The sequence below is a fragment of the Anabrus simplex genome, chromosome 1 (assembly GCF_040414725.1).
Source record: "Anabrus simplex isolate iqAnaSimp1 chromosome 1, ASM4041472v1, whole genome shotgun sequence".
NCBI classification, from domain to species: domain Eukaryota; kingdom Metazoa; phylum Arthropoda; class Insecta; order Orthoptera; family Tettigoniidae; genus Anabrus; species Anabrus simplex.
This window is the reverse complement of record NC_090265.1, coordinates 269,403,135-269,475,223: the sequence shown is the minus strand read 5'-3', so window position 1 is coordinate 269,475,223 and position 72,089 is coordinate 269,403,135.

Genomic DNA, 72,089 nt, shown 5'->3' with positions numbered 1-72,089 from the left:
ACTAGCTCAGAAGGAAAGAGAATAGGAGCTTTTGAAATGTGGTGTTACAAAAAAATGCTGTAGGTAGGATGGATAGATGAAATCACGAATGAAGAGATGCTGAATTGTATTGGCGAGACAAGAACGACTTGGCTCAAACTGACAAGAAGAGATAGGGCACACCCAGGACTTGTTCACTTGGTTTTTGAGGGAAGTGGAGGCGGTAAGAATGGTAGGGGTAGACCAAGGTATGAATTTGACCATCAGATTAGAGCAGATGTAGGATATAGCAGTTACGTATAAATGAAAATGTTAGCACAGGTTAGGGTGGCATGAAGGGCTGCATCAAATCAGTCTATGGGACTGTTGACTCAAACAACGACAACGATAACAACAACAAAAAATATTCCAGAAGTATGCTATTTGACTTAACAGTGTTGTTGTCGTACTTCTTCCAGTTGACAAAACGAGTGTTTCGATAGTGAATGATACATTCAACTCGTGCAAGTTGTGGAAGGTGAAATTATGCCCTCTGATGATATTGATAACACGTACTTTAAAAAAAAACAGAGAAGTAGTTCTCTCTACGGATATTTTACTAAATACTAGTTCTCCAGTTACAGAAATAAAGAAGCGGTGTTGTACTCCAATCAAGTAATGAGGATGAAATTCTTCAACAATCTTTACGAAGGGGGCTGGGGAGTGATGATAATATTTACGCGACATAATTTAGCCGTGGTTGATAACAAGCACATGCACAATAGATCTTCATAAAGCATTTATAAAGCTCCATCTTCTTTCCAAAATGATAAATGTGGCAAATTGTTCTATAATAAGGAATATCCATGTAAATTCCTAAAACACTTAAACACTCCATAATCTCAGAAGCCTGTTGTTGACCCACCTGTCAACCCACCTGTTGACCCAACTGAAGTCACCATCCTACCTTTATAATGCATTTAAACCTACGGAGTCGGCACATAATAATAGGTTTACAAAAACCACCCTTCAAATTCCCCTTCATCGTAGCACTAAATTTAACAAATACTTTGCTTCCACAGCATCACGTATCTTTAACGCCTTTAATCTTCACCGTTTCGCAAATAACACTAACTGTACCCAACTAAAGGAGTCCTTAACATCTATCTTTCTGGAGGAGTACGCAAGAGGCTGAGATCAGGCATTCTTATGTCTAACAATCAGAAATATGTATATTTCGAAGAAAATTGTTTCTCTGCTTTAGCTTTATATTATTTAGATCAATGTATTCTAAAATAACAAACGGGTTTAATGATTCACTTTCTTACTTATTATATAATGTATGTTTTAATCTTACTGGATTTGGTATCTATATTTTCATGTTTTTTAAAGTCTCATGTTTAGTTTAATACTTTAATTAATATTATAAAAGTGTAGGTAGTATGTTCATAAACCTGTATTATATTATAAGAAGACGCTACATAAAGGAGCTTTTCAGCCTCAGTGGCATGTAAATCATGATCAATAAATTCAATACAATTCAATTCAATTCAATTCGATTCGATTCAATTCCTTGGTGTATTTCTAGTACTGCCTGGCTATAACATACGATTTGCATTCAGCTAAATATTTCCGTTGTTTGTGTTGTGTGTGACACCGGACTGCTGAGTATTACGTTCTACGTGTTTTTTCTTTAAAAGTTGCTTTACATCGCACCGACACAGATAGGTCTTATGGTGACGATGGGACAGGAAAGGGCTGCGAGTGGGAAGGAAGTGGCCGTGGCGTTCTACCGCTTTGTTCGCACCATGGCGGGGTCACGGGTACGAACTGTGTAGCACATGTGTACTAAGCCCTGTTTTAAGTCCCGATGCTTTTCCTAACGTCAACCTTATGTGGAGAGATTTCTCACTATTGCTTGTTTCTGTGGTAGGTGGTAGTGTGGTGTGTTGTGTGAATACGAAGACAAACACAAATAGTCAGTCCCCGAGTATGAGCAATTAACCAGACCCGAATACAATCCCCGACCCGACAGGGAATCGAAGCCGCGACCCTCTGAATCGAAGGCTTCGACGCTGACGATTGAGCCAAGGAGCCATACCGAGTACAATAAATCACAGTATGATAATCACAATTGACTCCTTTCCCCCGCAGAAGCCATTTTTATTTGCAAAACTCTCCAACGTTCAGGCCATTCATTATCAAAATCTGCTTCCTTTCGACCCCTTGAACTTTCGGTCTTCGTCATTGCCTTTTCAGTGTTAGTTTTGTGTTTATCACAAGTAGCTTTGACAATCTCTACATCTTGAGCCTTCCTTATTTCACTCATTAACAATAGTTTACTGATTTTGAATAATGATTGCACTGATTTAGAGTAGAATCATTCAGAACTCACGTGAGTACCTGCATTTAACAGAGCGGGCATAAAACTGATTATCTGACACTGGAAACAATAGGGAGTGAACACAACTTCCCGATTCAGGCTGCTTTACCAACCTATGGTCCGGCTCCGTGGCTAAATAGTTAGCGTGCTGGCCTTTGGTCACAGGGGACCCGGCTTCGATTCCCGGCAGGGTCAGGAATTTTAACCATAATTCGTTAATTCCCCTGGCACAGGGGCTGGGTGTATGTGTCGTCTTCATCATCATTATTTCATCCTCATCACGACGCGCATGTCGTTTACGGTCGTCAAATCCAAAGACCTGCATCTGGTGAGTCGAACTTGTCCTCGGACACTGCCGGCACTAAATGCCATACGCCATTTCATTTACCAACCTATGAAGCCTATGAATCATTCAAGCATAGTATCAGCTTGAGAGAATCAAAACTGAAAATTCAGTTCGTCAACAGTACCATCTGCTAGAATAGCCTATTTATAATAAATTTCTCTATCGATGAATAACAGTTCTTTTTTTTATGAGAGAAAAGAAGGTGTCAGTAGAAAAAAAGCAGATGGGTGTAACACTTGTATGATGCACAGTACTGATGGATATAATAATAATAATAATAATAATAATAATAATAATAATAATAATAATAATAATAATAATAATAATAATAATAATAATAATAATAGTCTGAAAATTGGAAACCACGGAAAAATCTTCTTTAGCCCTGCTGACAGTGGAGTTCCAATCCATCATCTTTTGCAATACAGTCTAACAGCTACACGACCCAAACTGCACAGCCAACTCACTCGGTCTGAAATAATATTAAGTTATTGCGTCGTTACTACGTATGATACCACAGTCTTGCATTGAAAGGGAATACCTAATCAAATGTTTCACAAAGCCTGTCACTCTATTTACTTTTCAGTAGTTCATGCTCACATAGTTATCAGCGTGCATTCAGAAGATAGTGGGTTCAAAACCCGCGGTCAGCAGCCCTGAAGATGCTTTTCCGTGGTTTTCTACTTTCACAACAGGCCTTAATTAAGGCTACGGACTCTTCCTTCCCAGTTCTAGCCCTTTCCTACCCCATCATCGCCATAAGACTTGTCTGTGTCGGCGCGATGTAACACAAATTGCAAACGAGGAAGGTAGTATTCGCCAGTTATGTCGTATATTTGAAGAACTGAAGCATCATTTAAATAATAAAGATCCACCTTTGAATTAGTTTGGACATACAAGTGCGTAGAGAACATGCTGAAACTTCAGAACTCATAGTTCACGATGTGGATTCGAAAATGAATAAATAAATGATTGAATGAATACTACCTCATTTAATTATTTCACATTTTTAGTTAGGGAATCCATCTCACGACCTTATAAATGTAGCGAAGTCTCTCCAATTAGCCTTTGTTTAAAGAACTCTGACATTGCATCCTTCGTCTTATTTCATAAAATAATGATGTGGCGCGGAACTTGCACGAGTTACACAGACTTCTACTTCGTTTGAAAGAAGAGATTCGCTTTCTAGGGCACTCTGGCGTCAGTCAAGATGAAGGAGATGCCATTTACTCCCAACTATAATAGCATAAGGTAAATCGATACATAATAATTGATTTGGCAACGTACTTTTATCAATCTCACGCTCGGCCGGCTATAAATCCCCTTTTTATCTCTGTTCTCACTGCAGAGGAGAACACTCGCCGACATTCCAGGCTCTGCATCAGAAAATGAATAAAAGTGCAGACAAATAACAATAAGACACTAGAGATTTTTAAGGAAACAAAACGTGCTCCAGAGGCTTTGGTACCCGTTGTGAGACCGAAGATGCAAACTTCAAGCAACCAGATAGGTACTGTATTTCAAGAAAACGTGCTTTACCAGTTTATGCTAGAAGCTGCATATTTTGTTTCCACTACACACGTTTAAGATTTCATAAAGCGCAAGGAATGATCCATCAACAGCTAAAATTGCTACGCAATCAATTGTCGGTAAAATTGTAAGGTTGTAATTATAATGATAAGGCGGTCGTGCTGGTGGCGAGCCATAACAAAGAAACTCCGTGTAATTATTGAGTGATGCGCTATCGCTCTCTCAAGCATCGTTCTCACATTATAGGTGAGCCAGATAACGGGGGGAAACAATTTCAACAACCTATTATCCTCATATAAACATCAGGAATGCAATCTCCGCGCCGCACTGCGGTCTGCCGACGGGGAATATGGGGATGCCATGCTCGATATTCCTCCATGATATATTTTTCTCAATGTTCTCAAACCTCGATAAATAAATGTTTTAACTATATTAGTGCTCTCTGGTGGGTAAAGGGCTCAACTAGAGATTAAAGATCAAAGAGGTTGATGACCTTCAATTCACCCTTCGACTATCTCTCTCTCACGGCTCTTTCCTGACGAAAGATCGAGAAAGTCATTAAATAAACAAAAAAGATAATAATAATAATAATAATAATAATAATAATAATAATAATCTGCCCTATATACACACTACATATATATTAAAAGAGAAAGCCGAAATATGTAACACATTCTTGTAACGCTTTAAACCGGGAATTTTAAATCCTACAGGTATGCATTTGATCACTATTTTTTTTAAATAATGTATGCAAGTTTAATGTAATACTGCCCGAATTTTAAATTCCTATTGCAATTTAAAAATAAACTAAAAATATAATGAAAGTCGTAAATTGTAACTTTTTCCAGACCAGATACCGTGATGCGTGAATATAGCAGTTTATTGACAAAGCAGCGGTAGTAATAATGTTATCATTTTTATGTCCCACTAACTAGTTCGGGGAAGCCGACGTGCCGGAATTTTGTCCCACACGAGTTCTTTTACGTGCCAGTAAATCTACCGACACGCGGCTGACGAATTTGAACATCTTCAAATACCATCGGACCGAGCCAGGATCGAACCTGCCAACTTGGGCTCACAAAGCCGCCGCCTTAACCGTCTGAGCCACTCTTCCCGGGGAACCGGTAGTCAGTGGTTTGCCAAGAACCGTAAATGTAATCGGCCAGTGTAGAAGTTTTTTACATCAACAATATTCTTTAGTAAAGTATCTTTCCAAACCCTCAGATTTCTAACAGGTAACTGTTGAAGTTGAAGAAATTGAAGAAAGGAAGGAACAGAAGAAGATGGGATCTAAACACGCTGAAGGAAAAGAAAGTGAAGAATTCTCTCAAGCAACATGTCGCACAAGGACTAAATGAAAAGGCTGAAGGAAACACAATACATAAAGAGTAAACAGCCGTGAAGAATGAGATCAGCAGGTCAGCTGAAGAAATGTTAGGAATAAAGGCAAGATCAAGTAAGAATCAGTGGATAACTCAGGAGATACTGATTGATGAACGGCGAAAGTACAAGAATGTAGCAAGTGAGGAGGGCAGAAAAAAATACAGGCGATTAAAGAATGAAGTAAATAGAAAGTGCATGAAAGCTAAGGAAGAATGGCTGAAAGAGAAGTGCGAGGTTGTTGAAGGTTGTATATATGTATAGTTTCCTGCATTTAGGAAAATCAAGGAAATCTTTGGAGAAAAATCTAGGTGTGTGAATATTAATATCTCAGATGGATAACTACTTCTAGGGAAAGAAGACAAGGCAAAAATGGCAGAAATATATTCAACAATTGTATGAAGGGAAAGAATTAAATGGTAAGGCTCTGGAACAAGAAGAGGCTGTTGATTCTCATGAAATGGGAGATCCAATTTTGAGGTCAGAATTCGACAGAGATTTGAGAGACCTAAATAGGAACAAGGCACTTGGAATTGATTGTATACCCTCGGAATTACTGACTGCCTTAGTAGAAACCGGCATGGCGAGGTTATCATTTATCGTGTAAGATGTATGACGGAAGAGAAGCAACATCCAATTTTAGCCAGAATGTTTTTATACCTATTCCCAAGAAAGCAGGTGCTGACAAGTGTGAAAACCAATGCACAATTAGTTTAGTATCTCGTGCACGCAAAATTTTAACACACATTGTTTACAGAGGAATGGAAAGACAATTTTGGCTTCATAAGAAACTGAGGAACACGTAAAGTAATCCTGACTTTACGTCGAATCGTAGAGGATCAAATTAAGAAGGAGAAACCCATTTGTGGACATAGGAAAGGAGTTATATACTATTAAATTGGCCAAAATATTTGAGATTCTGAAGATGATCGGGATCAGATATCGAGAAAGAAGAATTCTCTACAATCTATACAAATATCAGTCTGCAGTGATAAGAATTGAGGGCTATTAACAAGAAGCAGCAACCCATAAATGAGTAAGGCAAGCTGTAGTTTACCGACTCTCCTTTTCAAAGTTGATATAGAGAACAGGCAGTAAAGGAAATCAAAAAGGATTTTGGAAAAAGGATCACGATCCAAGGAGAGGAAACCAACATTCTGAGATTTACCGATGATATTGTTGTTTTATCTGAGTCTGCAGAAGATCTGCATAATTTGTTGAATGATATGGACGCAGTCTTTGTGAAGGAGTACAAGATGAATAAATACATCCAAAACAAAAGTAATGGAGTGCAGTCGAACGAAGTCAGGTGATGCAGAAAATAATAGATTAGGAAATGGAGTTAGAAGAAGTAGATGAATAGTGTTCCTTTGATAATAGAATAACTAATGATGGCAAAAGTAAGGAGGACATAAAGTGCAGACTATCACAATCAAGGAAGGCCTTTCTAAAGAAAAAAAGATTTACTCGCTTCGAACATTGATATAGGAATTACAAAGATGATTTTAAAGAATTTCTTCTGGAGCGTGGCACTTGTACGGAAGTGAAACAAGGATAATAAACTACCTCAGAAAGAAAGAGAATAGATGCTTTTGAAATATCGTGTTACAGAATAATGCTGAAGGTGAGAGGGATAGATCGAATCACGAATAAAGAGTTACTTAATCGAATTGGTGAGAGGAGAGAACAAGCTGGCTAAATTTGACCAGAAGAAGATATAGAATTATAAGCATTTCATTTAGTTCCAGGGGCATAACGTTAGGGCCTGCAGGGCCTGCAATGCAGGCGGGCCCGGGCATTTAGAGGACCCCGCTGATACCTAACATAAAAATAAAAGTACAACATAATTCTGGCTTTGCTTTGCTTAGTCACGTAGGCGGGTGATGCAATATATTAATCTATGCATTTGCTAAGTAATGACATTTGAGTGCATGACTCATTCACACATACGGAGCGTGAGTTCATATTATTTTTGGAAGGCTTATCGGGGACCTATCATCCGATTATATAATTACATAGTTACATAATTAAATGTTGTGTGCAGTTTGTGGTTATAGTGTTTCGCAATTTGAGCATAACAAAGAACAATTTCATTCCCAACCCGGTAAGGAGTGCTATAAATGTTTGGCCTATTTTCTAACCGTTTCTCGTTCTGATTTACCTTATATTGGATGATGACATTGGTAATTAAATTAAAACTGGGTTGTCAACACCGGACGCATCCGGCACGATTACAGATTATGCGGTCGCTAGCGGCAAGGGTCGCATGCGGCACGACACCGCTCGTCCCGCACACACCTCCTGTCAGGGAAATGAGATTGGTAATTTTAATTTCTCTGTGACGTTGTTGATGAGTCCATGAAAACATTTGGATGTTCTGGCCATCTCAGCATCAACTCTAAGCATGCAATTATGAGCCTTATGGGGCTTATTTCATATACAGAATTATATTTAGATTCGAATATGCCCAGAGACATAACGAATATGATATGGGCCCACCTGTAAGATACAAAACTGGGCCCCCTCACAGAAATTGTATACAACCTACCAGTAACATATATAAATTTAAATACAGCAGATACTTTAATGCAATTAGGTTAGAACACATTTTGTGAATATTTACCTCATCTTCCGATGTTTCGTCGGCATCTTCGGGACCTTCTCCGTTTTCCACGAGACCTTCAAATAGCCGCGCCTGTACCGATTTCTTCTTCCCGTTCGTCGGGAGATTTCTCTTGGTAAGTTCGTCTTTGAGGTGTTTCGGCGACATATTCTCTAGTATTACTTGCATTTTGATCTACTACACTCGTATTCGCTCGTAAATTTTTACGTCCTGTCACGGTCGCCAGTTAACGTATCCACAAAGATGCACACGAAATGCTGTCAGTTGATACAGTTATTTATTCGCATCTATTTACAAATTAACACACACGTAACCTTAATCTCAGTATCACAAACAAAATACTTCACTCCAAGAACATCAACAAAGCCACCATTTTAATCAACAGCCGATCACTTCAACGTGGAGACTGCAACCACTGCATGTCACAACAACATGTCACAAGTATATTTTTGCTACACCATAACTGGCCAGGCTTCTAGAAAGATACATTACCAAAATAACTTCTCGTAAATTCTCGAGTGCCTAACAACATGATTATAATGTACAAACTATTCTACCATGACCTAGTGACATTCTGGAAGTTACAGCGCGTTTCAGAATAGCGTACTGGATTACAAATTATACATACAGGTAACCATAAATTATATAAAATCAATTTACAGGTATTTACATTAACTGAACTCATATACATATTTATGTACAGCACATGTTTCATGACATAACCTCACACACAATACGATCATTCGACTACGTAAATAATAATAATAATAATAATAATAATAATAATAATAATAATAATAATAATAATAATAATAATACCTACTAAATGGATGTACAGTACATCACAAATCATACATTACAAGTACCGTAATAATAACACTTCGAGCTCGATACTTGCATTATTTACGCATGGGTGAGTGCATATTGTTTTCAAGTTATATCCGTTTATCGCACTTGTCCGACTCGTTGGCTGAATGGTTAGCGTACTGCCCTTCGGTTTAAAGGGTCCAGGGTTTGATTCCCGGCCGGGTCGGGAATTGTAATCGATTCTGATTAATTCTGCTGGCTTGGGGACTGGGTGTTTGTATCCGTCCTAACACTCTCCTCTTCATATTCTCACAACACGCTACACTACCAACCAGCACAGAAACACGCTATAGTGATTACATCCCTCCATATAGGGTTGGCGTCAGGAAGGGCATCCAGCCGTAAAGCAGGGCCAAATCCATACGTACGACGCACTTCGTACCCGCGACCCCACAGGTGTGGGAAAAGCGGTAGAAACGAAGAAGAAGAAGAAGACTTTAATGCAATCGATATCCATTTAATATACACAAAACTAATTAATTTACTGTATTTTACTTTTTAAGTTGCATATTTTGTAGGGATTGAAATACAACGTGAATAAATGTACGTTTCTAACTTTTGTATTTACATATTTATTTATTTTTTATTATTTTTTTATTTTTTTGCTACTTGCTTTAAGTCGCACCGACACAGATAGGTCTTATGGCGACGATGGGACAGGAAAGGGCTAGGAATGGGAAGGAAGCGGCCGTGGCCTTAATTAAGGTACAGCCCCAGCATTTGCCTGGTGTGAAAATGGGAAACCACGGAAAACCATTTTCAGGGCTGCCGACAGTGGGGTTCGAACCTACTATCTCCCGAATACTGGATACTGGCCGCACTTAAGCGACTGCAGCTATCGAGCTCGGTTTTACATATTTAAAGCTTTACTGTAGTCACATTGGATTCTAAAGAAACTGGACCACCCGACGTACTTTCTGGAATGCAAAGGCAATGACGAATTCAATTATATCCATGGATGACTCATTCGATGCTGAGAAGACTGAGTCCACACTCTGTCTTGGGTCATAATACCGTATTTCGTTGACTGGTGTAAATATTTTAGTTTCGAAAACGATTATATTGCGGAAGAAACAATTAGAGGAATAATTAGGTCTATTGATATTGCGGTAGCAATTTTCACAGTTTCTTCAATAATGACTTGGCGCACATATTTGTTTGAACACGTGCCGCTCATGTTACGGGAGACACTCTTAGACTCAACACTATAGCAATAATTTTCAGGCAGATGCAACCAACCAACAATACTCTACATACGCACTGTAAAAACAAACTTTGTCTGCTCATTTTACAAACACATCACGATGTCACCTTTCCCGTGCCGAGTAACATTCGGGTCAAGCTATTTATTCATTTATTTACTTTTCTTGGGAGGTCTACAGGCCCTTTAAGCCCGGGGAACGTTAGGCCCGTGAATATGCCTATATCGTAAATTAACATGCCGTGTGAACACCTCCCAGTTAACTGCCCTACTTGCATACCGTTCTCCTTTCGTCTCATCATCAGTTAATCTGTTAAATCAAATCTCTCTTCTAAAGCAGTAAATTACAGTCAACGAGTCAAACTCAGTTTTGAACGAGCTGGGGCCTCATAGTTGAGGCAAGCAGTCAAGACCTATGGAATATATTTTTAAATCTTACAATAATGAATAACCCCTTTGTTTATATAAATTGACAATATACTGCTTTTCTTCTTCTTGCTGTGACTAAATTTATGTTAGTTATTCATAGATTTGCCTTCGGACTGAGCAGCGGTTGCTTGATAGGCCATGGCCCTTCGGGGTTGTTGCGCCGTGAGGTTTTGTTTGGTTTGGTTTTTTTAATAGGTTTTACATTTTATATAAGAGGGCCAGAAATTGAATTTTTGCAGTCGGACCAGCCGTATCACATTCGTTACGCACCTGTTTAGTTCATTTAGTTTTTGATAAAAGTGTAGGCGGTGAGAATGGTAAGGGAAGACCAAGGCATGAATATTAGATTAGAGTAGATGGGTGCGGCCAGTATCCAGTAATCGGGAGAGAGTGGGTTCGAGTCCCACTGTCGGCAGCCTTGAAGATGGTTTTCCGTGGTTTCCCATTTTCACACCAGGCAAATGCCGGGGCTGTACCATAATTAAGGCCACGGCCGCTTCCTTCCAACTCGTAGGCCTTTCCTATCCCATCGTCGCCATAAGACCTATCTGTGTCAGTGCTACGTAAAGCAAATAGCAAAAAAAAAAAAAGTAGATGTAGGTCGTAGTATTTACGCAGACATGAAAGGTACAGGACAGGAGTTTATTACAAGAAGCAACAAGCACGTATGGTGTCATGCAACCAACAAAATGGCGGCTGACACAATTACGTGTTAGAAAGCAGTGATAAACAAACGTCGATAATATAATAAGTATCTTCTTCCGCGATGGATAATATAAAAATACAAGATGCCATAAACTTACTTAAAAGAACAGATAGTTGCTCTTAATTAATTGTTATAGAGGATAGTGAAGAAAAGAGACACCAGCGGGAAGGCTGAAGAAGTCATCGGTGACCAACAAACAAATAGTAGCATATTCAAATAAATAACGGTGGATTTTAGAAATCATCCTCAAAAGGAAAAGGAAATTATTCAACAACCAGGGAGATAATTTAAGACACAGAAATACAAGAAGTGAGATCGGGGAAGTTCTATCATTCGTTGTCGTATAGAGTTGTTGTGAAATGACGTTTCAAAAAATTAGTGTTACTCAGGCCTGAGAAAAGATCTATAGTTAAGGACGATGATATTCCCTAAATTAATAATATATCTAGGTTTAGAAATACAATTTTATATTTTAATAATATTGATTTCTTTCAGGTGTGTAGATATTAGTGTCCAGGTCCAATTGTAATTTGCCAGGAATTATGGAAAAGTAGTAACATGTAGTTCAAGGCATTTGATCCACACACCATCAGTAACATGGAGGGAACTTTAATCTGTCACCTGAACAAATTGATGAGAATTCAACCAAATTTCCTTAGTCATAATTCTAGTAAAATTTCCATACATGGCATCCTCGTCGTTATTTTAGAGTCTTAAATTCATTCTTTATTTCACATTGATATTTCAACTTAAGGCATTCTGAGAAATGAATGAATCCTAGGAACAAACGTTCTTTCCAAGTAAACCTTAGTGACAATCTTACCTGAATTACATATGGATTTATACAAAGTCATGTTTAAATATCTTGAATAATTCCCATGTTCATACACGAGAATATTTATACAGCCCATCTGAATGAATGCTTGAATTTCTAGTGTGAATTTTAACATCTTTAATCTTAGCCCGCCTGGTGGCCACGATCGTTAAGGCGTTGAAGTCTAAACGGTCTGACACCGAATATAATAATTTCGTGTCGCTATTTCTAGCTGAATGCAGCCCTTGTAAGGCAGATTCTCCGATGAGGGTGGGCGGCATCTGCTATATATAGGTAACTGCGTGTTATTGTGGTGGAGGATAGTGTTATGAGTGGTGTGTGAGTTGCAGGGATGTTGGGGACAGCACAAACACCCAGCCCCCGGGCCACTGGAATTAACCTATGAAGGTTAAAATCGCCGACCCGGCCGGGAATCGAACCGGAACCCTCTGAACCGAAGGCCAGTACGCTGACATTCAGCCAACGAGTCGGACTCTGACACCGTGATTTGCCGGTTCGAGTCCCGTTGGTCGAAAAAAATGTTCATCATCAGATTGTTGGCCGGCATAGTAGGAGACGTGGTGTTATACAATTTCTAATCACTAGATTTCGTGCGAAAAGCCTGGATTAAATTCCGAACCACTCCGTCGTGTTCATATGGAGTGAGGGCATATCAAGCTGTTGGTGGTGATTCGTCCATCAGCTGGGGACTTTAAGCCTTGAGCAGACCCCTTGGTGCTATTCGACAGGAGTAGGCTATGTGCCGGCACTGGGTTTCGCCCTTTCCCTTCCTACTATCATACATGACTCCATTAATGTCATCTCATTAACTCCTCTGATGAGGTTGACGTCAGGAAGAGCATCCGATCATAAAAACCCGCCACGACAAATTCATCTCACCTCATACCCGGCCTCGTAGAGAAACGGGGCAAGGATTGACCAAACAAACAATTATTTAATGTTATGATACGGCGGTATGCCATGTTTAGGTATTTATCGAGTAGTATGAACGAACATTAAAACTTGTCTGGGGTCGTTCTTACGTAAGAAGTAAATTACTGCGTATGTTTGTCTTAATCTGTGTGTAACATCCAAAAAGAAACCACACACGCACACAAACGCTATAAAATACATCAAGGACTGAATCAATAATCAATTTAAAAAGCACAGTTTTAGTACAATATTTTGTAAGGTTGAAGATGGCAGTATTGCTTAGAACTATAAAATAATGAGTAATTCTAAGTTATATTTTACCGTTTGAAACGTCGAAGTAAAGTTACTAAGTACGTTTGTGAGTAAGTGTGTTATATTAATCTGCATTGTGAAGGTTAGCGTGCATTGAAGGACCAATTTCATAACTAACCTCAATCTATCTGTTAGTTGACCGATAATGCCGACCTCCGCTGACGGAGGTCGGCAAGATTTTTATAACTTAGTGAATGAACATAATAAGTCTCAAGTAACCTTATGAATCAACAGAATAAGGAAAACAATCCTTCCCTCCAGCATCGGTGAACTAGGTAATCTCAATGACAACCTCCGGTACTGTGCCTAAAATACCAAATCAGTATCCTAGCAACCTAAAAAGTTAAGTTGCTCTGCAGCAACACAATCCTACCCTACCGAAGATCAAGCTATTGTTATTGAATCTTGTGATTGTATTAGTATTCGAAATTATATACCAGCAATGGAAAAACTGACTAGATGGTTTTCCGTGGTTTCCCATTTTCACACCAGGCAAATGCTGGGGCTGTACCTTAATTAAGGCCACGGCCGCTTCCTTCCAACTCCTAGGCCTTTCCTATCCCATCGTCGCCATAAGACCTATCTGTGTCGGTGCGACGTAAAGCCCATAGCAAAAAAAAAAAAAAAAAACTGACTAGCCCTAGTAACATCCGATTTGCCTCGCGGATATCAGATGGAAGATTAATCATCTTTATTACAAGTCAGAAGTGTTATCAAGAATGAATGTCAAAACACCCCATAAGTAAGTAAACTCGTGTCCTCATCCCGAGGTGGTGCAGCTCTTTTCAGGCACACCCCCATTGGAGGTGAGCTGCATGTGCCATTTCAACCACATACCAGCCCTCCTGCTATTCTTAAATTTCTGGCAGTACCGGGAATCGAACCCGGGCCCCCGAGGACGGCAGCTAATAACACTAACCGTTACGCTATGGAAGCGGACAAAACACCCCATGATTCTAATAAATAGTGTTTCTTTGGAAATAAGACCTCTCATAACTAAAAACAAACGAGTTATTCTATCTAATGTTTGTCCTGTTATTCCTAACATTGTTACTGAAGAAGAATTTCTCCAACTCGGCACTAAACCAATGTCAAAGTTCTCTCCTATTGGAGCAGGTCAAACAATCCCTGGATTGTCCCAGATTCGCAGTTTTTGGACAAAGATTTACTGTATATTCAAAATGAAAATTTTAAGAAACTTCCAGACTCACTCCAAATTGAATATGAGGGTACCAATTACCGGTTTTATGTATCCTCCGACACACCCACCTGCCTTCTTTGTAAAACTGAGGGACACTTACAAGTGTACAAGAGTAATTAACTAATGAAAGTTAAAATTCCCAACCCGGCCGGAAATCGAACCAAGGATCCCTCGGACCAAAGGTCAGCTAAGGCTAGCCAGTTAGCCACGGATCTGGATTGAAACCCTGATTGTTTGCGTTCGGCTAAAAACCCGTAGATGTAACTAACTACCTACTTAACTAAATACATAAATAAATAAATAAATAAATAAATAAATAAATAAATAAATAAATAAATAAATAAATAAATAAATAAATAAATAAATATTTTCTCAGATTTTTTAGGCGGTTTAGGGGTTTCTAGAGTCATTCTACTTCAATTGAATTTTGGTTGAGTGCCCTTCCTGATGCCATGTGACTTTTCAGGTGAAATTCCAACCTAAGATCCACTGGGATTCGATAGTACTGGCGGAAAGCCAGCAGCGAAGCTACTGTGCTAACCAAGAAACCCTCCCCTCTCCTTTGGCCTTCTAAATCAATAATTAAATAAATGAATAAATCAAATTGGGTCCAATTGAAGAATTATGTCCATAGTTCTGAGGACGTTTTGTAAGGACAGACTTTCACGACACTGTAGCAACCATTGCAAACTCGGATGAAACTTGGTATTGAATGGCTGCAAAGCGGTAACTTGATAATGTATCTTGTAGTTTACTGCTCTGGACAACGCAGAGGCGCTAAGGCTCATGCCCCGCGGGACGGTCAGCGTGGGCGAGATACCAGATGCTACCTGCTTTGTTTGACGACCGTTTAATTTGAATTAACTTAACCCTAGTTTACTCGATGATATATACACCAGATGGGAACGAGCCGGAGTAGTCTTTATGGGGATGGGGAAGGTTGATTGGAAACTCAACTGCCTCGTCGATCCCCTAAAGCTTAATTTCCGGGCAGTTTTAAAGGTTTCTTTATTAATATAAAAGACGTAGTCACATACGCAGAAAGGGAAAAGAGAAAGCTCCTTCCCCCTTTAAAAGAAAACGGCTTAATTTTGTTTTTAAACGAGCTATTGTTACAGTAAACGTTTGAAATTTCAGTCTAAACCCATAATAACTCCACTTAGTGGGCGTACCAATGTTTATTGATAGCCACTTAAAATGAATTTGTTTTTGAGGAACGGTTTGGTGCTGACTGCATCCTGGAAGCCTTCGGCAGGAAGTCGGTCGCGTCGTAACACAGGTGTATCAGAGGGCTATTTCTCAGAACATAGCCGCAGTGAGCTTCATCAAAATCTTGAAATGGTGTCTAACAGAGAAGCAGCTCCGAATAAGAAAATGCCGCAGTTACTGTTGAGTGATTAACGTGCCTAAGATCGCGGTTGGTGTTCAGTGGGTTTTTGAAGACAGGAAAGTCCACTGCTTGTCATGCCAGTTATGTCATCGTGTAAAAGTACCTTCGTGAACACCATAGGTGTTTATTCGGCAACATTATATTGTCACTGTAATTCGTCTGCACAAGTTCTCGGTTCTGCTACGAAGAGGACTGAGTGTAGTTAAATACGATGTGGCACTGTTACACCGACACTAACGCTGAATTCGCGCAGGCGATGCTATTCAAGACTTGCATAATGACAGCCGAAACTATATAATAATAATAATAGTAATAATAATAATAATAATAATAATAATGGTATTAGTTTTAAGTCCCACTAACTATTTCTGTAGAGTTGGCCGTGCGGTCAGGGGCGCGCAACTGTGAACTTGCATCCGGGAGATAGTGGGTTAGAATGCCACTGTCGGCAGGCCTGAAGATGGTTTTCGGTGGCTTCCCATTTTCACACCAGGCAAATGCGGAGCCTGTACCTTAATTAAGGCAACGGCCGCTTTATTCCATCTCCTAGCCCTTTCCTATCCCATCGTCGCTATAAGACCTGTCTGTGTCGGTGCGACGTAAAGCAACTAGCAAAAAAAGAACTATTTCTGTGCAGTCTTTGGAGACGTCGAAGTGCCAGAATTTTGTCCTGCAGGAGTTATTTTACGTGCCAGTAAATCTACCGACACGAGACTGACGTATTTGAGCCCTTTAATTACCATCAATCAACTTAAGAAATTTCCTCTAAAATCAGCAATGTGACTTTTCAAAGCAAGGATTAGGTCTATTGTAACATGATATTTAAATTTTATAGGGGACGATCTAAACAAAAGTAATCTGAAACCCTTGGATAAAGTGAAAGCCGTCTTCTTGAAGAAACTACTCGGCCTCTCAAAATACAACTCTTCGAGACTAACATACGAGCTAGCAAGGAAGCCTTCTTTATAGAAGAACTCCAACTGGATCACCAACTGCCTACTCTGTACATCGAGCTGTAGGCCTACATCCCAATCGATTTATACTCCACGGTGAGCACGACGTCTGCAGAATGGCAAGATACTAACTACGAACTGAGACACAGTCACCTGTTTTGCGCTACACGAATTCCACAGTGAAACATGACCGAATACGTCTTTTCTAAATTAAAAAAAATCAGTTCATTTGACCGTTACTAGATGGCTTATTATGCACTCTTAGTTGCCTCGGTGAATCAATGTTAGACCGAACGAGTTGGCTGTGTGGTACGACCCGTAAGCTTGGTTCGGGAGATGGTGAGTACGAACTAAACCGTCAGCAGCCGAAGTTTCTCATTTCCGCACCTTATTAAAGCTACATCCGCTTCCTCCTTACTCCTGCTTCTTTCCCATCCCATTAATGCCAGAAACTGAAAAGTGTTAGTGCGAAGTTAAACCCCTAGAAAAAACGAAAATGGCAGAATGCCCGACTCATGATCCAAAGTTTGCAGGTTTGAGCCCAGCTGAGGCAGTCGATTTATGAAGGGTGGTCAAAATTCTGCGCATTCCGTGTCATTGTTATTGACAAGTTAAAGATCTCTGGTGACGCACTCAGCGACACCCGAAAGAAATTAAATTAACTCCCTCTCACACAAATTGTCCAAAAGAATTCCGTTTCCATTCCTAGAGAGCAGCACAATCGTAATGCCAAAATTCGTTCGCAGGCTACCGAGAACTTCAGATGGTCTACAGGTGAGGAATTATTATTATTATTATTATTATTATTATTATTATTATTATTATTATTATTATTATTATATTTGGAGAAGTGATTCAAGTCCCCATATTTAATCACAATTCAAATGATTTCTCGGAAGTGAGATAGAAAGTGAAAAATAATGTCATCACAAAAGAGGTCAAATTTTGTGAAGAATAAACTCCAGAACAATGAAAGGTACATTATGAAAAACGAAGTAAAAACTCGAGGTGGGGATGAAAATAGAACAATATATCAAATTAGAGACAGGAAAAAAGAAAATGATAATAGGTAAATGTTACAAAGTCTTCTGTAAATGCGAAGTTTCCGTACAGTTAGTTTGTTTCCTACACATGGTATAAACCCAAAAGATATCATGTCCGCCATTCTTGGTAGTGAAAACGTTGATCTTAAAACGGTGCAACTGTTGCTCCTGCAACAAATATTCTTCCCCATGGTGTAACAGCCTACCAAGCGACCGCTGCTCATCTATAGATTACGAGGTGTCGTGTGGTCGGTACGACGAATCCTCCCGACCGTTATGCTTGGTTTTCTAGACAGAGCCCACCATCTCAACAACAGATAGCTCCTCACTTGTGGACCTCGAACTAGTCCTTATATCCAGGTAAAATTCCATGACCTGCCACAAATATTATAGAACTAAATTCTTTTCTACCGGGTGAGTTAGCCGTGCGGTTACGGGCGCGCGGCTGTGAGCTTGCATCCAGGAGATAGTGGGTTCGAATCCCACTGTCGGCAGCCCTGAAGATGGTTTTCCGTGGTTTCTCATTTTCACACCAGGCAAATGCCGGGGCTGTACCTTAATCAAGGCCACGGTCGTTTCCTTCCAACTCTTAGGCGTTCCCTATCCCTTCGTCGCCGTCAAGACCTATCTGTGCTGGTGCGACGTAAAGCCACTAGCATATTTATATATATATATATATATTCTTTTCTGCCGTTCTACTTTCCTAACACGTGTTCTTAGAACTTGTTTGAGATCGGTTTGTAATCTGCAAAGCAAAGCAAAATCATCTCCGTACAGGCCATGAAGGCCCTTGGAGGGGTGGATGGGGTAGAGTGGTTAGCTCTACGCCCGGCCGCCTTTGCCCCCAGGAATTAACCTGGTACTCATTTTTGGTGTAGGCTGAGTGAACCTCAGGGCCATATGCATCTCCGGAAGTAGAAATCTCGTTTCTTGAATTTTACGACTTCCTGACGGGGATTCGAACCCACGTCCTTCCGGGCGAACCAAGTACGCCTTTACCGCCTCGGCCGGGCAGCCCCTGTTTGTTAAAATAATATTTCTTCATCACAAGTTACAATTAGTAACATATGTTTTCCGAGAGCCACATAAAAGGTCATTTTAACACTCTTGGATTAGACAGACAGGAAATTGGAAATCCTAGGCCGATGAGATAAGCATCATTCCAGCATTTGTCTGGAACTGAGAGGGGATCCATCTTGAGAATGGCTCAAGATAGGACTCATGAACTCGTATGTGATCAGTCAATGAACAGATTACAGTATATTGATCAGTGAATGAATTGAGCTATTCTCTACTACCTGTTAAGTACTTCAGTTCTAATTTTAAAAATCTATAACTTATACCTTCATTTTAAATGACCTTGGGAATGTAGTCAATAACCCTAGTTCGTGAATTCTTATAACAATCTTTAACGATAAAAATGTAAATTTAATGAAAATATTACATTCTTATTGATTTTATTGTGCTCGTCTTGAATATCAAATAGGAAATTTAGCACTAGATTTCATTTTACTCTGTTTCATTACAGTGAGGTCATTTTGTAACGATTGCATGCTAAGCTTTTGAAAAAAAATGCATCGATGGTATGGTAAAGATATAAGAACTTTTAACAATGTTTTATTTTCAGCTTCAGTCTATTTATAGATTTAGAATATAAGGGCCAAGTCAAGAGAAAACGTTCAAAATCAGTTTAATTTATCTCCGAAACCGGATATTCAAAATTGTATATTTTTATTCCTTTATATTTCTGATGTGTTGATTTAAATGTCTTGCTTTATGTGAATTAATTTTGGTAGAAAGAGAATATCTTCTATGTTCATATGTTTAATTCTTAGTATTCTTAGTCATGCCATATAAATTATTGTTGTCTTGGAGAGTTTCTGGAACGGTGTCGTCGAGATTGCGAACAGTCTTGATTGCGGACAGTCGCGATTGCGGACACACCATTAGTAGTCTCGATGTGCCTCCTCCCTAGAGATAAGCTTTAGTGAAATAATGTATCTATATTGTACTTTTATTACTAGTGCAAGTGCGTAAAGGTTCATTGTTAGCGCTAACCGGGACTGTGTGCCATTTTTGTCTTCTTTTTAGAGCACCTCGCTTGTTTTCGAGGTAGGCCTGCCGTGTAGCTCCGCACATGAAGTTAACGGCAGAGGGTCGGAAGACCCTCGGACGGCCTGAACCCGCACGGTTAACCGTACTCGGTTTTTACAATAATAAAGACCTAGTCCCATAATTAGCTGAATTCTTTGCTTTGTCAGAATAACTGTTTTAAGAAGTTTGTCATTTTTACTACTAATTATTTACGTATTAATTTAGGCTTATAATTATTTCTCATCTATAAGATTCATCATATTTATAGATACATAACTGTTAATAATACACTTATTTACAACATACGTTTTCTGAAGGAATGACACTTACTCTTACTCCATTCTGAGGACAAATGACATTACGTCCAGAAACCTTTTCAAGTTGCCATCATCATTGTACTACCTCGTGCTTCGAGCAATTCTTTGGTCCAGTTTACAGTACTTTCTTTTTCTTTTAGTTCCATCCAAATTTAAATCCGACCGCATGACTGAATGCTCTGATTCTCTGTTTTCAGCTTAAGACAGGTGATGAGATCTCTTATTCTTGGGTGAGGCCTTCCAATATTCCTATTGATTTTGTAATCCCACCCTTCAATTGTATTGTTATTTCTATGTCTAACGTTAAAACAGTTCCACATCATCAATGGGATAGACTAATTCAGCAGCCATTGCTCAACAAAATAATCAAAGAATTCTGTTAATTTCACATCCGGTGGAGCTTGACTGTGAATTAGAAACCATCCACTCTGTATATCTTCAGGCTTCAGGAAAGCAAGTTCAGCACATTTTCTTACATTTCGTCTGATTTCTTCGTTTTCCTTGTAAAGAATCGTCATTCCTATTTCCTGAACCTTCCTAAACAGACATTGCGTGAAATGGAAAAAGCATCCGTGAATTTCAGATTGAGGGAATGTTTCTCTTGGAGCAAAAATAGCACCAGTCTCAAAGTCTACTGTGAATATCTCTCGTTTCCATTCTGGAACAGCTTGCACAATGTTTTCGAGCATCCGAATATATGTTCCCTTTTTCTTGTCTGAAGAACTGCAAATACAACAGGAGTGATATTAATTTCACTTTCACTACTTCCCAGGTCCACATACATGGTGTATAGTTGGGCGAACTGGCTGCTTACACTCTTAAATGTACCGTCAACGAAAAACGTTTTGTACCGCAACATTTCCTTAGCTAAAGAACTGGCGAAATTTAACATTCTGTCATCCGTGCCCTCATCCGAAAGGGGAAAGCACTTTCCGTCAAACATTTTCAACAATTCTTCACTGAGGTTGATTTCTGACGTTAACTTCGGTTCTTTCTGCACTCAATGAACCTTATTCCTTCCATACTACATAGAATGTTTAATATTTAGAAAGTGAGGGAAGTGTGTTACAAGTTCATATCCTTTATTATGCAAATTTTTGAAATTCTTCAGAATAAATCTGAGGTATAGAAAAACTAGGCTTTTCTCTAGCCCGTTTCTCTGCACGAAATATTGCTTGTTTTATATCCAGTTGAGCCTCTTCAGGTATGCAATCATGATATACAATTCTCACGACTTCATTACCTAAAATAAGTAAGCAAATAAAAAAATAAATAGTAATTAAATATTAATAAAAATAAGAATGAATATTTAATAATAAAAAATTACTTTACTAATAAATACAACCAAATTAAGTTAAAACATTTTCTACACGCTTCATAACACGTGCAGAGAGACTTTAAGATCGTCAATCTGGAAAAAAATTAAATTGAACCACAAATAGTAAATGAATGTATTATATTTTCAACTAAAGTTTAAATGAATCAGAGTTGAAACTTAATAGAGAGATATGCATATTAAAATTATTAAAATCTGTTTAGATTAAGTTCTCTTACATACTTACTTACTTACTTAATCTGTTTACCCTCAACTGTTGGTTTCTCGCTCGAACTCGAACTCAGCGATGGATCCCACCTCTGCCGCCTCAAGGGCAGCGTGAGACTTTGGGTCGGGGGATCCAACTGGGAAGGATTACATCGCCTCACCTGCTAATGCTGAACAGGGGCCTTGTGAGGGATGGGAAGATTGGAAGGGATAGACCGTCTTGTGCCGCAGTGAGACAAGTGCCTCACCAGTGCTGGGCAGTACTTTTGAAATAACGGTACAGGTTTTCATTCCATAATCTTCTGTCCGCTGCACCATATTTAGGAATCGATTTAGTACGATGAGTTTGGGGGAGTTTTGCTGTTGATAATGCCACACTCACACGATTTTTCGGATAGGTGTATTCATAGGGATTATAGTACGATTGTCTGCATCTAATAAACGTTGGAAGGTATCTCATTGTAAGGAAGTATATATGAATCAAATTCGTAAGGAGTAATATCTATGTATTCATAACTTCAATACCATTGATGTCCAACTGTTTTCACTGTAATAAGTGCATCTAGATTTTTTTATTTTTTTTTTTGCTATTTTGCTTTACGTCGCACCGACACAGATAGGTCTCATGGCGACGATGGGACAGGAAAGGCCTAGGAATTGGAAGGAAGCGGCCGTGGCCTTAATTAAGGTACAGCCCCAACATTTGCCTGGTGTGAAAATGGGAAACCACAGAAAACCATCTTCAGGGCTGCCGACAGTGGGGTTCGAACCCACTATCTCCCGGATGCGAACTCACAGCTGCGCGCTCCTAACCGCATGGCCAACTCGCCCGGTCATCTATAGATTCATCTAGAAGGTAAGGGAGTCACAAACACTCTAAAATTGGATCTGGGGTAGTTGGATCAGTATCTCCATTTAATCCAAGGTGGCGTCTTCTTGTACTTAGCTGGACAGTTTTTCCACTCTTCCACGAGAAAACGGTACGCCGTCATCCGTCCAAGTGCTGACCGTGTAAAACGGAACTTCACGTTGAAAGTCTCGCGGGATCTGACGTTCTGACATGGCTATGACGTTGGGACTTCTCTGTAGAGCGGAAATGTTACAACACTGCAGACATAAGCTTCGCGTCACCCCTTTAACGAGCGGAAAATATACGTTGATAATAAACAGATCTGTAAGTTGTAAGTAGTGCTGAAGACCTCCGGCTGGATACTAAATTGGAGGTGTATCGCTGGTTACGTGTTCACTAACTATACACTTTGTAATGAGCCGGTTAAGAGGCTGTGAAATCCATTAGTTTTACGGGGAATTAATTCAGTGTAATTTTTTCAGCTTATTTTTATAACTCTCCCTGCATAGGAGGGTATCGTAATGTCGAGATTTAATGAGTCCGGTCGGAATCTGGTCATGTAGTTGAACACGCATGCACTAGCAGACCGGCAGTTGCCAAAATACGTGACACCAGCGCGCAGACTAACTACATATATTAAGGCCCTATTACCGCACGACCTGTAGTTCCGGGTTCGACGTCGGGTCGCGCCTTGTAACGTGACGCGTTGCTAATGAACCCCTAACAACGGATGGGAGGTGCCGATCTCAAGGGATTCAGATTAATTAACTATAATGACAACCGAAGGAATTACTATAATCAAGATGCTAATAGGAACGTTATTGAGGCTTGTATTATATACGTAGCTTATATTTACACTCCACACAGAAATGCTGTAACCGGACTAATCTGACCCATATTTTCAAGTTTCGTGCAAGCACACCGTTTGAGGTTCTTACACCCAAGGCTAGCAGACTTCGACTTTGGTAAATAAATAAATAAATAAATAAATAAATAAATAAATAAATAAATAAATAAATAAATAAATAAATAAATAATACAGTACATACGTGTATGTGTACATACAGCAAACGACGCTGAAATTATTGCTCATCTGCTATCCACGCTTCTCGAGCATTGCAACCTGTGACAATAATGTTCCGTGAATAGTCCTGTACTATCAACATAGATGAACAATCCACGACAGTGACCTTACTGTCGTTCGAAATAGTCCCCTCCCATAACTATGCACTGCTGAGATCGGCGATACATGTCCTGGAAACTTTGCAAGAAAGCTTCCTTTGGGATGGTGTTCAAAAGCCTCGTCACATTTCGTTGAATGTCAGGAATATCGTCAAATCTCTTTCCTTTCAAAGCGAATTTGATACGTGACTTTTCGGCTATGACCTTTTTCCGACGAGGGGATCCCGGAGAACGCCATTCTATGCTTTGCCGTCTCGTTTCAGAGTCGTATCTGAGACACCAGGTTTCATCCTCAATGACAATACCGTTCAAGAAATTTGGTGCCGCATCCGCCGTTTCGACAAAATCCTGTGAAGCCTCTAAACGTGCCTGTTTCTGATCGTCAGTCAAGTGATGTGGCACAAGACGAGAACACGTTTTCCTCTTCCCTAACTTTTGGGTAACGATTTGTCGCACGGATTCACGGTTAATCTGCAGTTCATCCGCTATCATGCGCACAGTTAATCGCCAATTGTTCGTGATTAATGTCCTCACCTTCTCAATGTTTTCGTCACTGACGGCGGTCGCCGATCTCCCGCTACGGGGGTTTTCAGAAACACTTTCCCGGCCTCTTCGAAAACGGATGAACCACTCGTACACACACTTCAAGGACAGTGCTTGATCTTCAAAAACACGTACCGGCATCACATGTGTTTCTTTCGGTGTCTTGCCAAGTTTAAAACAAAACTTTACATTGATCTTTTGGTCGTTCGTGTTCCCGTTCGCAGTTCAGAACTAACGCACTAAACACGCGCACACACAGACACACACACAATGCCCAACTGAACAACGTTGGGAACACGTGGTCAAAACCTGCTGCTACGCAGGTGCAGTGTTGTGTGTCGCCAGTGTTGCCGGATCGACCGTTCTGACTTCATTCACCGAACTTTATTTTCACAGGTTGTATAAATATACTATACGGTACATAACAGTTTCATTAATATATAGACTAGCTGATGTACCGTGCTTCGCAACGAAATTTTACATTATGTACAGAATTCTAGGTTAGGTAGTGTACTCTCCCTGTGGGTGGGGGCGGTAGAATAACACCCACGGTATCCCCTGCCTGTCGTAAGAGGCGACCAAGGGAGGTAGGATAGGATAGATGAAAGTGAGGATCCCCAGGGGCTCTGAACTTTGGAGCGTGGATTGGTGACCACGGGGCGCTTAGCTGAGTCCTGGCATTGCTTCCACTTACTTGTGCCAGGCTCCTCACTTGCATCTACCCTATCAGACCTCGCTTGGTCAACTCTTGTTCTTTTCCGACCCTGACGCTATTAGGTTTGCGAGGGCTAGGGAGTCTTTCATTTTCACGCCCTTCGTGGCCCTTGTCTTCCTTTGGCCGATAGCTTCATTTTTCGAAGTGTCGGATCCCTTCCATTTTTTCTCTCTGATTAGTGTTATATAGAGGATGGTTGCCTAGTTGTACTTCCTCTTAAAACAATAATCACCACCACCACCTTAGGTAGTGTACACGTTGTGAGCAAGATTATATTCAACTACATAGCTCTTAACGTTACTCTAGAAAAACGCGACGGGGAAGTCACCAAACGTCCTTTTGTGTGTGTGTGTGTGTGTGTGTGTGTGTGTGTGTGTGTGTGTGTGTGTGTGTGTGTGTGTGTGAAGACTTGGTTAGGGAATTTTCATTGTAACGGTAGGCCCGCTTGCCTACCATCAGTCACAATCAAGTTGGGGAGTTGTCATTATAATGGCACGCACTCAATCTCCACCTGCCTTTTTTACATCCTAAGAAAAACTGTCTTAGTAGTTTTCCCAGCTGAAATGAACATAGGTCATTACAATGACATCAGTAGGAATGGCACGATTAAAATCACTGTTTTCATATGAAATACTCGATCAAATGAAAAACCATACATTTTCTCACTTTTAACGAACAGTACTACACCTCCGATCTAACAATCTAAAGTTCCAGAGCTGGAATGACCAAGCCGCAGACAGCCGTGATCAATGAACACTCTTCGACCTTTTTCGGCGAGGGGGGATGGGAAGGGGTAGGTGCGGTCGAATAGTGGCGAGTCCCAGGGCAAAAACTATGCCCTCTTACTAATCTGTTTCCTGGGAGTACCCGATGAATAGGAAAATCTCAATTCACTACACTGGCGGCGGAAAAAACTATCTGACTTGGAGGTAAATTCTTCCTCCAAGCCAGAGGAGAAAACTCCTCTCCACTTCTTATTTGGAATAAAATAAATGTAAATAAAAGTGAAGAGGAAGAAGCTTTTCTTAAGAAACGGCTCTTTTCAGGGTTGAATTTTGAATTATTTAGTAATTTATGGTGTTATAATTTGGAATAGGCCTAAATTGTAATTCTAGACCAGGCCATACTACTACTAAGTGAGACTCTGTCTTAAATGTGAACATTGCTCCTTCAAAACAGCGCGTCAGAGTAGGGATCGAATAGCTGGAATACTATGATGAACCAGTGTGTTACGTACCAGCAGTATCAGGAAATGTATGAACCAGAGGATTGGCATGCTAAAGAAGAAAGTTTCCTAACTCCCCAGCTATTTCCCGCCACTATTCAGTCGGGCTATTATTCTCGGTACGCAGCAGTAATCTCATCTATCGGAGTTAAGTGGCAGCACAAGAGACAAAGAACATCATAACAAACAATGGTCAATGTTTTTTTTTTTTGCTAGTTGTTTTTACGTCGCACCGACACAGATAGGTCTTACGGCGACGATGGGACAGGAAAGGACTAGGAGTGGGAAGGAAGCGGCCGTGGCCTTAGTTAAGGTACAGCCCCAGCATTTGCCTGGTGTGAAAATGGGAAACCACGGAAAACCATCTTCAGGGCTGCCGATAGTGGGATTCGAACCTACTATCTCCCGGATGCAAGCTCACATCCGCGTGCCACTACGCGCACGGCCAACTCGCCCGGTAATGGTCAATGTAATGTTGATCAATGTTATGCGCTTTTGATAGTGTAGGCCTTCATATTTTGTTTCCTTCCGACTCTGAAATACCTTTCTTATCAATAGTCAGGGTCCGGCTCCATGGCTAACTGGTTAGCGTGCTGGCCTATGGTCACAGGGGTCCCGGGTTCGATTCCCGGCAGAGTCGGGAATTTTAACCATCATTGGTTAATTTCGCTGGCACGGGGGCTGGGTGTATGTGTTGTCTTCATCATCATTTCAACCTCATCAAGACGCGCAGGTCGCCCACGGGTGTCAAATCAAAAGACCTGCACGTAGCGTGCCGAACATGTCCTCGGACACTCTCGGCACTAAAAGCCATACGCTATTTCATTTCATAGTTCGTGAGATAAAACTGAATAAGACATAAATGATACGAAATTTGGTTTCTCCCTAACTTTTGTTATGTACGGTAGTACTTTTCGATAGGACCAATATCATAGGTATTTAAAAATAAAATTTTAGGTGCTTTCCCCTAAACTACAATTTCATTCACGGTGAGTACAATTGTTTTTTAGCTTACACTTTAGTTTATTATTCCCCGACTCTATATACCGATTGTTATTAAATCCTGTTAACCCATTTTCTCGTGGCTCGGCGTTGATATGGGCTTATAAATCATTTTTACGTAAACACAGTCTGCAGATATAAAATATATAACATAATGAATGACCTGAGTGATCACAATTTATTAATCTTGGATATTAATATTACACCCAAAATGAATACACAAAGAAATTATGTAATACAACCTACAAAATACCATGTACCATCTGTGGAAAAATACATGTCCCAAACGCCATTAACTATAAATTACGAGGATAGCTCGGATATCATAACAAATAAATTAATTAAATATTTTTAAAGAAAGTACTGCTTTAGTTAGAAATTAAAGTCCTGATCTAAATAAGAAAGTTAGACCCTTTTGCACATGCTTTACTTCAGAGTCACCGGGCGAGTTGGCCGTGCGCGTAGAGGCGCGCGGCTGTGAGCTTGCATCCGGGAGATAGTAGGTTCGAATCCCACTATCGGCAGCCCTGAAGATGGTTTTCCGTGGTTTCCCATTTTCACACCAGGCAAATGCTGGGGCTGTACCTTAATTAAGGCCACGGCCGCTTCCTTCCAACTCCTAGGCCTTTCCCATCCCATCGTCGCCATAAGACCTACCTGTGTCGGTGCGACGTAAAGCCCCTAGCAAAAAAAAAAAAAAAAAAACTTCAGAGCTGTTAAATTTAATCAGACAAACAAATAATTTATATTATAAAATTAAAAGACAACAGATGAGATTTAGTATGGGATGTGGCTATATTTCACAGCAGTTAATACAAGACTATAAAGACATACGTAACAGGGTTACTAGAATGAAAAGAGATCTAGAAAATAATTATTACATCAATAGGTAAACAGCACAAATAATTAGTGGAAAGTTATTAATAATATTTTAACAACTAATAACTGTAACAATGAAGAAATACAATTGAAAATAAATGATAAGTTGGTGACTGATTATAGTCAAATTTCTACTATATTTAATGACTATTTCACTGATATGGGTCTGTCTATAGCTAAGAACATTCCTCAGTCTGAATACCCTCACCTTGAACCTGGCCCAACTAATTCCTTATTTTTAACCACTACTAATGAAAGTGAAATTGAACAAATAATTAATAATCTTAAAAACAGTTGTAGTGTTGACTGTTTTGGTATTAGTAATAGTCTTATAAAGAGACTCTCTAAATTTATTATACCTCACATCACAAAATTAGTTAACAAATCTCCAGCTAAACTTAAAATCGCCAGAGTTGTACCAATGTATAAAGACATAGATAAATTTAATGTAAGTAATTACAGACCAATCTCGGTACTACCTCCTTTATCTAAGAGTTTAGAACAAGTGGTTAAAAAAGATTATTAGATTTTTGTTAAATAATAAATATTTTTATCAATTTCAGTATGGTTTCCTACCTCACTCGAGTACCAGTAATACTATTGGGGATATAATTATTAAACTACAACAAGCTTTAGACTCAGGTAGGTTAGCAGCTGGTTTATTTATAGATCTTAAAAAGGCTTTTGACACAGTTGATCGTAAAATTCTATTACATAAATTTGAAGTAGCAGGCATTAGAGGTATTGCATTGGATTGGTTTGTGGATTACCTTTCTAATAGGAAGCAGTGTGTTACATGTAACAATACTCAGAGTAATGCAAAGGTGATAGCAATTGGTGTGACCCACGGTTCTGTGCTGGGGCCTATATTGTTTCTTATCTTCATTAATGATATTGGTCACCTTAAGTTAAATGGAAGACTATCCATTTTTTCTGATGACACTAATATTTGTATGCAGGCTCCAGCAATAATGAACTGTAACAAAATATGCAGCAGGATATTCTATTACTTGAAACATGGCTTAATTCCAACCGATTAACTATAAATATAACAAAAACATACATACATACATACATACATACATACATACATACATACATACATACATACATACATACATACATACATACATACATTATCATTATAGACTCTTATGCCTTTCAGCGTTCAGTCTGCAAGCCTCTGAGAATTTACTTAACGTCGCCACAATCCTCGATTTGCAACTAGTGTTGTGGCCTGAGACAGTATTAATACACTGTCTCCTTGTTTGACATTTTCGAGTTGGAGTCTATCTCCGTGGAAATTATTTCACTTTATCTCCCTGCGAGATATGGACTTAATCCTCATAGTAACTTAAATTAATGAACTGCTTCCTTCTCCTACGACTGTGGGTGAGTTACTATTTATTTGAAACTTGATTATACGCAACTACTCGAAGTTGCATCGGGTCTGTAAACTCTGTTGGTTAATATGCTCTACCGGGAGTCGTTTAATTTCCGTGGACTGTAACCTACTGCGCAACCTCTGGCGCATCCCGATCCTGGAGTAACGAAAGCCAACTTCCGCTTACCGTTGTAAGAGGAAGAGAGAGTGGTCTGCCGAGAACATGGAAGCCGAACAGACGTGCATATATAGCTCCGCTATGATGTTCAACTTCAAGATGGTGCCTGGTTGATCCAGTGCATTTTCGGGGTCACATTCCCCGATTTATGAGTTCCTGTACTCTGGACGAACTTTTGGAGCATCGCAGATGTTGTATTTTCTACTAGTTTTATTTGTTTGAACTTCGGCCTAATGTAAGTAACAGCGTTCTTCTTCAACGCCACCCGGAAGACTGTAAGTTTGAATCCTTTCTTCTAATGACATTTTGCTACTATTTCATCGAAGAGTTGGTGCTATTCAGTTGGTGACACATACTATGCCTCTCCTAGAAATACGACGTCGAACATTTACCAGAACTTGAATTTAATAATAATAATAACTTTTTCGGCGGCATGTTGTGATTAGATACCGGTTCCCGTGTTTGGTATGGTATTTCAAAATTAGAATTGTTCAAAATTGGAAACTCTTAAAAATGTGGTACAAAGATTGTAATATTTGTTCTGGAAACTCTTGGCATTTTCCTTTTAACAGGAAAGAGGTGATGTCTTGAGCTCGAGTTAGAGGAGACGTTTTTGCTTTGTGAAAGATACTAAGGGAGGCAGTTTTCGTAAGGTTTTCCGGTGGGAATTTTTCTTTTGCCTGTTATTTCCCCTTTTCTTTCGGCTTTTAATTTTCCTCCGAAATTCGTTTTTTTTAACTTTTCGTGCGGTTTGTTGATTGCATTGTTGTGATCTTAATTATTATTGGTCCTCTCCCTCGGGTCTGTACTTGTATTGTTGTTGTTGCCATGGGGATGGATATTATGATGATTGTGATGAAAATGTACTGGACGTTTGTGGGCTATTGCTTTAATTGATGATTTAAATGAAAATGGTATTTTTCGTGCTCCGGTGATGTCTGAAAAGTTATATGCTAAGCCCGTTGTCTTTATTTTGGGGCCGATTTGCTATATGTGATTTGACCCATTGGTTGGTATTACTGTTCGCCCGCGTGTTGTGATTTTCTTGATTTTTCCTTTTCCCTAGTTTTTTGGGTTTTTCTTGGTTTTCTTCGTTTCGCTCGAGGTTTAGAAACCTTATACAAACTCCTCGCCTAGTATCTCCTTTGGTTGGTGTATTTTACAAGTAAAGAAAGATTAACTTAATTAATTAATTTTATGCAAGTAACTAAATTTATGACGCTGAAGGTTTTAAACTCAATCTAAGGTAATTAAACAGAAGCATAATTTATTTGTATTTTATAACTAAGAAGATAGGCTGGTTATGAAATTCATATTGGGTCCCAATGAACTAGGCCGGTTCGAACCGTAGGTTAGTTATGTTTTGATATTATTTCTCTGTTTAATTTTTTTTTTAAATTTCCTGTTGATGTTCTGAGTCCAGAGTTATCTTAAAATTATTTCCTTCTCTGATTAAATATATTTATTTACTTCAAAAGAACCTGGACGTGTTATTATTGTAGTATTTGAAACCATACAGTGATCGTTATCTTTTTTTCTTTCCATGGCCTCTGGTCGCTTGTCTTATTTGTGGTAAGTACCTTTTGTGTTGGTTTACCTTTGGATAATTTTGCTTCCACTTGTTTGTTCTTTTTAAACCTATATTTCTTGTCTTGTTGCTACCTGTGCGGACACTGTGGGGATGGGTGTTTGTGCGGGTCAGTCAGTGGTAGCTCCAGAGCGTGGTTGTCATTTGTTTTCACTTCGCTCTGTGCGGTATGCGAGCTGTTCCTTCAGAACTGCTCGCCTGTTTGTTGACCCTTGTGTTATTGTGTTTCGTCGGCTCGTAGCTGACCCTCTTGGCATCCCCTTAACGTTGTCACTGTATGGTTTTAAAAGGTGTGTCTGGGTAATGAAAGGCATGTTAAGATATCTATAAAAAATGTAAAGGAAATGCATTCATCTTGTTTAACTGTACAAAAATTTGTTTCATGTTAATATCTTCGGGGTGTTTTGTCCGGTTCCCTGTCGAGCTGTGTGCTACCTTCTTGGATTGTGTACGTGATGTTGGTATTGCTCTACCTGCTGCTGTTCGTGTGTTTCCCGCCTGCCTGCCTTACTGCTTTCAGGTGCCTTGTATCATTCCCTTCTTTGTTTCTTCGTAAATTGGTGAGTTTGAAGTTTATCAACTACTCTAAAATCTGAATTTATTATCATTTATCTTAAAAATTGTGAAATGACCGACACTTGAGCACGAATCGATTGGCTTTGGGCTACGAGTGTACCACAGTTTGCCGTGTACTCTGTGATTTTCTTGGTGGTTATTTGTTCAGTATTTTCATGGTCTACCTGCGAAAATGATTTAATCTGTGGTTATGGAATTAATTGTGTTTAATCGAGTTATTGGTTTTGCTCGGATATGTTGCGTGTGACATTATTTGTTTTACTGGATTATGATCGTTGGCCTGTACTCTGGGAACTTATTACATTATCTGTCCTGACGTTTTATATTGCTTCCCAGGTTTGCTATTATTTTAATTATTTTTCCTGACATGATGCTTCGACTGTGCTAAAATCATTCTGCGAGAAACTATCGTTGTTGATTTTACCTACTGCGTTGCTAACAGCGTGCGAACCTTGCATGTACTTAAACTATTGGCATGTCTACCTTGTGCCTGGTCAGTATGGGTGTGATTTACTGCTGAACTGTTTGGCATTTCATCGTATCCTCCCATCGTTAGTGCTTATGAACCCGTTTTAAACTTTTCCTGGTTTATGTGATTGGCATGTGTTACTGTTATTTGCTCTGTGCTATTGAAATTATGCCTTGCTACCTTCTTTGGCCTAAATGGGATTGTGTGCATTCCGGTACCTGTTTCTTTCGAGTACTTAATTCTTGATGATTGTTAAACTTTGAAATTAATCCTGCCTGTGATGTTTCTTTACATTGGGCCGGTAGTTACCTCGAAATTCTTTACCTTTACTTTGTCTGGTAAATGTTTCCTAACCTTGTCTTGTTACCATTAGTCCCGAGAGGAACTTGAGTTTAAAGTGTAGAGCCTTATATCTACTTGGAAGTCATCATTTATGTTTAATATAACCAGTCGGTGGTGATGTGTTTCCATGTTTGCTGTGCGATTGCTGATCTGTCCTAGCCGCGAGACTTGGCTGTGCTTTTTGCATGAGTGGTTTCCATTTTTACCCTGTCTTGCTGTTGGTGTCCGTTTGGTGTGTCGTTAGGTGGTGGACGGAGGCATGTTACCTTATGTCATCTGTTATTGGGTAGTTATGGGCTATAGTTGAACTCTGTTAATCGGTGATTGGGTTGGTGACTTGTTGGCCACGTGCCTGGACATTTTAGTGTCTTTGCTTGTTTACCCTTTTCCAACTATTGATTGCATGTGGTTCTCTGTTTCATTGTGTTTTGTACCCTATTATCGGTTGTATTTGTTACCTGGTTGGAAGTATTTGTACCGTGCGGCCTGCCTCAAGTGTTCCTGCTGGTGAATTGTCTATGGTGGAATTATTAAACTAGCCCGTTCTGTCTGAAATTTGTGACCTTGTCGTCATCCTGATGAAAATTTTGATCATATATGGAGGTTCTTGTATTTGGTAGTTCTCGGCATATCTGACTTGGTACCCTGTTGAAGTCATCATGTGTCTAGGTATACTTCTTCTGCAAAATTCATTTAACCTATCCTTATTTGCCTAGTTCCATTTCGAGTTGTGAGTTCTGTGAAACCCTTTACCTTATCTACTTATTGTTTTGGAGTTGAGTGATGCAGTAGGGTCATAACACCTGAGGACTGAGTTCCTTTTAGCCTGTAATGGTTTGGTCGTGATCCTGTGTTTGGAGGAAAGTGTACGGTACCGTAAGTTTGATTTTGGGATTTGCATATTGATTACTGAGCATGTTGTTGAGGATGGTGTATTCCTTTAATCCCTTTAAGGGCTAACACGTGGCTTGGGGTAGTCATTATGGTTTTACTATTATTATTGTAGTGTGTGTAATTGTGGTTATGGCATGTCAGGTATGGGCGATGTGTTGCCTTGATGTTTTACCTTGTGCCTTTGTAGATTTGGGAATAACCCGTCACATGGATTTATTTCTCGTTTGGAACTATCTTGCCTTGTTGTAACTTGCTGGTTTCGTGTTTCATGGTTTCTTCATTTCCTGTCTCCATGCATTTCTGGTTGATCTGATGTCATCGTATCTGTTTTTGGTTCTTCTGTAATGCTCATTTTAAATTTTATCTGCCACTCTATGGTGTTCTTCTCTCAGTGGTTTTTTGGTGTCTGTTGACATTGGTGTTGATCATCTTACCGTGCTTTGAGTTTCCTACTCTGGTATGGGACGGATTAGGATTCTCTTAGTCGGTACTGGAATCTTCCTGCTAATAGATTATGGGGTCTATTAGTTGAGAACTGCCTTCTTCATGCTTCTGTGAGCATTTTCCATGGACTTGCCTCGTATGCCGCCACTTATGTTTTATTTGCCTGCTCCCCTGGGAGATAGGGGGAGGCACCTGTTGGCTGTAGAGCGACAGTGTGATCGGAAAGTCACATATTTATAGACCAGGTAATGCTGAGACCCTATTGGGTAACCGGTAGTGTACGCTGTGTTGGTCAGTGCTCGTTATTTTCCTTTTGGGGTCTTCTGATCTGAGGTTTTAAATTTCCTTTTAATTTGATTGGGTGTCCCTTTGTGGAATGAATTGTGATTATGTTTCCATGCAGTAGGTTAGTTACCTGATTCCAGATTTTGTTCCCTCCTGAGTTTCTCCTGTCCCTATTTCTGTCCTGTTGCTTCCATGGAGCTAATTATGGTCCTGTGTTGTACTTAATTTTGATCTGTAAGTTTTGGTAGCTTGGTGTTTGTTGGTTGGTCTGTTGTTGATGACAAACTGAAACGCGTACCCTCCATCTAAATGATCTTTAGAGGTCTCCAACTGATCCTGCCTACTCTTCCCTTGCTATGAATTTGTTTACCTTTTTAGCCTTGGATTTTTCCATATTTTATGTTCTATTTTCGCTTACCCGAAACTTTGCTAATTGACTGTGTATTGGTTCCTTCTCCTTCTTCTTGTTCATCTTGGTTATGCATGGTGTATATGGAATGTTGAACCTCATTTGTTGGATATTCATTTGCATCTTTTCTGGTGTATTTGTGAAATTTGGAATTTTGCGAGCTCGCTGTGTTGAAGGTCAGCCTCTGTTCTGTTCTACTTGTTGGAGTTAGTTCTGGTTACCTTGGTTCTGCTTGTGTTATACATTATTTGGGGTATTTTGTGGTATACTCGGGTCCTAGTTCAATCGAGGGCAAGTTAAAAATTTAAATTAAAGCTAATACTTGGATCTTGGGTATCATGTAGTACTGCATACACCAATTTATGATCCTTTCTTGTTCCCTGTTCCTTGCTCCCTTGCGTCCCTTCCTTTTCGGGTGGTAATTTTCGTTTAATCTTGGTATTGAAACAAGAAGATTGCATTTCTTGGTAGGTAAATGGGAACTCGATATATAAAACTGATATTAAGTTTGAGAATATCTCTATTACTATCTCAAAAGGTTTAAAATTGATGTTTGGGAATTTTCCATTCGTTAACTGGAACATATTCTGGTATAGAGGTGATATAATTATGGTAACAGAAAATACCCAAGAACTTGCAAATTAATTTTCTTTTGAAGAAGATTATTCCGGGAGTTCATCGTAATCATGATGCATTTATCTACTGTATGTGAACTATGAATCAACATGTTGGTTATATGGCTGGTGTAGTACAACAGTCTTATTATTCTTGTGATATCTGAACTAAACAAGCATTGGGTTTAAAGGTACTAACTACAATTGGAAGGCATATACATTGGTATGTTGGAGTTCCTGAGGCATAATGCAATCGTGTTAAGGGAGTGCATGGAAGTGAACTTATCTCGGTGTGTCGTTTACTCATATGGACTCCTTCACCAAAATTTAGTATACTTCTGGACCACCGCAGTATGTGTAACATAAAGTACGAGTGTACGTGTGGTTTCTGGGCGGGAGGCTGAGACAGTATTAATACACTGTCTCCTTGTTTGACATTTTCGAGTTGGAGTCTATCTCCGTGGAAATTATTTCACTTTATCTCCCTGCGAGATATGGACTTAATCCTCATAGTAACTTAAATTAATGAACTGCTTCCTTCTCCTACGACTGTGGGTGAGTTACTATTTATTTGAAACTTGATTATACGCAACTACTCGAAGTTGCATCGGGTCTGTAAACTCTGTTGGTTAATATGCTCTACCGGGAGTCGTTTAATTTCCGTGGACTGTAACCTACTGCGCAACCTCTGGCGCATCCCGATCCTGGAGTAACGAAAGCCAACTTCCGCTTACCGTTGTAAGAGGAAGAGAGAGTGGTCTGCCGAGAACATGGAAGCCGAACAGACGTGCATATATAGCTCCGCTATGATGTTCAACTTCAAGATGGTGCCTGGTTGATCCAGTGCATTTTCGGGGTCACATTCCCCGATTTATGAGTTCCTGTACTCTGGACGAACTTTTGGAGCATCGCAGATGTTGTATTTTCTACTAGTTTTATTTGTTTGAACTTCGGCCTAATGTAAGTAACAGCGTTCTTCTTCAACGCCACCCGGAAGACTGTAAGTTTGAATCCTTTCTTCTAATGACATTTTGCTACTATTTCATCGAAGAGTTGGTGCTATTCAGTTGGTGACACATACTATGCCTCTCCTAGAAATACGACGTCGAACATTTACCAGAACTTGAATTTAATAATAATAATAACTTTTTCGGCGGCATGTTGTGATTAGATACCGGTTCCCGTGTTTGGTATGGTATTTCAAAATTAGAATTGTTCAAAATTGGAAACTCTTAAAAATGTGGTACAAAGATTGTAATATTTGTTCTGGAAACTCTTGGCATTTTCCTTTTAACAGGAAAGAGGTGATGTCTTGAGCTCGAGTTAGAGGAGACGTTTTTGCTTTGTGAAAGATACTAAGGGAGGCAGTTTTCGTAAGGTTTTCCGGTGGGAATTTTTCTTTTGCCTGTTATTTCCCCTTTTCTTTCGGCTTTTAATTTTCCTCCGAAATTCGTTTTTTTTAACTTTTCGTGCGGTTTGTTGATTGCATTGTTGTGATCTTAATTATTATTGGTCCTCTCCCTCGGGTCTGTACTTGTATTGTTGTTGTTGCCATGGGGATGGATATTATGATGATTGTGATGAAAATGTACTGGACGTTTGTGGGCTATTGCTTTAATTGATGATTTAAATGAAAATGGTATTTTTCGTGCTCCGGTGATGTCTGAAAAGTTATATGCTAAGCCCGTTGTCTTTATTTTGGGGCCGATTTGCTATATGTGATTTGACCCATTGGTTGGTATTACTGTTCGCCCGCGTGTTGTGATTTTCTTGATTTTTCCTTTTCCCTAGTTTTTTGGGTTTTTCTTGGTTTTCTTCGTTTCGCTCGAGGTTTAGAAACCTTATACAAACTCCTCGCCTAGTATCTCCTTTGGTTGGTGTATTTTACAAGTAAAGAAAGATTAACTTAATTAATTAATTTTATGCAAGTAACTAAATTTATGACGCTGAAGGTTTTAAACTCAATCTAAGGTAATTAAACAGAAGCATAATTTATTTGTATTTTATAACTAAGAAGATAGGCTGGTTATGAAATTCATATTGGGTCCCAATGAACTAGGCCGGTTCGAACCGTAGGTTAGTTATGTTTTGATATTATTTCTCTGTTTAATTTTTTTTTTAAATTTCCTGTTGATGTTCTGAGTCCAGAGTTATCTTAAAATTATTTCCTTCTCTGATTAAATATATTTATTTACTTCAAAAGAACCTGGACGTGTTATTATTGTAGTATTTGAAACCATACAGTGATCGTTATCTTTTTTTCTTTCCATGGCCTCTGGTCGCTTGTCTTATTTGTGGTAAGTACCTTTTGTGTTGGTTTACCTTTGGATAATTTTGCTTCCACTTGTTTGTTCTTTTTAAACCTATATTTCTTGTCTTGTTGCTACCTGTGCGGACACTGTGGGGATGGGTGTTTGTGCGGGTCAGGCCTCATTTAGTTCTATACCTCTTATCTTTAAATCGTTAGAAACCGAGTCTAACCGTCGTCGTCTTGGTCTACCTCTACTTCTCTTACCCTCCATAACAGAGTCCATTATTCTCCTAGGTAACCTATCCTCCTCCGTTCGTCTCACATGACCCCACCAACGAAGCCGGTTTATGCGTACAGCTTCATCCATCGAGTTCATTCCTAAATTAGCCTTTACCTCCTCATTCCGAGTAACCTCCTGCCATTGTTCCCACCTGTTTGTACCAACAATCATTCTTGCTACTTTCATGTCTGTTACTTCTAACTTATGAATAAGATATCCTGAGTCCATCCAGCTTTCGCTCCCGTAAAGCAAAGTTGGTCTGAAAACAGACCGATGTAAAGATAGTTTCGTCTGGGAGCTGACTTCCTTCTTACAGAATACGGCTGATCGCAACTGCGAGCTCACTGCATTAGCTTTACTACACCTTGATTCAATCTCACTTACTATATTACCATCCTGGGAGAACACACAACCTAAATACTTGAAATTATCGACCTGTCCTAGCTTTGTATCACCAATCTGACATTCAATTCTGTTGAATTTCTTACCTACTGACATCAATTTAGTCTTCGAGAGGCTAATTTTCATACCATACTCATTGCACCTATTTTCAAGTTCCAAGATATTAGACTGCAGACTTTCGGCACAGTCTGCCATTAAGACCAAGTCGTCAGCATAGGCCAGACTGCTTACTACATTTCCAACTAACTGAATCCATCCCTGCCATTTTATACCTTTCAGCAGATGATCCATGTAAACTACGAACAGCAAAGGTGAAAGATTACAGCCTTGTCTAACTCCTGTAAGTACCCTGAACCAAGAAATTCTACCATCAATTCTCACTGAAGCCCAATTTTCAACATAAATGCCTTTGATTGATTTTAATAATCTACCTTTAATTCCATAGTCCCCCAGTATGGCGAACATCTTCTCCCTCGGTACCCTGTCATATGCTTTCTCTAGATCTACGAAACATATACACAACTGCCTGTTCCTCTCGTAGCATTTTTCAATTACTTGGCGCATACTGAAAATCTGATCCTGACAGCCTCTCTGTGGTCTGAAACCACACTGGTTTTCATCCAACTTCCTCTCAACGACTGATCGCACCCTCCCTTCCAAGATGCCAGTGAATACTTTGCCTGGTATACTAATCAATGAGATACCTCGATAGTTATTGCAGTCCTTCCTGTTCCCCTGCTTATAGATAGTTGCAATTACTGCTTTTGACCAATCTGAAGGTACCTTACCAACACTCCACGCTAATTTTACTACTCTATGAAGCCATTTCATCCCTGCCTTCCCACTATACTTCACCATTTCAGGTCTCTTTTCATCTATTCCTGCTGCCTTATGATAATGGAGTTTATTTACTATCCTTTCCACTTCCTCAAGCATAATTTCACCAACATCATTTTCCTCCTCCCCATGAGCTTGGCTGTTTGCAACACCACCATGATGATTTCCTTTTACATTGAGAAGATGTTCAAAATATTCCCTCCACCTCTCCAGTGATTCCCTGGGATCTATTATGAGTTCACCTGAATTACTCAAAACACTGTTCATTTCCTTTTTCCCTCCCTTCCTAAGATTCTTTATTACTGTCCAGAAAGGTTTCCCTGCTGCTTGACCTAGCCTTTCCAGGTTATTACCAAAATCGTCCCATGACTTCTTTTTGGATTCAACAACTATTTGTTTCGCTCTGTTTATTTCATCTACGTACCAATCCCTGTCTGCCTTGGCCCTTGTTTGGAGCCATTTCTGATAAGCCTTCTTTTTACGTTTACAGGCTGCTCTCACTTCATCATTCCACCAAGATGTTCGCCTTTTCCCATCTTTACACACAATTGTTCCTAGGCATTCCCTTGATGTTCCTACTACAGCATCCCTGTATGCCACCCATTCACTTTCTATATCCTGAACCTGCTTACTGTCTGCTGTTCGAAACTTCTAATTAATCATATCCATGTACTTCTGTCTAATTTCCTCATCCTGGAGATTTTCTACCCTTATTCGTTTGCAGACAGATTTCACTTTCTCTACCCTAGGCCTAGAGATACTTAGTTCACTACAGATCAGATAGTGGTCTGTATCATCGAAAAATCCGCGAAAAACTCGTACATTCCTAACAGATTTCCTGAATTCAAAGTCTGTTAAGATATAGTCTATTATGGATCTGGTACCCCTAGCCTCCCATGTGTAGCGGTGAATAGCCTTATGCTTGAAGAATGTATTCGTAACAGCTAAACCCATACTAGCACAGAAGTCCAGCAAACGCTTCCCATTCCCATTAGCTTCCATATCTTCCCCACATTTACCAATCACCCTTTCGTATCTTTCAGTTCTATTCCCAACTCTCGCATTGAAATCGCCCATTAGCACTATTCTATCCTTGCTGTTGACCCTGACAACGATGTCACTCAATGCGTCATAAAACTTGTCAACTTCATCCGCATCTGCACCCTCACATGGTGAATACACGGACACAATTCTTGTCCTAATTCCTCCCACTGACAAATCTACCCACATCATTCGCTCATTTACGTGCCTAACTGAAACTATGTTGCGTGCAATGGTATTCCTGATAAAGAGCCCTACCTCAGACTCTGCCCTTCCCTTTCTAACACCCGTCAAGTACACTTTATAATCTCCTATCTCTTTCTCATTATATCCCCTTACCCGAATATGACTTACTCCTAGCACATCCAGATGCATCCTCTTTGCTGACTCAGCCAGTTCTACCTTCTTTCTTCCATAAGCCCCATTAATATTGATAGCTCCCCATGGAATTCCATTTCGTTCGCCAAGTTGTTTCCAAGGAGTCCCTCGCCTGTCAAATGGGAGTGGGACTCCATTACTCCCATAGGTCCGAGGCTTGCTTAAAATGTTCTGAGCTCGGTAAATTCATGAAGCAGGATGCTGCCCTACTTGCACATAGTCCAAGTGAGGATCTCTCCTCTAACGGGTTATGGACCACCGGTGAATTGTGTAGTCCTGGCCGCCTGAGCACAAGGAGGGCCACGACTCAGAATATGTCCGAGATGCCCACTCCCATTCCATAGCAACTGGTATCCCGACTCTCAGCACAACTTACTAGGCCACTCAGCCGTTGGCCATGGTTCACGAACTAGGACGTGACTACGGTAACCCACAAACATGAACCACTAACACAAACTACATAAATTTTAACAAACCTTTATATGTATGAAATGTGCATAAAAATCTGCTTTCCTTCAATCACAGGGTAATAAAAGTGCACAGTACTAAATTCTTAGGACAGATGAAAATCTGTCGTGGAGTAATCACGTGGAGACTATTTGTAATAAAATCATCCCTGTGATTGGTATCCTCAGTAGATTGCGATATAAGTTCTCTTGTGGGTTGTTGAAGGGTATTTACTATGCTCTTTTTGAAAGCCACATCTCTTATATGATACAGGCCTGGGCATGCTGTAATAAATAATTATTTGGAAAGGTAGAGGTCCTTAGGTAGAAAGCACTAAAAATAATTTTCAAACTGCCCCTTCTGACACCGACTGAAGATCTGTATAAACATTGTAATATATTATCACTTCCAAACCTCCGCATAAAGGCTTCTATTATTATGATCTACAAAATTCAAAACAAATTAGTCCGCTCAAACACGCCAGTAATTACCAATTCACAGATTCTTAATTATGAAACAAGAATTATTTATAATATTCACTACAATCAGATTCATTCTACTAGTTAAGGTCAAAATTCTCTTTGGCATTTTTCTATAACTATGTATAACTCACTTCCAAAAAATATAAAAATGTTACCAACTTTATCTATCTTCAAGAGTTATGTAACTAAATACTTGAAGTAGTATGGTAATTATGTTTAGGAAGCTTTATCCTATCTCATCTATTACGTCATGTTAAATTATATACATATTTACTGTCCGGCTCCATGGCTAAATGGTTAGCGTGCTGGCCTTTGGTCACAGGGGTCTCAGGTTCGATTCCAGACAGGGTCTGAAATTTTAACCATAATTGGTTCATTTCTCTGCCACAGGGACTGGCTGTATGTGACGTCTTCATTATCATTTCATCCTCATCACGACGCGCAGGTCGCCTACGGGAGTCAAATCGAAAGACCTGCATCTGGCGAGCCGAACTTGTTCTCGGACACTCCCGGCACTAAAAGCCATACGCCATTTCATTTCATATACTTACTGTATTTTATTTTGTAATTACATTGTGAATATAGCTGCCATTGTAACGTATTTGTATTGCACCACGAATAGCCTTGGCTCAGGTGCCTATATTGAAATTAAATAAGGTGGTGTAGTCGTTAGCGTGATTAGCTGCCACCCCCGGAGGTCCGGGTTCGATTCCCGACTCTGCCACGAAATTTGAAAAGTGGTACGAGGGCTGGAACGGGGTCCACTTAGCCTCGGGAGGTCAACTGAGTAGAGGTGGGTTCGATTCCCACCTCAGCCATTCTGGAAGTGGTTTTCCGTCGTTTTCCACTTCTCCTCCAGGCAAATGCCGGGATGGTACCTAACTTAAGGCCACGGCCGCTTCCTTCCCTCTTCCTTGTCTGTCCCATTCAATCTTCCCATCCCTCCACAAGGCCCCTGCTCATCATAGCAGGTGTGGCCACCTGGGCGAGGTACTGGTCATTCTCCCCAGTTGTATCCCCGACCCAAAGTCTGAAGCTCCAGGACGCTGCCCTTGAGGCGGTAAAGGTGGGATCCCTCGCTGATTTTGAGGGAAAAACCGACCCTGGAGGGTTTAAGAAGAAGAAGATAAAGAAAATAAATAACTTTGCAACAAAAATACAAATTCATGAATATCTATGTTATCATAGCCGGTGCGGTAAAAATAAGTGATCGGAAATGTAATTCTATATAACTGAAGTTGTGTAGTATTTATCGATAGGGCTACTAATAATATAAATATTTGAGAATTAATTTTCAGGCCCTCCTCTAAACTACCATTTCACTCAGCGTGAATAAAATGATTTATAGCCTAGATTGTAGTAGTTTATCCACCGACTTTATATACCGATTTTCGTTAAATTGTCTTCAGCCGTTTTCCCGTAATGCGTGTACATACATACATACATACATACATACATACATACATACAGACAGACAGACAGACAGACAGACAGACAGACAGACAGAAATTACGGAAAAGTAAAAAGTGCATTTCCTTGTTACTGTGGACATGACCAATACAGAAATACCATTCTTATATATATATAGATAGATAGATAGATTAGAGGTAAATTGAAATATATCGTGGGAAATCGTGGTATGCAAAAAATTTTGAGCACTCTATAAGGAAGACCGCTAACTTAGTTTGAATTTCTTGAAAGAATGGATGGTGAAAGGAAAGTAAGGCAAAATCATGAAAGAACGCCAAAAGGAAATACATTAAAGGGAGAAAGAGGTTTACTATTTACAGAATGTCGAGCAGATTGGAAGTGAACTATAGTAGATAAAGAAAGAAGAGATTAGCAAGAGATCACGTGAAGTGGGTAAAATAGGTCAAATCTGGAACTCAGATGCTGTAAAGGCGTAAAGGACAGAAGAAGAAGAAGAAGAAGAAGAAGAAGAAGAAAATGATGGCGATGATGACATTGGTTTTACGTCCCACTAACTACTTTTACTATTTTCTAAGACGCCAATGTGCCGGAATTTCGTCTCTCAGGAGTTATTTTATGTCCTTGTAAATCTACCGACACGAGGCTGACGTACTGACTGAGCCAAGATCGAAGCTGTCAAATTCGACTCAGAAGATCTGCGCTCTATCGTCCGAGCTACTCAGTCCGGCAGATGAAAAATAAATACGAAATGTACGCAAGGAAGGACAATCTTAAATTGATAGACTGTGACCCTAGCTCTAGCAAGTAGTGTTACACAGGTGTGGGACCAAGGCACACGGATACTGTGTCCGCACATGGCACGCCCCTTGCTGGGAATTAATTTGGTAAACTACCGCGCTGCTGCGTGAAACAGGCGGAACGTGAGGCCTCGCTGCTTGTTTGTCTTATTGCTCCGAGCCCCGTAATGAGAGATACTTGGCCATCAAATTGTATGTTATTACAAGTTAATGCATACCGGCCAGCGCGAATATAACTAATAGGAGATCAATAATGTAGCCATCTATGAGGCCACGTTTCTATAACTACATACTACTAAAATAACATTTCACTGAATAGTCACTTGTAGGTACTGAAGGCTACGGAAAGTAACATGCGAAGACGAAGACCTATGAAGTTGAATCCACATGAAATAAACTGTGAGCTACCCTTTACTTCCTAAGATGGTCCATCGCGTAACGTAACGATCCTTAACCTTTTTTCAGTCAAGACCCAAAGTGAACTAGTCGATCAACTTGCGCAACCCATGGGTCTATTTTCAAGTGCAGGGTTCTTTTTTATGGCTTTTTATGGTCAGGGGAACATGCACGGAAGGCGATAGCGCGGCCGGGTGATTATTATTGCTTCATGACCGGCTAAGATGATCTGATGCAGTACGGTAGCGATAACCATTGTTTCACAGCAATACTTTAATTCAACATCTGCGGTATTGGTAGCGTGTTCAATGTGTTCGCTTTAAAATAGCATAGTTTCTGTAGCAATACTAAAGTAATAGTGTGTTTAACGAGTGATGTATGCAGTAGAACAGCGTGTATTTATTGTGTTGAGTTATGCGAAGCATTCTTCTTATACAGAGTGCCGCTTTCGATTCATTCGCAAATTTCCTGCCATCCTCCCTCTCCATAGGAGTACGGTACGTAAATTAGTAAACAAGTTCCGCACCACCGGGTCCATTCTTAACAAGAAATCACGCAAGAGACGAACCGTTTTAACAGAGGAAAAGCTTGACGAAATAGGAGCTTTCTTGGAAAGAACTCCAACAAAATCCCTGTCGCGTCTCGTCGTACAAGCCAATGTGTCATTATCTTTTCCCAAAAAGTAACAAAACTTTTAAAAGCAAAACCGTACAAACCCACCCCTGCCCAATATTTAAGAGGACCTGACAGTTTCGCTAGGGTTGGGTATTGTAACTGGTTGCTTCAGTCAGTTCACGATGGGTATGTTGACCCAGAACTTTTATTTTAGAGTGATGAAGCATGGCTACACCTAAGTGGCTATGTAAATAGTCAAAACAATCCCTACTGGTGTGCAGAAAATCCCCACCAGTTGCATGTTCGTCCACTTCATGATGTAAAAATAGGAGTTTGGTGCGCAATAAGTGCTCGCAGAATTATAGGGCCTATATGTTTCCACGAAACAATAAATGCTGATCGATACATAGACCTCATTCTCAGACCATTCTTTCAAGAGCTGATGGAAGAAAGGAATAATGGTTACTTTATGCAAGATAATGTGACGGCCCACACTGCTAATCGGTCTGTGGAGGTAATACGGGAAGTTTTCGAAGATCGTGTGGTTAATTATCCCCCTAGATCTCCTGATTTAAATCCCTGTGATTGTTATCTTGTGGGCGATGCTGAAGGGAAAAGTGTATGTGAACAACCCTCACACAAGAGAAGAACTACAAGAGAACATTACACAAGTTATTTCGAACATCACACGGGCTGAGATTCGCCGAGTGTCTGCAAACCTATTTACGAGGTGTCAGGCGTGTTTGACAGCTGGGGGACAACATTTTGAACATCAAATGTAATGCCAGGCAGGCTTTAGACCAGGGCCTCTCAAACGCCCAAAATCTCACGCGTGCAGATACAAGCGCAAGAGCTCCGTGCACTGTGCATCGCTGCCGCTCGCCATGGCTCGGATCATCACTTCGTCTCTGGGCTACTCGGCTAAGCTCGGCTCAACTCGCCTATGCTCGGCTTGGATTTGGAGCGCTACGGCGCAAGTGGGGCAGAGGGAGACAGGCGTGAGGAAAGAGAGAGTAAGCGCTATTGCTCCAAATCGAGGAGTGGGGGGTCTGCACTCTGGTCAACCAAGCCAAGTCGTCTCTTGCACCGTGCACAGTGCATGCACCCTGAGAGGCCCTGCTTTAGACTAATAGTTTTACTAGAAACGAATTTCTATAAGTGTGGATTGCCGTGAGTAGCGGGGAGGAAAAGCGCGCATTATACCGGCTGGCGACCGAGTGTCATTGCGCCAGCCGTGCCGTGCTCTGAGTGATGCTGCGGAACCAGCTGAAAAAACAGACCCTGTATAACAACAATGGAGTATGGCCTCCGGAGAGGCCTGGTGCAGGTCTTTTTCTAGTAGACGGCATATTAAGCGACCTGCATGTTTGTGAGGATGGGGCTCTACCTAAGCTGATTTCTAATGTTGATGTCATCACGAAAACCCAGCCGCGGAGTCAGATGAATTAAACAATGAAGGTTAAAATCTCCAACCCGGCCAGGAATCGAACCCGTGACCCCCTGGACCAAAAACCAGTCGGATTATTTTGAAGTGATCAAGTAACAATATTGTGTAGGCATCACCCCGCAGGCTAATTTGATTCTTAAACAGCACCATCGAAGGTTATGTGGTTATACAGAAACCTATGGCGGCGCTATAATGAAGCGTACTAGTGAAGATGAGGAGTGAAATAGTTTGCCATTGTTTTTCTCACTGAGCGAGAAAGTGCTATTGCAGCTCGACTCACCCTGTGAGTTCCACCCTTCACAGCAGACCAGACACTAGACGTACTGTGAACGTCATTACACAGCACCAACCATACTGCCGCCGCCATAACAGACTTCACAGACTACAAAGTGCCCAAAATGTGTGATTCAGATACGCATACGACGTACATCCCTATGCCCATATCTGTCCTTTCTCAGTTGCAACTAAACAGCAAACGAAGGAGTGTTATAGTATTGTAAGTATTATGTTTCGTGTTTTGAAAGGCCAGAAATCTCGAAAGAAACTGAGTCGACACTAAAAAATTATGGCTCCCTTCTTAACAAATACTTCATCTGTTCAATACCCGGTGAGGCCGTACGTCATTCCTGTACATCGAACCACGACATGCAAGAGATCGTTCACAGTCTTGAAATGAACCCCGTTAGGGATGCTACATCTAAAACGAAATTCAAAGCCTCCAGCCAACGTCATCTTATAAGCATTTCCATTGTAACTTGAGCCTAATCAAGAAGCAGACTTCAACCATACAATTTTAGGATGCACTAGATACAAACCACAAGTAACCAATTTATATCAAACGCTTATACAACTCAAAGTTCCACTTCCCACTTCCGTTTCGTCGTTGTTCAGCAGCTATGACATCCGTATACATCAAGCAATAGCTAAATTTTTATGTGAAACCAATTTAACATTGTGATACGTTTGCTCTGTAGTCTGTATTTAAAAAGTCCTCATCCAACCCAAGTTCCTGTACCGTGGCTTTCCATCACCAGTTAGTCACAATGCCATGAAAGGTCCCAAGTGGTAAAGATGTTGCTCTTTGATCTTCCCGTTTTCTAAATGCACAGAGCTGGCAGCATGGTCTTACGGAACAAATGCCAAAATGTGTAAATAAAATAAAAATAAAATTGTAACTTGAGTGTGAATGGGATACATGAATGAAAAAGAAAATGTGTTATAGAACGTATTCATGATAATTTAACTTCAAGTTCTACAAAGGTTTACATTAGTTTAGGTTTTTAAAACTATTTTGTTAATGTATTTTATATTCTACTATATCAGCACTGATATTTTCATTTAATGTAGATCTTTACTTTACACATTAATGTTAGATCATTTACATCTCCGTACAGGCCCTTGGAGTGATGGAAGGTAAAGGCTTCCACTATCCGTAACCTCAGCAGTTGATGGATACAGTGGTTAGCTCTACGCCCGGTTGTCTTTGCTCCCAGGAATTAACCTGGTACTCATTTTTTGTGTAGGCTGAGTGAACCTCAGGATCATATGCACCTCCGGGAGTGGGAATCTCGTTTCTTAAAATTTTCGGCTTCCTGACGGGGAATCGAACCGTCCTTCTGGGTGAACCAAGCACGCCTTTATCGCTTCGACCAGGCAGCCCCTTACATCATTACATATTACTTAAAATTCTCAACTCTATTTTTTCTTGCTGATATCCTCCATTGTACACTCGAAATCTTTACTATCTCGTGGCCAGAAATATTCATTTCAGGCAAGAAATCAGTACAGCCCTCAGAACCACCTGCTTACACGCTCTTTCTCATTGGTCACATCCATTAGACGCGCTAACACATGCACACATCTGAAGAGTGAGGGGCGGTGGAGAAAACGGAAGTACGAGGATATCTAGCATGAACGAAACACACGCGGAGGGGAAGGTACTTGCTTCCCCGCCTGCCCACACGTCCCACTGGCTCGACAATGAAGGGAGAGGAGAGGGGAATGAAGGGAGACGGGAATGAAGGGAGGAACCACACGGTTCCTTCAAGGCAACAGACGTAATTTGTATGCCAACTGATAGAGGTCCAAGTTCTCCAGTTTCTTTGTAATACTTGTGTGCGAAGTCTGGCTCAGATGTTAGCGGTCTCGATTATCAAATGGCATCGCGCTCAACCACTGTAAGAAAGAATTACCCTTATTTTCGTCAATATAGGCCCTGTTAAATAATAATAATAATATTAATAATAACTGTTATCCTCAAAAACCAAAGTAAAAATAACCTGGCATTACATAATTTTGATTATCAGAGAAGCAAGGGCGGTTGGAAAACCGTTCCTATGAAGTTCTTGTCAGCGCTGATCAAACAATGAAATGCCATATATTGGGAAGGGATTACATCGTACACACTTCATCGAAATTACATTATAGTTAATTAATTGTTTTCGTTGATTAGGAAAAGCTATTATAGCCAGAATGTTTAACCATAGAAACATCTTAATCAGTTGCCGAAAAAATGGAGTTGGGAGTGACGTCTGAGTGCACAACGTCGCAAGCCACACCTCCTGGAAGACGAACACACGTGATGTTGCCTGCGTTACTTCTCCTTCATCCTTAGGGTTGGCCAAAATCTTCGCCCAAACGTTACCTGTTTCCTTTTCCACCCGGAATTCTTGTGATCGCGATTGTACTAATCTCATTTACATGGAATTTTGTTTAATGACTTTTTATTGTCTTGTTTCCGTTCTAAATGCTATAAACTTGTGTACGTTTTCTTCATTTACCTCATGTGGTTGAGTATAACAGGAAGCCAGGAGGTCTATCTTCACCACGGGCAATATAGTTATCTAGTAATGAGACTGAGATTTCAGTGGAAACTACATTTTGCTATGTGTCCAGAAAAGGTGTTGCGGGGATTCAATTCCCTGTCAGAAAGTCGAAAATTTAGAAACCAGATATTCGCTTCTGGAGAGGCACATGGCCCTGAGGCTCACTCAGCCAAAAATGAGTACCAGTTAATTCCTGAGGCAAAGGTGGCCGACCGTAGGAACTTTCTTTGGCCCTAGAATTTTCCTTAATAACTTATCTCCTTTTTATCTATCGTTGTCTCATTTATTATTAATAATAAATTATTATTATTACTATTATTAAAATTATTATTATTATTATTATTATTATTATTATTATTATTATTATTATTATTATTATTATTAATTCGATACAGCTACCTATAGTCTACGATAACGCAATCGTCTTTCATTCTTTCTTCAAGAGGTGCTTTTCCGAGCTCTTCCCTTTGAAATTATCCTCTGGCTTCAAAGTTTCTCTTCTGCAGAAATCTTAGGCCTTTCTCTGGGGAGGGGATTACCCTTGCTTCTTTTGTCTCGAAACTCGCTCTGTCTCAGCATCTTCCGTTGTAATGTTGGCCCTTTTCAATTCCTGATGCAGTTCCTGAAGACAGGGAAACTGTGAGCAACATTGCTCAGCAAGCACATGGCCAACACTTTTGGGACACTGAGGGCTTCATCTTTTTCTTGGCTAGTGGTTTGAAGTCGCACTAACACACTGAAGGTTTTTCGATGGCGCAAGAATGCGAAAGGGCTAGGATTAGGAAGAAACGGCCATGGCCTTGGTGTGAAAATGGGAAACCACGGAAAACCATCTTCAGTTTGCCGACTGTGGGATTCGTACCCACAATCTCCCGAATGCAAGTTCATAGGTACGTGACCCTGAACGCACGCCGGTAGACTTCATCCTCATTGTCTGGCTGAAACTGAGGACCATGATCAACAACCCCGCAGCACACAATTATTCTAAAGAAACATCCTGGGAAATTGGCCCACAAACAGGTGATAATCAGAGGGAGTCAAGTCGGAGGAAAAAGATAGACGTGGTGTATGTATGTATGTATGTTTAGTTCTCAACCCGAAGGCTGGTTGGATCCTCAACAGCTCTGCCATCAGCTGTCATAGATGGCCTAGGCATCACTGAGGAGGCGTACTAGGGAAATGAGGAGTGAGGTAGTTTCCCGTTGCTTTCTTCACCAAGCCAGAAGCTTCTGCCAAGCCCACTGAAATACATGCACCAACCGACCCTATGAGCAATATTTTCACACCATTCATAGCAGGGACTGGCTGCAGAAGGAATGGCATTACTAGCATCACTCATACCTCAGTCACCTTCATTTTGCCAAAGCCAAGGATAAAGCTGAGACAGATCAATGGAAGTAACAAGATTGCTCTACCCCATACCAGAAAATATAGTGCACTGTAAACACTAGGTCCCGCCAGCAAAGGCATATAGACGTGGTAGCACGTGGAATTCTAGCTCGGCAGTCGTTTCTCGACTATTGCGAAGGTGCGTCGTCATGTTGAAGGAGAACATCTATAGCCCATTTCACTAGCCGCTTCCTGTTCGTACAATTTTGATTTTTGGGCACACCATTCTCTTTTACTCTGTATATATATATAGCGCAGCATGAAAGAGCCATTGCAGGGGCGCGTGTGTGCAGGAGATGGTGATATAGAAAAAACATCAAATTATTATATCACCCCAAGCATTTATTACAGGGGAACAAACACTTGGCACAGTTCAGTGGCTTGCTCTCACTTCAGCCGCAAGGACAAGCGACGAACACAACACACCTGGAAGAAGGTCAGTAAACTAGAATTAATCACAACAAGCACGCGGACTGCTTATGTAACAAATACTCGCTGTGTATCGCAGATCTACACAACAGTGCAATGGTTTTTTAATGTGGCGAGTACCCGTGTGCAGTGAATACCTACGATACACCCCTCAGGTGTTTTGGTATAACTTTTCCTTACATCTGTATTGTTGTTAGATTTACTGTATTCTACCCATTGTTCTGTTTAAACGTCCAGTTCCGACACGATCTCTTGAAGTGTAATGTGCCTGACATGCTGCAAATTCCAGCAAGAAGAGAATTCCAGGTGCGGCTAGCTGAGACGAACAAATGACTTGTTTTAGCCAACTAATTGGTGAATAGGTTTATACTTATCAGTTATCAGAAATCTCGTTTGTAGGTGCCGGGCTGAGTAACTCAGACGTTGGCCGTGCGCGTAGAGGCGCGCGGCTGTGAGCTTGCATCCGGGAGATAGTTGGTTCGAATCCCACTATCGGCAGCCCTGAAGATGGTTTTCCGTGGTTTCCCATTTTCACACCAGGCAAATGCTGGGGCTGTACCTTAATTAAGGCCACGGCCGCTTCCTTCCAACTCCTAGGCCTTTCCTATCCCATCGTCGCCATAAGACCTATCTGTGTCGGTGCGACGTAAAGCCCCTAGCAAAAAAAGAAAAAACTCTGACGGTAGAATGCTGGTCTTCGAAACTCAAGTTGACGGACTCGATCCCGGGTTAGTACGGCGCGTTTTCGCCCAAATATGTCAGCCTCGTTTCGGTAGATGACCGACACATAAAAGAACTCCTGAGGGAAAAGTTTCAGGCACGGCTGTGTCTCCAAAAACCGTAAAAGTACACTAGTGTCCAAAAGTTAAGCATAATCAATAAACGAGGCCATACCACCTGATAGGAATGTCAGACGGATTGCTGAACAAACGGAAGCTAACTCACACCCACATGTCACACAACTTGTCAAAAAAAAAAAAAAACAGTGTCAGAAAGGTTCTGATAGCTAAGGTACACCTTTGACAACAACTAACAAAGCTTGGTAATGTCTTCCACAACAAAATATGCTGTTAATAAGGTGTATGGTTACTCCTAACTGCCACACATGCTTCGCAGTGACGTGGCATGCTCTCTGTCAGATGGTCTAAGAGCTCTTATGGCAGTCGATCCCATTCATCCAAAAGGGCAATGCGAAGGTCTTGGAGGGTCCTTGATGGAGATTGACGGGGTGCAATTCGCCTCCACAATGCATCCCACGCATGTTATATAGGATGGATTCAGATCCGCAGACCTCGCTGGCCAGTCCATGCGATGAACGTCTTCCCCAGCCTGAAATCCATCCATCAGAGCAGCGCGGTGCGGTCGGGCATTATCGTCCATTAAGAGGAAGTCTGGACCAACCACACCTCTGAAGAGTCGAACATGTGGTCTCACCCCTGTATTTACGAGCGTTAACAGTATTCCTCAGACCACCCATGAAGATGTGCAGGTCCGTACGGCCATTCAACATGATGACGCCCCACACCATGACGCCACCACCACCATACTGATCCCGTTCCGCGATGTTCCTGTGGTTGTCTACCCGGTTCTCTCCAGATTAATGTATGACTGGAATCGTTCTGCAAACTGAAGCGGGATTCATCTTTGAAGAGCACATGCCTCCATTCATTCATGGTCCAGTTTCAATGTTGAAGGCCGCACAGTAAACGGGCCCGTCTCGGTGCTGGGGTGAGCGGGACGCACACCGCTGGACGGCGGGCAAACAACCCTGCTGTTCTGAGCCCCCGGTACACAGTTTGCCGGGAAACGGCAACCCCTGAGACGGCTGCAAGCTCTGCCACAATTGTCTTGCAGGTGCACTCCGAATTCGTAGAGTGGTTAAGGCTAGTTATCGGTCCTGCTGTGGGGTGGTTACCCTTGGTCGACCTGGTACTGGCCTACGACTATCATCTCATGTGTTTCGAAATCGTCTCCAAAGCCTGGAAATGACACTTTGTGGCACATTCAAGGATACGGTGACTTCGGTCTATCTGGCCTGCTTCCAGGCGACCGAGTATTCTACCCTGCAAAACGGGGTCCAAATGGCGTCGTTGTGCCATTATGTTGTCACGTTCACCACGAGGCTATACTCCACACACTATAACAGTGCAAACACGACTGAGGGAATATGGGGCGCAGGCACTGGCTGTGTTTACCTTGCGGTTACGCCGCTAGTCAAAGCAGGCAACACTCCTTTCCTATACAGAGCGAACACGTAAGGTAATATATAGATTATAAGTCTTCGTTTCAGGGCGTCCCGGATTCGATTCCCGGCCGGGTCGGGGATTTTAATAGCTTCTGATTAATTATTCTGGCTTGGGGATTGGGGGTTTGTGCTTGTCCCAACACTCTTCTCTTCATATTCACACAACACACAACACTACCAACTAGTACAGAAACACGCAATAGTGATTACACCGTCCACATAGGGTTGGCCACAGGAAGCGCATCCGGGCGTAAAACTGTATCAAATCCACGATGTCTGACATAGTTCGCACCCCCGGAAAAGCGATAGAAGAAGAAGATATAGACCATAGGTGGGTAATGAGATGGGCTCCTTGGCTAACGGCATGAGCGCTGTAAAGAGCAGCTGGCTTTTAATAGTTAATACTGTAAAAACTAGATGGCGATATGCGGAGTCGAGGCGCAAGCAAAGCCACAGCAATGAGTATATTATATTTACGCAATACAATCGTACAGTTCGTCCGTCATTCATTGTGTATGCTGTATTCCTAAATAAGCTTTTATATTGGCCTACTTATTTTGTTTCCTGTTTTGATACAAACCAGCACTGACTCCTTCCTAATCACAGCCTCAAGTAAATAGAGACTGGACGCTTGAAGCATTATTTTTTACATTTTTCTTTAATTTATGGCCTTCGTCCATAGGGCATTTGTGCATCAGCTATGTACAATGATTTAAATATTACAGCGAAAAGAGAAAAGTAATTGGATAACAAGGTAAAATACATACAGAAGGACAATAAGGACGTAGAACAGAATGAAAAGGAAAAAAAGAAACACGCTTGGTATAGACAGTCTTGTTTCTTTAAATACACTGACTGACAGAGCAAATGCAACACCAAGAAGGAGTGGTTCGAAAGGGATGAAAGTTGGGGAAAAAACAGAGACGGCACGGACGAATAATTGATGTTTATTTCAAACCGATATGCAGGTTACACAATGCGCACGGCATCGACTCAGTAGGATGTAGGACCACCGCGAGCGGCGATGCACGCAGAAACACGTCGAGGTACAGAGTCAATAAGAGTGCGGATGGTATCCTGAGGGATGGTTCTCCATTCTCTGTCAACCATTTGCCACAGTTGGTCGTCCGTACGAGGCTGGGGCAGAGTTTGCAAACGGCGTCCAATGAGATCCCACACGTGTTCGATTGGTGAGAGATCCGGAGAGTACGCTGGCCACGGAAGCATCTGTACACCTCGTAGAGCCTGTTGGGAGATGCGAGCAGTGTGTGGGCGGGCATTATCCTGCTGAAACAGAGCATTGGGCAGCCCCTGAAGGTACGGGAGTGCCACCGGCCGCAGCACATGCTGCACGTAGCGGTGGGCATTTAACGTGCCTTGAATACGCACTAGATGTGACGTGGAATCATACGCAATAGCGCCCCAAACCATGATGCCGCGTTGTCTAGCGGTAGGGCGCTCCACAGTTACTGCCGGATTTGACCTTTCTCCACGCCGACGCCACACTCGTCTGCGGTGACTATCACTGACAGAACAGAAGCGTGACTCATCGGAGAACACGACGTTCCGCCATTCCCTCATCCAAGTCGCTCTAGCCCGGCACCATGCCAGGCGTGCACGTCTATGCTGTGGAGTCAATGGTAGTCTTCTGACCGGACGCGGGGAGTGCAGGCCTCCTTCAACCAATCGACGGGAAATTGTTCTGGTCGATATTGGAACAGCTAGGGTGTCTTGCACATGCTGAAGAATGGCGGTTGACGTGGCGTGCGGGGCTGCCACCGCTTGGCGGCGGGTGCGCCGATCCTCGCGTGCTGACGTCACTCGGGCTGCCCCTGGACCCCTCGCACGTGCCACATGTCCCTGCGCCAACCATCTTCGCCACAGGCGCTGCACCGTGGACACATCCCTATGGGTATCGGCTGCGATTTGACGAAGCGACCAACCTGCCCTTCTCAGCCCGATCACCATACCCCTCGTAAAGTCGTCTGTCTGCTGGAAATGCCTCCGTTGACGGCGGCCTGGCATTCTTAGCTATACACGTGTCCTGTGGCACACGACAACACGTTCTACAATGACTGTCGGCTGAGAAATCACGGTACGAAGTGGGCCATTCGCCGACGCCGTGTCCCATTTATCGTTCGCTACGTGAGCAGCACAGCGGCGCATTTCACATCATGAGCATACCTCAGTGACGTCAGTCTACCCTGCAATTGGCATAAAGTTCTGACCACTCCTTCTTGGTGTTGCATTTGCTCTGTCTGTCTGTCAGTCAGTGTATTTACACCAATTTTTACAAAGTACCTTATTGCACTGTGCATATCTAGATCTCCGGTTGCCAGTAACAGCTGGATATGTGTTAGAAAGGCAACCCAAAGGTTCGCAAGGGTGTCGAACAATTCTGTGCGATAGGATATAGTTCTGCTACACTCGAAGGTGAGGTGGTTCACATCTCCTGTGTTTCTTGTACTACGCATGCATTGTGCTGTCTGGAGGACTCCAATCGTCTTGACGCGAACGAGCAATGAAGCAAAATCAATGCAGTGAAGGCGTAATGAAAGGAATAACCCAGTGGTGGCCTTGTTTGGCCAGACTGCCGACCAGATCATTGTATAGAAGTCCTGAGTGTCCTTCCACCCATAAAAATTACACTCATTCCGAGCGATTTCATGACGGACGGTAATTCTAATATTTCATACATGTAGAAGTGTGTCCGTATGTTTCTTCAAGGGTGTCCCAGTTTCCTGATAACACTTTGAGAATCTGAAATAATGAGTGTCTTATGATATTTTCCGATTGTGAGTAACACAGTGCCTCCCGGATGGCGAGAACTTCTGCAGTGTAGACGGATGCTTCAATGGGAATAGAAAAATGGCCATGTTCATAATTTCACGTGAAAGTATGCAAAACCAACCGAATCTGCAGACGTTACTCTGTCAGTATAAATGTGGGCGTAATACGGCCAGGTAGATTCAATAAAGGCCTTTATGTGTTTATTCTGAGTAGGTTTTTCTTGTAGGTACCACGGAACACAATAAACGGAGGCTGGAGATATCGAACTTTAAAATCAAGGGTATAGAGTACTTCAGTTCTCTGAAACATTCCAGGACTAGAGGTGGCTGTCGTTTCCCATGATGTTCTCTATACTTATTTTGCAGAAGGTGTAGGCTGTTGAAGAATGGGTGCCCATCCAGAGTAAATCGTTGAAGACAATTTGTTGCCAATAGTTTCCGCCTCAAGTTCATGATCTATGATCTGAAGAGCACTGGCAGGCGTTTCTGACATTGCACCCGCATTTATCAGGCAGTAGGGCGATGGGCGGTAGGGGGCGGGAGTGGAAGTGTGGCAGTCCCCCCCCCCCCACTTTATGGAGAAAAAATACGTTTTAATTCCATTTTAGCCACCTGACCATTTTTTTAGTTTCGACAAACTGAAAAACCTAAGAGTTATAAGAAATAGCCTGAAACTAGAAATTAAAAATATAAATTTTTACAATCCCTATTGTTCTTTTAACAAATTGCTTCCTTTAATTGCTAAAGAAAATAGTGGAAATACGCACAAAATATCGTTCGTTGCGGCTAACCGGTTAATACAGCGCAGCAGCGTGTAGTATGTGCTATGAGGAAGGGCAGCACGGTTATATCTTTTTTGCCAAGTTCATGGACATTGAGGTATGATTCACCCGCTGGCCGCGCGCATTCGTCAGTCGGGCAGTCTCACTCTGTAAATGTGTGTGTTCAGTTGTATCAAGTGTCGTTACTTTGTTCATGTGTAGTCAACTACTATATTACATTTTATTATGTATTCTAATGAGCCTCCGTGGCACAGACGGCAGCGCGCCGGCCTCTCACCGTTGGATACCGTGGTTCAAATTCCGGTCATTCCATGTGAGATTTGTGCTGGACAAAGCGGAGGCGGGACAGGTTTTTCTCCGGGTACTCCGGTTTTCCCTGTCATCTTTCATTCCAGCAACACTCTCCATTCTCATTTCATAGCATCTATCATTCATTACTAAATCACTTTGGGAGTGGCGACCCCATCGTAATAATAGCCTATATATGATTCATTCATTACATCCCCGACCCGGTCACTGACTGGAAAACAGGTTGCAGGTTTTCATTCTTTTTTTTCAAGTAGTATAATCACGCCGAACTGTTATTTAATTGTAATACATGTGTATTGGTGAAAGTTTCACTGCATACTGTAGTACTATAATTACCGCACTAAATTTGATAAACTCAACCTTTACGTCTCTATTGAAATTCGCACAGACAGCATTAAAAACCCTTAACATGTTGTAGTTTTTTCAAATCCCCCCTCCCTTCTGCTACCCCATAGTCGGCAGCCCTGAAGATGGTTTTCCGTGGTTTCCCACTTTCACACTAGGCAAATGCTGGGGATGTACCTTAATTAAGGCTACGGCCGCTTCCTTCTCACTCCTAGGCCTTTCCTATCCCATCGTCGCCATAAGACCTACTATATCTGTGTCGCTGCGACGTAAAGCCAATTGCATTCTTGTCGCTAGAGTGGCACTCACGCTGGCTTACCCTTCATGTTAAGAGGTCAACGCTATAAACGACATTACTAAAGAAATGTTCACGCCAATACTAACACCATATCAGCACAGTTATTAGCAGACACACATCTCACTTACACGCGACTCCTGACTAAGACACCCAAGCCTCAAATTCGAGGCAGCATCAGCAATAATCACTAGCCGTTACGAGTAGCTAGTTACCTACAGTACTTGTTTTCCAGTGGTACACTCCCCTTCTGTTTCGAAGATAATGAGCTTTGGTCTCAGTGAAGGCCGGTAACATCCGAGGATAGTCAAATGCAACAACATTCGGACTCCTCATCGTCTCTTAATGGGGCACTAACGTCCTGTTTTTTTTCTTTTTTTTTTTTTTTTTTTTGCTTTACGTCGCAGCGACATAGATATGTCTTATGGCGACGATGGGACAGGGAATGGCTAGGAGTGGGAAGGAAACTGCCGTAGCCTTAATTGAGGTACAGCCCCATTTGCCTGGCGTGAAAATGGGAAACCGCGAAAACCATCTTCAGGGCTACCGATAGTGGGGTTCGAACCCACTGTCTCCCGAATACTGGATACTGGCGGCACTTAAGAAGCAACATCTTAACACTGTTGGACAAATTAATATTTGGATGATATTTATACCAGGTATAGTGCGTTTATGAAGCAGTTGGTAGCTTGATTTCTTTCTTAGTAGTTTCTTCCTGCGGGGTTGTAGAAATCAGTTATGGTGCATTATCTATGAATTCTTCCACGGTACTGATCTCAGATTTTCTTGTTATGTCATCGGAGTGTGGGCAGTGATCTGAACTAACGAAATTATTTGTTTCTCAACATTTTAAAAGAATACATTTCAGCTGACCATTTTTTTTTTTCGTTGAGTGGAAACGTTTTATCCTACTGCTAATTCTTAATTTTCAATTGTAATTTATTCCTAATTATGAAACAACTTATGATGAAAATTTCATGCTAAAGGTGGTAATTCAAGACAAAATGCACCTTTTGTAAGAAAAAATGTAAATGTTGAGAAATAAGGGACAAAGTAAAACATGTCTACACCTAGAATATTTAAATGTAATGCACACCTCACAGCATCAACTATAAAAAGTCAACAACATGAGAATTACAACAACAAAAATAACAACAACAACAACAAAAGCTGATTTAAATAATATATGAGTTTTAAAAATGACTATACGGTATGCTTTCAAACCTTTTGACCCGGAACTTCGGTTACTCATACAATCTATATAGCAATTAGAAGTACAGTACATTAAAAATGGCATTAATATCTCGATGCCTTCACCCTTAGAACAATCATCACCATCAACTTTCCTTATCCGATATCTTCACTCTTTAAAAGGTTCGACTGGGCGAGTTGGCCGTGCGGTTAGGAGCGCGCAGCTGTGAGCTCGCATCCGGAAGATAATGGGTTCGAACCCCACTGTCGGCAGCCCTGAAAATGGTTTTCCGTGGTTTTCCATTTTCACACCAGGCAAATGCTGGGGATGTACCTTAATTAAGGCCACGGCCGCTTCCTTCCAACTCCTAGGCCTTTCCTGTCCCGTCGTCGCCATAAGACCTATCTGTGTCGGTGCGACGTAAAGCAACTAGCAAAAAGAAAAGTTAGAAACCTTCATTCTTCTTCTTCTTCTTATTCTCCTTCTTATTCTTCTTCTTCAAGTGATGGGCATGGTGACCTCGATGCGAATGACTTTCATCGTCTATGATGTTCCTAACAGGAAACTGCAATCTGCACAGCAGATAAGCAAACTCTATTCATTATCTTGTTAATGCATACATTGGAGTCTAGTCCCTCCCAATCTTTGTACTTATTTAAGTAAGAATAAGAGAAGGCTAAGCATGGGTGAGTTAACAGTCTTCTATAATTTACGGACAGAAGTGTTCTTCTTTAATTGAAATACACTGTACTCCAAAGCCTTCTGTAATTAAATACGATACATATGGCGGTGCTCAATATCCAGTGATCTTTAATATATCCAATACAAGAGCGATCCACTCCTCGATTGGTTTTGTAATTAAAAAGTAACCTGATTATCTTAATTAGCCTTGATTAATCTTGACCAAGGTGAGGACAATTGGCTATAAGAAGCTTGAGTTTCACCAATAGTATATGTTTTAATTTCTACTTTCTAGAAGATAAAGCCTGCTTGATTAAAAGAAGTTCATCGGCGTTCAGTAAACATCACGTAATACGATCAGTTTTAGTGCAAGTAATTTGCAGTTTTGTAGACATTACCTCCGCCATCTAGGAATAGCCGCGGGAAGTTTGATCTATAGATATTCTGTCTGGCAACATCTATTTTTTCCCCCTCCCATCGTTACAAACGGAAGGACGCTTAACCAAGGCGATAAATTCGATCTCGATTCACCTGGAAGGAAATCGAAGAATTATGAAACTTAATTTTCGATTCTAGGAAGGCACGTGGTTGAGGGATTCCCTCAGATTACTGCAGAAGTGAGTATTAGGTTAATTCCTGAAATTACCTTTAATGGTTTTTACTTTACTTTTCTTCGTTACGAGACTCCAGTCTGTAGTCTACATACAGTAAGTTATGAGCTGCGCGCGCACGTGAAGAGCATAAGCCGGTTAAGACAATCGTTTTGAAGATTAAAATGCCCTTACTTGTCGAATTGAGTGTGCCAGGATTGGATCCGGCAATTTGCGCACGGAAGATCACTTTTTTCCACACAGTGTGAAGAAAATTACCTGGTAATAGTCCATAAATGGAAACAAGCACCGTCAAATTAAAAAAAAAAAAACCTGGATATTATGATAGGGAGTTAGCTCCACGGGAACTATTTAACACACATGAAGAAAAAACACATATTTTAACCTTAAATACAGAGTGTAAGATATATGTACAACAAATTATACATTAGAAGGGGATAATTTCTTGGTCCGACTCCATGACTGAATGGTTAGCGTTGAGAACTTCGGTTCAGAGGGTCCCAGTTTCGATTCCCAACCGGGTCGGAGATTTTAATTGCGCCTCATTAATTTTTCTGGCTGGGAGACTGAGTGTTTGTGTTTGTCCCCACACCACATCGCACTACCAATCAGCACAGAAACACGCAATAGTAAATATAGCCCTTCATATAGAATTGGCGTCAGGAAGGGCATCCGGTCGTAAAAGCAGGGGAAATCCACATGTGGGACAGAGTTCACATTCATAACCCCACACGTGTGGGGAAAATGGTGTAAGAAGAAGAATAAGAAGAAGTGAAAGAAGAAGAAGAAGAAGAAGAAATAATTCCTTGAACCAATGCATGCCTCACATAACTTACAAGATGTGTACAGAATATCTGCGACACTGATTGTCCAATGGTTGGTTGTTCCCTGCACTTGGGCGAAGTTAAAAATTCTGATATCCCTGTAAATCCTTAGTCTCCTATCTTGCCTGACTGACCTTGATTTTTTTTTTTTTTTTTTTTTTACTCCTTGGTCCTTTAGTATTTGTACGCAACTTGCCAGTCGAAACCATTGGGTCACATTCATTGATAATAATCCACACGTTTATTATTAGCCTGATGTATGAATTTCGTAATAATAATGCTATTTGATTTACGTCCCACGTTTACGGTTTTCGGAGACGCCGAGGTGCCGGAATTTTGTCCCGCAGGAGTTCTTTAATGTGCCAGTAAATCTACCGACACGAGGCTGACGTATCTGAGCACCTTCAAATACCACCGGACTGAGCCAGGATCGAACCTGCCAAGTTGGGGTCAGAAGGCCAGCGCCTCAACCGTCTGAGCCACTCAGCCCGGCTGTATGAATTTCAAGGATGTTGGAGATTGCACTAATACCCAGCTTCCGAGCCTTTCCTGTGCATGAACTTGGCAGGAAGTGAACCTGGGACACCGAGGCTCGAAGGTCAAGATGGTAACCAGTCAGCTACACGTGTATCGATAGGTTTGAGATACTGCACCGTCCGGAATTCGACTGGCGTTCGAATCGCAGTTCCACTGTGATCTGAGATAGACATTTTTGGCTTCACTGAAGAGGTGTATTCGGGAAATGAGGAGTGAGGTAGTTTACCATTGCTTTCCTCATAGGGCTGGCAGGTGCTATTGGAACTATTGGTAATGTTAACAACAGGCCTATAATAATGTTATTGGTTTTATATTCCACTAACTCATTTTACGGTTTTCGGAGATGCCTAGGTGCCGGAATTTTGTCACGCATGAGTGTTTTTTACCTGCCCATAAATCTACCAACATGCGTATGACGTATTTCAACACTTTCAAATACCACCGGCTCCAGAAGAGGACCTGCCATCCTGGTATCAGAAAGCCAGTGCCTGAACTGTGTAAGCCACTCAACCCGGCCGGTAATTGGTTTCACGTCCCACTAACTACTTTGTCGGTTTTCAGAGACGCAGGTTGATCATTATTCACAGTAGCGATATTACGCGAAAGCTTATAAAACCGGGTATTTTTGTATTGTCGTGTTTTACGACCTGTGTTAACATATTTTGAAAAAACGATAAAATTTGAAATATACTCAAAATGCCAGATTATACTAAAATACTATATAAATGTGAAACCGAAGATTTATTTTTCAAACAAAACTTTACTTACCTATGATATTTCACTTTTCTGGGAACTTAAATCAAGGAGGTTAAACCTTAAACATGACTGCCTGCAAATGCCGTTGACTATTAAGCTCAGATACTCAGAGTTTTTCCTCGTAGACTTGGAATGTATTTGAAGTCCTACCAAGACTGCAGATGTTGCAAGACATTTCGGTAAATAATCTACTACTTATTGTAAGTGATAGAAGATCACGACTGACAGGACGAGATGTTCAAAGTATGTTCTATGATTTCTTTCAGCAGTGCTACTCACTGGTTCATGAACACGACTTAAGAGTTGTGTATGTTTTCTTCTTATATTCTGGGCCATGACCTTCGATGTTAGACCCCTTTGAACAATAAGCATCATCATTATCATCATCACAGGCCTGCTTTTCGGAGCAAGAGGCACCCTCCCTAGTCAGACATCGAACTTCCTACAAAATTTGAAAGTTCCATTCTGCGAGCTAGAAAAAATAGTAATACAGATACTGAGGGACTCGCTGCAAATCATTCATTTCCACCTATACCTGAGAACGTGAGTTACATTCCTCCCCAACTAACCCTGGAAAAAAGAAGATAACAGCATTAACGATTAAATGTTCATCTTTTGATATTTTTAAACCATTGAAATTGAAACTGTATTCCGGATCCAAATGGTCACCCTCATTGGAGGACGGACGATTTATTTCTTTAATAAATCTCTCTCTCTATTCTGGTTTCTGCATCAGTGTAAATATGTTTCTTCTATTATGCTTTAGCTTATATCAGTTTTAAATTAATTTTATTATACTTTATGCGTTTCCATTCTACTACTAGCTCTATGCAAATGGATTTCAATTTCACATTAATATTATCAAAAGGCATTACCTATTTACCATAATTAACTCAAATTGTACGTTTTTCTTCAAAATCCTATAAAATGTTAAATAACAAACGTATACACGCCACACAACGGTTACAAATGTATAAACACTACAGAACGCCAAAGGTACAAATCAATCCAAACGCTAAAAATCAGAACCCTTAGTTATTACATATCTATCTGCGAAGCCCACTGAAACGTACGCTATTGTAGCTAATGTATATATCCTCACTTTCGCATCATTCGTTACAGGGATTGGCTGCATGTGCATTGGTGTTACAAGCAAAGCTCATACTTCAATCGCTTTCATACTGTCAAAGATATTTAAAAAAATGACTAAAGATAGGTCGATGAAAGTAATGAAACACGATATCTCATCATTGATGGGTCTGTGGATACAATGGATTTATCGCACAAAACCAAGTGAAAGGCAAATAAGCTTAAATGCCAAAATGCAAATAAATAATATTAATGTTAGATCAGAGAGGGGACAACTAAACATGACCTCGATAAGCCACACTTCTCGTTACCTAAGGGAGAATTCTAAGGGGTGACCACTGTTTCATCTTAGCTCTTTTTATGAATCTGGAAGGAGATTTTAAGGAGATATTTTGTTGGTGATGTCCGTTTGACTGGACTGCTAAAAATAATTGGAAAAAGGAGTCCCATTACAAATATTTATCATTCAACCATTGAAGTCTAAATTCTTCTTCAACTTCTCCTCCTCCTCCTCCTCCTCCTCCTTTTAGTAGCGAGTACATTAGAGGACATAAGACTTCCTGATACTTCTTATTGCTAGTGGTTTATCGTCACACAATCGTCGAATGTTTTCAGCGCCGAAGCACATGGAAGGGCTAGGATTCGAAAGGAAATAGCCATGGCCTAAATTTAAGATGTGAAAATCAGGAAACCGCAAGGCTACTTCAGGGCTACCGACGATGGGGTTCGAAACCACCGTTACGTGACGCGAACCGCTTAGCTAGCTCACTCGGTTCCTCATACAAACAGTGAGCAGACTCACCAATGAAAGAAACAGTGTTAAACTTTGTATTCCGCAGCATATGCTGTGCCCTTTCTCGATAAAATACTTACATTTGTCCAACGCACATCTTTGTCGATAAACTTCGTAGTTCTATTATACAGAGTTATCCATATAAAACGGGTAGTTTTAAAAATAACAACAGCTTAATATTTAAAGTGGCTATCCACAATGATGTGTGCTGCTATTTCAATTAATGAAACAACACATCGATAACAGAACAAAGGAGTGCCTCACTGAAGTGGGCTAAACTTACCTCATCCTTTCATTGGTCCCTTACACAATGCAGGATATCGAAGAAAAGACTGCGAAATTCTAACGACAGCTTATTCAACTCGGAATATGGAAAACGACAAGTTCCCTTGCAAGAACACATTGATAGCTCATGTTTACATTCACATTTTTAAGGTATCAAACAGTTTTTGCAAGCCTCCATTTCCACAGAAAGAGGTTTCACTGAAAATGTATTTCGGAAACATTTTCTCATTACAGCCCACTAAGTATGTATTGAGCTCTCTTTTCTCCTACTTGCATTTATAATATGTATAAATCTAGTTTCCAAGTAAGTAAGTAAGTAAGTAAGTAAGTAAGTAAGTAAGTAAGTAAGTAAGTAAGTAAGTAAGTAAGTAAGTAAGTAATTGCTGCGTTAATGGGGGTGAAAATTCGTTATGGGGACCACTGTTAAGTACCTAGATATTAATATAAGTAAAGACCTTCATTGGGTAATCACATAAACGGGATTGTGAATAGAGGGTATAGGTTTCTGCACATGGTTATCCGGGTATTTAGGGGTTGTAGTAAGGATGTAAAAGAGAGGGCATATACGTCTCTGGTAAGACCCCAACTAGAGTATGGTTCCAGTGTATGGAACCCTCACCAGGTTTACTTGATTCGAGAACTGGAAAAAAATCAAAGAAAAGCGGCTCGGTTTGTTCTGGTTGATTTCCGACAAAAGAGTAGCGTTACGAAAATGCAATGTTTGGGTTGTGAAGACTTTGGGAAAGGAGACGAGCTGCAAGACTAAGTGGTATGTCTCGAGCTGTCAGCGGAAAGATGGCGTGGAATGACATTAGGAGACGAATACGTTTGAGTGGTGTTTTTAAAAGTGGTCCAACTCATTGGCTGAATGGTCAGCGTTGAGGCCTTCGGTTCAGAGGGTCCCGAGTTCGAATGCCGGCTGGGTCGAGGATTTTAATCGCGTCTGATTAATTCTTCTGACCCGAGTACTGGGTGTTTGTGCTTGTCCCAACACTTTCCCCTTCATATTCAGACAACATACTACACTACCAACCACCACAGAAACACGCAATAGTGATTACATCTCTCCATAGAGGGTTGGCGCCAGGAAGGACATCCAGCCGTAAAACAGGGACCAATCCACACGTGCGACACAGTTCGCACGCACGACCTCACAGATGTGGGAAAAACTGTAGAAAAAGAAGATGAAGAGGTGTTTTTAAAAGTAGGAACGATCACAGTATGACGATAAAGTCTGAATTCCAGAGGACAAACTGGGGCAAATATTCGTTTATAGGAGGGGGAGTTAGGGATTGGAATAATTTAAAGGAGATATTCAATAAATTTATTTTTATTTATTATTATCAATGTTGTAAGGAGTTCAAGTACATCATTAAGCATATCTGCTAAATGTGAGCCGAAGAACTGTTTTCCAGATCAATGAACCTCTCAAACATGTGGTCTACCTCCTCACAATCTGTTCCTTTATCTGCGCTCATCATTTTTGTAGAGTTGTATGATAATGATTCTTTGCAATTATTTAAGAAAAGTCTAGATAAACAACAGATAGAGAATTTGCCACGTGGGCGACTCCTCTAAATGCACATCAGTGGTGATTGATTGATTGATTGATTGATTGATTGATTGATTGATTGATTGATTGATTGATTGATTGATTGATTGATTGATTGATTGATTGATTGATTGATTGATTGATTGATTGATTGATTGATTGATTGATTGATTGATTGATTGATTGATTGATTGATTGATTGATTGATTGATTGATATGTTGCTGAATTTTGTGATGCCATGGTAACTCATTCATTTGATATGATAGAAACATGTACAAACTTCAGCAACCACCTATAATTACACATATTCAAAGTCATTCATGATGTATGGATGAAATATTACTTCAGAAGTATGTTCAGTGTCGACAACGGTCCAGTGTTGTAATTCAAAATAGACGTAGTATTTGCATGTTTCATACTAAATTTGCCTTAATTGCATTCATAATGACATATAGATCCTTACCTTACAGCTGTTGTATAATTCGATAATTTCTTTAAGTTTCATGAGATATTATTATTATTATTATTATTATTATTATTATTATTATTATTATTATTATTATTATTATTATTATTATTATTATTATTATTATTATTAATGTTGTAAGGAGTTCAAGTACATCATTAAGCATATCTGCTAAATGTGAGCCGAAGAACTGTTTTCCAGATCAATGAACCTCTCAAACATGTGGTCTACCTCCTCACAAGCTGTTCCTTTATCTGCGCTCATCATTTTTGTAGAGTTGTATGATAATGATGAAAGAGTGAAGTGTAAGTGTGGTGTGGCATTGCGTGGATGATTTTATAATACAGGACCCAAGAATGCAGCATCTCAGTCGGCTCAGTAATGTTGGTGACATTTTGAAATTCATCCACTTTCATACCAACAGATACACGTATTTTAAGAACGATTAGTGAGACTGAATAGTAAGTAACTTGAAAGAATACCGAATGTATTACAGTGTTTTAACCTGTAAGTTTCAGTTTGCCCTTCATGAATGAACGAATGATTTCGTAAATGTAATTGTGTTATATTGTATTGCTTTTCTTTTTATGAACTACTTAATTATGAATGCTCCTGAATGTAATTTAATGAAATGACGATATACTATGCTCACTACAACTTCTGTGGAAATGTGTACACTATAGTATATTTTGTAATGCTGTGGATACTAGGTAGAATATAGCTGCATAAATCTAAAGATCATGTTTTATTACAATTTTCCTTTTAATCCTATTAAAAAACCTAGCACATGGGTTTCTTCTGATCATTTTGTTTACTATGAATTTTACATTGTATGTATATTTGTGTTGACTGATTTAATAAATTTTCTTTGTGCTTTCATTTTCTGTGTAGTGGAATATCCTGATACTGTTGACTCTGAGGTTGCCGAGGTGATGTTAGTGTGAGGAGGAATATTCACTTCTATTTCTCCCATACTTCTTAATCTGAAATAAGAATTATAATTCCCACTCACTTTCTGCTGACTCCCTTCCGTCATGGCTTTGTGGAATAGTAAGAAAGCTTCTTTTTTTCTGGCAGAAATAATAAAGTACAGATCTTCTTTCAGATGTATCATTGTTCAGAATGAAGTATTTCAGCAAGGTGTAAAAGAAGGAAACCAAGTGAAAGAATCACATTATGAGAAACACAACATCAATATAGACAAATAATTCAGGGAGGGGTGGGCGGGACGGATAGGATTGGAACGCGGGGGGAGGGGGGAGTTCACCCTATTCGCAAAACAATTCAAATCGCCCGCCTATAGTTTTAGTTCTGACCTTTGACCGTTAGAAGTGTCAATCAATCAATCAATCAATACTGATCTGCATTTAGGGCAGTCGCCCAGGTGGCAGATTCCCTATCTGTTGCTTTCCTAGCCTTTTCCGAAATGATTTCAAAGAAACTGGAAATTTATTGAACATCTCCCTTGGTAAGTCATTCCAATCCCTAACTCCCCTTCCTATAAATGAATATTTGCCCCAGTTTGTCCTCTTGAATTCCAACTTTATCTTCATATTGTGATCTTTCCTACTTTTATAGACGCCATTCAAACCTATTCGTCTACTAATGTCATTCCACGCCATCTCTCCGCTGACAGCTCGGAACATACCACTTAGTCGAGCAGCTCTTCTTCTTTCTCTCAATTATTCCCAACCCAAACATGCAACATTTTTGTAACGCTACTCTTTTGTCGGAAATCACCCAGAACAAATCGAGCTGCTTTTCTTTGGATTTTTTCCAGTTCTTGAATCAGGTAATCCTGGTGAGGGTCCCATACACTGGAACCATACTCTAGTTGGGGTCTTACCAGAGACTTATATGCACTCTCCTTTACATCCTTACTACAACCCCTAAACACCCTCATAACCATGTGCAGAGATCGGTACCCTTTATTTACAATCCCATTTATGTGATTACCCCAGTGAAGATCTTTCCTTATGTTAACACCTAGATACTTACAATGATCCCCAAAAGGAACTTTCACCCCATGAACGCAGTAATTAAAACTGAGAGGACTTTTCCTATTTGTGAAACTCACAACCTGACTTTTAGCCCCGTTTATCAACATACCATTGCCTGCTGTCCATCTCACAATATTTTCGAGGTCACGTTGCAGTTGCTCACAATCTTGTAACTTATTTATCACTCTATAGAGAATAACATCATCCACAAAAAGCCTTACCTCCGATTCCACTCCTTTACTCATATCATTTATATATATAAGAAAACATAAAGGTCCGATAACACTGCCCTGAGGAACTCCCCTCTCAACTATTACAGGGTCAGACAAAGCTTCACCTACTCTAACTGAGATCTATTTTCTAGAAATATAGCAACCCATTCAGTCACTCTTTTGTCTAGTCCAATTGCACTCATTTTTGCCAGTAGTCTCCCATGATCCACCCTATCAAATGCTTTAGACATGTCAATCGCGATACAGTCCATTTGACCTCCAGAATCCAAGATATCTGCTATATCTTGCTGGAATCCTACAAGTTGAGCTTCAGTGGAATAACCTTTCCTAAAACCGAATTGCCTTCTATCGAACCAGTTATTAATTTCACAAACATGTCTAATATAATCAGAAAGAATGCCTTCCCAAAGCTTACATACAATGCATGTCAAACTTACTGGCCTGTAATTTTCAGCTTTATGTCTATCACCCTTTCCTTTATACACAGGGGCTACTATAGCAACTCTCCATTCATTTGGTGTAGCTCCTTCGGCCAAACAATAATCAAATAAGTACTTCAGATATGGTACTATATCCCAACCCATTGTCTTTAGTATATCCCCAGAAATCTGATCAATTCCAGCCGCTTTTCTAGTTTTCTACTTTTGTATCTTATTGTAAATGTCATTGTTATCATACGTAAATTTTATTACTTCTTTGGCCTTAGTCTCTTCCTCTATCTCGACATTATCCTTGTAACCAACAATCTTTACATACTGCTGACTGAATACTTCTGCCTTTTGAAGATTCTCACATACACACTCCCCTTGTTCATTAATTATTCCTGGAATGTCCTTCTTGGAACCTGCTTCTGCCTTAAAATACCTATACATACCCTTCCATTTTTCACTAAAAGGTGTATGACTGCCAATTATGCTTGCCATCATGTTATCCTTAGCTGCCTTCTTTGCTAGATTCAATTTTCTAGTAAGTGCTAGCGTGCAACTCGCGGCAGACGTTGCTTTTCGGAATTCAAATGTAATGTTCAGTTTCCTCTCTCTACTCTTTGGTGTGGATTTGATTGTACCACATCAAATACTGCCCTTATGTTATCGTTCAGCTGGTTGCCAACATTTCTTGTGTGTGCACTATTAAGCCATACAGGACTGCAATACTCCGCAACAGGACAAACTAAAGCAAGGGCCATTGTTCTCAGAACCACCGCATTTGCTCCCCAACGTGTGCCACTCAGCTTAAGAAGGATTTGTTTCTCTTTCTAACTTTCTCTGCTGGTTTGCATACATGTTCCTTTACGCCAGAGAACGGTCTAATACAACACCCAGATAAATACCCGGTGAGTACTGTGCTCCAGTTGATGATCTTTGAATTCTACTTGGGATATGAAGATGGCCTTCCTGTAGCCCACGTGGAAACAACTGATCTCCGGTTAGTTTGGGTTAGGTCTAATCCGCAAGATGTTGAACAGACTGTTCAGTTTAAGGAAATATTGAGCAAGCGTGTCTTCAACTTTTTTGAAATCGCTTGGCTGCACTTACCCCTCTATTTTTATCTATAACCGTAGATCGGTAATAGCATGTTCAAGTTACAAAATGTAACATCTAGGCCTAACCTAGACATTTCTTGGGTTTTCAAAAAAAGAAGCTTTACATTTTTCTTACACGGTACAAGATCAGCAAAGGGATAATAAAACTAGTGGACCTACTCTGAATGTCTTCTACTCTCAGCTCAAGAAAAAGAGAAGTTCTCCATTAAAAAGAAGATTGAATATCATTAACTCCCATCGAGTCCCCAGAGGAATTGTATCCAATCCTCCCACTTACAGAAGTTGTTCATCTTCAAGTGAATACGCTTGTGAATAGCTTTAACCTTATAAGAATAAATTACGGTAATTTCAAAACAAATTATTCTTACTCGGGATGAAGAGATTCATCAGTGTTTTATTAAGCTCATTACTGTCCGATTTGAGAGTCTTAATTTAATTATGTATGAAATGAACTGCAACTTTATTGTTTCTAGTCCAACAACATGCTATAATTACTAATGGTTTAAGTGCTAGGTGCAGGTGGCTAGCTATTCTGTGACTAAAATATTCCTCCCAAATCAAGAAGCATGTTAATGCCTCGTCTCGGTTGATATGAACGGCGCAGGTGTTGGGATGCCAGAACTAATCGCAACAATCAGACAAATGAAGGCTTTCAGCGCGCACCAGATAAACGTTAAGATGAGCTCCGGAAATTACTTCACACGCCAACTTAATTTCAGCTGTCTGCTACAATGTACGCATGCGCTGTTATCGTATCGTCATCGTACTGCCAGAATTCTCCGGGTAGCTTCACTTACCCATAACCATCGATCAACAATAGCATATTCATACTCTTCCCACTCTCTTCCATGACGAACTGTACAGTTACATTACTATACCGTAGTTCATCGTTTATCTTACTTGTAAACCCTTCTATTACATTATGTTTTCGCTTCTAATATGACTCGGACTTAAAGTCAACCTTTCTTACCAGATTCCTTTCTGAACTTCCAATTTTCACTGAGGAGGAATAATCTCGCATTGACTATCAGTTATGTTATATAATGCAAAATACTAAATCAACTCCAACCAAAAAAATGTTACAAGAATAAATAATATAGTTAAGTCGTAGTCTATATATTGGGGGCATAACGTTAGGGCCTAGAAGGCCTGCAAATCAGGAGGGCCCGGGACCTAAGGGGCCCGCAGACTTCACTAGAAAAAGTAAACTTTATCCAATGCCACTCTAAGCGGGAAAGTTGACGTCGTGATGTGTTTGTAGAACTGGCTGGGTAAAAAGAAGTTTTACAGTGCTTATGTAGAGTAATTGTCGGATGGTTGCACCTGCCTGCAAATTATTGTTATTTTGTTAAGTCTAAGAGAGCTGTCTTTCGTAACACGAGCTCTCTCAGATAAATCTGTGCCAAGTTGTTATTAAAAATACTGTGAAATTTGGTTCCAAAATATAAAATGTTAGACCTAATTCTTCCTCTTGCTGTTTCTTCCGCAAAACGATCATTTTCGAAACTGAAACTTTAAAGAATACCTACAAAATGTTATGACTCAAGACAGACTCTGCAAACTCAGCCTCCTTTGAATGAAATGTTCCATCCTCGCATATCGTCAATGCCTTTGCATCCCGAAAATACGCTGCGTGGTCCACTTTTTTTTTTACAATCAAACGTGAGTACAGAAAAGTTTAAAAAATAAAGACCAAGGATTGAAACATACAT